The sequence below is a fragment of the Nicotiana tabacum genome, chromosome 8 (genome assembly GCF_000715075.1).
Source record: "Nicotiana tabacum cultivar K326 chromosome 8, ASM71507v2, whole genome shotgun sequence".
Lineage (NCBI taxonomy): Eukaryota > Viridiplantae > Streptophyta > Magnoliopsida > Solanales > Solanaceae > Nicotiana > Nicotiana tabacum.
The window spans coordinates 50,913,519-50,985,607 of NC_134087.1; the positions used below are offsets into that span (position 1 = coordinate 50,913,519).

Consider the following 72,089-nt stretch of genomic DNA (forward strand, 5'->3'; position numbering starts at 1 on the left):
AAGTCAATAAGATCTCTCGAGATGTCATAATAACAATATGCCTTCGGTTAATATCATGAAATAAAACTTTATCAACTTATGTATTTTCTGAGACCCATGAACAGACAATATAATAATAGAACACATGGAGAATCAAGAACATAGGTACACCTAGTACTTCTATGAATAGAGTTATTTGTGAAAGTTCCGCGTTTGCTCGTTCCGTTTGTATCATATGGATCATGCCAAAAGGAAGAAAGGATTTTCTTAACATACCTTAACCCCGTTGAATCCTTAATACCTTCCAAGCAATTCTTCAAACAACTCAACTCAATATACCATCGCATAAGGAGATTCAAAATCAGTGCTGAGTAAAGGCTAAGTCCGCAACTTAAGCTAGTAGCTCGTATATGTAAATTTAAGCAGCATCTCCCCTATAACAAGGGCCTCCTCCAATACCATATACCAACAACAACAACCACATAAATCCATCAACATACAAATATCAATAACAAGACACCATATAACAACAACAAGTCATAACTACTTCACGGCGAGCGGCAAGCTCCGATTGGAATCCGTATAATCTGTATCACCCCTTATAGACTTCTTACATTAACTTAACAGTATAATTAACATGATAATGAAGTCATTCATCAGTGATTCCGTCCTTATACTATATATTTATAACAAAGGAAACAATCCACAACCCCAACTATCCTCAATTAGCAACTAATTTATCCACTAGTTCATGTCTAGTCCATCCATTTAACTTAATCAACTTCAAGATAACCTTAAGAACATGCAAGAACACAGTACACATACATCATACAATAGCTTCAAGGCAAAATCCAAGTTATATTTAGCTTACAACAACCCTCAATGGCAACACAGTACCATAGAAGTGACTTAAGCTAATCCAAGTATTATCTTGTAGTTTATCATCCTAAAAACTTAACCAACATACAAGCAAGCTTAAGCATAATTAGTAGGCTATTATACTCACCTTAGACAGTAGCAACAACTTGAAATTTCAGCCAAACACAGCCCACAACTATCCTAAATGACAACACAACCTCAAGGAGGTATTGTTCTTCACTAGAACTAATTTTTGATGTTGAAATATGGTGTAATCACTTTGGAATCTGTTACAACCCAAAATCCACTAAAGGTCATGATGGAGACTAACACCATCATCAGGCAAGTCAATGGTGAATGATTAACTTATTTACTCATTTTAGTATTTGAAATCATAATTTTCATTAATTAAAGAGTATGAAATAGAATTTACAGGGTAAGTGTGATGACCCTAAAGGGTCATCTTTTGTTTTAGAAGTCAAATCTGCATCCTGAGGCCTTGAAAACCTCTTTTTGTCTCACCTCGATTTGCGGGCACAGTCCGGGCGCATTTCCGAAAAGCTTTTATGTGAAATTTAAGAAAAATAATGAATTTGGTCTTTAAAATTGGTTAAAGTTGACTTTGGTCAACATTCTTGGTAAATGGACTCGGACCCATGATTTGATGATCCCGTAGGGTTTGTAGAAAAATATGGGACTTGGTTGTATGCCCGAAATCGAATTCCGAGGTCCCAAGCCCGAGAAAAGAATTTTCAAAGAAAATTATTTGCTAGAAAATATAAAGGCTTTTAGAAGTGAAATGATTGTTTTCTTGATGGTATCGGGCCCGTATCTTGGTTTCAGATCTCGGTACAAGTTTAAAATAATAATTAAGTTGAATTTGTGAAATTTGGTAAGAATCGAAATTGGTTTGGTATAAATCGGACCTATAGTTGAGAAAATGGAAATTTTAATGTTCTTGGGTAATTTCATGAATTTTAGGTTAAATTCGTAGTTGTTGATGTTATTTGGATGATTTGATTGCACGAGCAAGTCCGTATGATATTTTTAGACTTGCGTGCATGTTTGGTTTGGAGCCCCGAGGGCTCGGATGAGTTTTGGATAGGCTACGGGGTGAATTGGACATAGGAAGTTTCAGATTTTTCATCTGGTATGTGTTGCAGGCTCTGATCTCACAATTGCGAGGTCAGATGTCGCAATTGCGAGCCTATCAGGCCTGGGAATTGCGAGGACTTCATCGCAATTGCGATGAAGTCTAGCCAGCCTTTGATCGCATTTGCGATCTTCCCCTTTGCAATTGCGAAGTCATCAGGGGAGGTCAGTCATTGCAATTGCGGCTAATTGTTCGCAATTGCAAAGAGAGCAGGGCAGGCCTACCTTCGCATTTGCGAACCTGTCATCGCAAATGCGATATCTTCACCTGTGTAAATTCCAACTTAGACGTAATTTTCTTCATTTTTCAAACTCTCTCAAACCCTAAGCTCTCTTGGGCGATTTTTCAAAGAAAGGTTCTTCCCCAAATCATAGGTAAACAACTTCTAACTTATTTTCTTCAATCTTTAACATCTTTTTACATGATTTCACTTCAAAATCTTGGGGGTTTTTTTTATAGGAAATTGGACGTTTTTGGGTAGAAGTTAGGATTTTCAAATTTTGGGGATTTGGACCTTGATTTGAGGTCCGATTTCAAAACTAATTACATATTTGAGAGTGAATGGGTGATCGGGTTTTGATTCGAACCTTGGGTTTTGACCAAGCGGGCCCGGGGTCGATTTTTGACTTTTTTTAGGGAACCTATTTTCATGCATTAGAATTGATTTATTTAGCATATATTAATGTTATTAAGTACATTGTGACTAGATATAAGCGAATTGGAAGTGGAACGGAGAGGTAAAGTGGTAGTTGAGGCTTAATCTTGTCCATGAAATCGAGGTAAGTGTTTGGCCTAACCTGGCGCAGGCGAGGTCGAGCTAGCGTGATGCTCGGTCATTCCAGTTCGACGCCGAGGAGAGTGAAGACGAAGCTGGTAGGCCGTGGCTCTTAGGAGTGAGGTGTAGACTCTTCCATCTTGTTTGTGATATTTTCAGAGCGCTTATGTAGACGGAGGATGCACCTTTTATGTATGTAAAATAGAAGAGAACCTGAAGCTTTATTTCTTATGTATCCCTTTCTGCTTCGCTTCTGACCAGGTGGACTGGTTTCGGAGTTGGCGAGAATCCTTAGATTTGCAATGTGACTCCGGGGCTCATCCAGCAGGCCCGGAGGATCTTACGCGCTCGGTTGATGCGGCTTTTAGTGCAAGCTGGCGTTAGAGCTCTTATGCTTTGCTCAACTTTTTTGGGTTTAGTCTCCGAGTCGGGTTTTGACTCGAGCTTATTCGACCCTCAAGCTTTTGTATCTGCATGGGCGGGTGACAACGGCTCTTACGCCTTGCCCTTGTTCATTTGTATTTTAACTCTTTTGGGTTCAGTCTCCTAGTCGGGTTGTGACTCGAGCTTACTTGACCCTCAAGTTGTTTTTGGGAGGCTGGTGACAATGGCTCTTATGCCTTGGGTTGAAGCGACCTTTTTTGTATGTGGTCGTGAGGCTCGTGAAGGTGGCGATGATGGCTCTTACGCTATGCCCTTAGGAATGTATAGTTAACTATTTTGGATCCGATCTCCGAATCAAGTTACGACTCGAGCTCACTTTGACCCTCAAGTTATCAAATTTTAAGCTGGCGATAGTGGCTCTTACGTTTTTAGTCATTACGACCTTTTAGTGTGTGGCCCTGAGGCTTGTTTGGCTGGCAACAATGGCTCTTACGCTTTTGCCCTTGGACATATGTAGGCTTTGTCTTCCTCTCGTTAAGGACTTTTTGAAATGATTTTGCCTGACTCGTCGTCGGTTCGGGAAGAACCTTAATTTCAAGTCGTTTGCAGCGATGTTCGAGCACCTCGGAAGGTTTAGCTCGTTGGCTGAGTAGCTCGAAGCCTTGTGATTTGGAGCTGACATGGTCGAAGTTCGTTTGCCTATTGATGGTAGCTTGTTTCAACCGGTTCTTTTCGAAGTAGATTCGAAGTAATGGCCTGTGATTTTGTAGCGATGGTCGGGCATCCCCGAGTCGCGTTAATTTGGCTGGTACAACCGTATTGACCATAGTCATTTGTGTTTGACCAGAGCTATTTGTGATCCTGAGTGTCGTAGTTTAGGCGTCTACATCGAGGGTATGCCCTTTCGGGAGTCTTACAAATGCAACATATAGCCTAAATTTCGGGATCGAGTTTTATGCCTTTAGTAAGGTCTTACAAAATTTTCATGCCTGTTAAGGTCTTACAGTTTTTTCATGCCTGTTGAGGTCTTATAGTATTTTCATGCCTGTTGAGGTGTTACAGTTTTTTCATACTTGTTGAGGTCTTACAGTATTGACATGCCTGTTGAGGTCTTACAGTTTTCTCATGCCTGTTGAGGTCTTACAGATTTTGTTTCCATGTTAAATAGATCTTGCTAGACCGAGTTTGCCCGCTTGGGGTCTTATGGCCTCGGGTTTTTAAGTGAGTGGCGACTGGTGATAGTCTCCGAGTTATTGAGTTTGCTTAGGCTCGAAGGTCGTTACTCATGAGTTCGGAGTTGTCTCATTAAGGGCTCACGAGCATGGAGTTCCAACCCTTGGGGCCGTGCGTTTCCCTTTTGAGCTTTTGTCATCAGTCCTCGAGTACTCGAGGTACTTTTGATGTTAGAGATGCTTAGCGATTTCCGCATTGCCTTACCTAAAGGCTTTATGATTTCGGAGTCTCAACCCGGAGGTCGTCTAAGTGTTGAATTGCCGATTCCAGTCTCCGAGTGTTCGGGATGTTTCCGGTGGAGGAATTGTTGCCTTATCTTGTGCAGGTGTCTTGACAAAAGATATTCTTTGATTATTCGGCATAATAGTACATGTATTCGCCGACGGGAGCCCGGCTATATGGACACGGTTCATTTGACCATTTGGCCTGGTACATTACTTTCCTACAGGGACCCTATTTGGCGTTTCAAGACTTTTCCGAGCGGGTGGCTTGCTGGGGGAATGCCCCTAGCTGACCGCAAAAGAAGTTTCGAGCATTTGTTGAGTTTCTCTTAGGTAGCACGCAGATGTCGCCTCGTTAAAAACCTTGCCGGTAAAACCCTTCTTTCGGGACAAAAACTCGGCCGAAGGAAAAGAGTGCAACGGGTGCTATTAAAACCTTAAGGTCTTCCAGAAGGGTTAGCGTTCTGACTGCTCTGATCGAGTGTCTGCATAAGGGTTAGTTCGAAATTCAAAATAGAAAAGGGGGATGGTCGTACCTTGAAGTGAGATATGCCGGCGACGCCTCGAGGATTGATACGCTACAATCGTGAGGGCTGATTTATTTCAATCGCTTGAGGTGAGGACGTGATATGGTCCTTTATTTCATTTCGTCAAGTTTTATCGAGGGTGAGGCCGGATCACCCTTTGGCTATTCGAGGGCGAAGGTACGAGCATTAGTGCCACATCGTATATCGTGAACATTTCTCTTGCCGCATGTTGTTCCCCATAGATTGTTTTAATTCCATCCTTTGTTGGGAACTTTATCATCTGGTGAAAGGTGAACGACACTGCTCTCATGTAGTGTATCCACGACCATCTGAATAAGGCGTTATACCTCATGTCCCCGTCGATGACATGGAATTTGGTGTCTTGTCACTTGCCATGTTGAATTCGTTGAGGACTCGAGTGGTGGGCACGACTTGGTCGAGCAATCCGAACTGCTCTATCACCCTCGACCTGACAATATTGGCTAAGCTACCTGGATCCACAAGTACACATTTTATTTGAAAAGAATTTACAAGGAAGGATATTACCAGCGCGTCATTGTGAGGTTGAGACAAGGTCTCAGTGTCTTCTTCGCTAAATGTGAGGGCATCTTTGAGAATATATCCTCGGGTCCGCTTTTCTCTAGTGATGTATATTTTCGTTCTTCTCATTACGGGTTCCTGCTGGGCATAGGCGCCCCCCATTATCATGTGGATGACATGTTGTGGCTCGTTTGCCTCATTCTTCGTAGTCGCCTCCATTTCCCGGAACTGATTTTTGGCTCGATTGCTAAGGAATTCTCGGAGATGCCCTTTGTTAAGTAGTCGATCTACCTCTTCTTGTAGCTGATGACAATCCTTGATCCTGTGGCCGTGCGTGTTGTGAAATTCCCATACTAAGTTGTAAATCCTTTGCGAAGGATCCGACTGTATAGTCTTGGTCCACTTGGCGTCTCTGATTTTAATAATGGCAAACACGATGTCAGACATATCAATGTTGAAGTTGTATTCTGATAAGTGTGATGCACCCATTGGCGCTATGTTCCAATCGAATCTGGCTCTGTAGATGAGCCCTCGAGGATCCTGTCCTCGATCCACTCTCCGATCATTGTGAAGTAGGTTGCGCCTCAGGGCGTTCCTCCTATCTTCGATATACGGCTAATATATTTCTTTGTTTGGTTTTGGTTCCTTTGTCGGGAGGCTGCTCGGGTATACTGAGCCCGAAGGGGCTCCCAACTAGTCATCTTCGGCCTTGATCTTCGACTGGTACCGATTGTGGATATCTGACCAGGTCATAGTCGGGTACTCGATCAGATTCTGTTTCAGCTATTTTGAAGCCACCGAACTTCGTTCGTTCAGACCTTGAGTGAAGGCCTGCACTGCCCAGTCATCGAAGACTGGCGGTAGCTCTATCCATTCCATCTAAAAGTGAGACACGAATTCCCGCAGCATCTCGTTCTCCCTTTGCTTGATTTTGAAAACGTCGGACTTCCTCGTCGTTACTTTGATGGCACCAGCATGTGCCTTTACGAAGGAGTCTGCTAGCATGGCAAATGAATCTATGGAATTAGGAGCCAAGTTATGATACCATATCATGGCCCCCTTCGAGATTGTTTCCCCGAATTTTTTCAACAACACAGACTCGATCTCGTCATTCTCTATATCGCTGCCCTTTACCGCGCAGGTGTAGGCGGAAACGTGTTCATTAGGGTCTGTGGTCCCGTTGTACTTAGGGATTTTCGACATTCTGAACTTCTTTGGAATGGGTTTCAGGGCAGCTTCTTCTGGGAACGGCCTTTGTATGAACTTCTTCGAATCCACACCCTTGAGGACCGGGGGTGCGCCCGGGATCTGGTCGACCCTGGAGTTGTAGGTCTTGACCTTCTTGTCGTTGGTTGCTATCATTTTCTCGCCCGATTTGATCCTTTTGGTGATATCCTCAAGCATTTTTACAATGGCAAGGTCGGCTATCGATCTGTTATTGCTCGATCTCTCAGGTACCTGTTTGGCTAGGTGAGGTGTTTCCGGTGCTGTTGTGCTCGGAGTCTTCGGGTGGCTTTGCAACTGAGCGATAGCCAACTATTGTGCCTACAACATTTCAAAAATTACATGAAGACTAACTTCCTGTTCTTCCTGAGCTGGGGTCTTTTGGGCTTCCTGTTGGTCCCCATGTCGTATGCTCTTGTCGGTGTGTGAGGTTTCGTCGACCTGTTGCGCGTCTTGCGAAGCCGCGTCCGCTGGAATTGGTCCAGATGTGTTATCAGGGTTCTGTGGTGGCGCGCCAACAACTGGAACAACCACACTGTTTTCTCCGTGGTTTTCGAGGTTGCCTTTCTCGACTTTATTCACTAAGCCAGACATTTTGACCTGAGATCGAAGATCTTGGACAAGAAAAAGTGTGAAAGATAACTTGCGTTTGTGTAATAAAACCAGCAAGAAAATAATCACTATTATTTTTAGCCCCACGGTGGGCACCAAACTGTTCACCGTGAAAATGGTAATAACAATTAAATTTGTTGATGGGATTCTAAAAATATGTGATCTATTTTTATGCTAGTTGTTAGGGCAGTTGATACTAGGCGTATGTAGATAATAGATGAAATGCGAGCTAAAGTAGAACTATGATTGAACCGAGAGGTCAGTTACTCTGGTCTCGAACTGGTCGATGGGGGCCTCGAGATCAATGCATGTGTTCGAGGTCGATACCGGGGCTCGGGCTCAAGCTATCGGGGGTAAACGGAAAGGGACTAACAATTAAGATATAATAAAAAGGAGGCTCTTTATGGCCAATACCAAGCAATAAGTGAAGAACAAATATGAAAGCAATAAATGAGAGAGGTAGCCTCGAGCGTGTAAGTTAGAGAGAAAAGAAAGAGAGAGAGTTGTTATTGATCTTATGTAGAATGGTTGGAGCAACTTGCTTACAGAGTTCCAATGATACCCCTTTTATAAGAGGGGGGAATCCAAACTTAGTACAAGATTCGTTAAATGATAAAGGAAGCAGGATGGGACAGCTAACTAGTTTAGTGATGTAGATGTAGACCAGCGTCAGACTGCCCTGGTAGACAAAACCGGCCCCGGATCCATTCATCGGAAGACTTCCATGCTCGTCGGGGTCTCGGCCAACATTAACCCCGGGCCGGGTGTCGACAGATCTTGAGGGAAGTACCCGGCTTGAGGTCTCGAGCCTCCGAGGCGATCCCCTGAAGTACATTACCAACGAGAAATTGGTCCCCCTGATTTCTCCATACACAATAAATATTACCCATAACTCATATGGTCTATATCTAGAAAATCATCCAATTTCATCCATGAATCGACCCTCAAATCAAGGATTTACTATTTCTCAATTTGGGGCTCAAAATCTTAATTTCTACAATTCAAATACGGATAAAAATAATAACCAATAGAAAAAATCTTGGAGAAACATCAAAATAAAGGACATATATTTACCCCCTTGTTGAGACGAGAACAACGCCACAAAAATCAGCTCTAATGGAGCTCTAGAACTCAAGATATGCCCAAAATACTAAAATTCAATTTAAAACACTGTCTAGATGGTTTTTCTTCATCGCCTTCGCGGGAGACCTTCGTATTCGCGAAGAGTAATTTTTTGCGTTGATCGGTCAACCCAGAAATCATTCTTCGTGTTCGCGGAACCTCTCCTTTTTCGTGAAGAACAATGTTTCACACCAGAAACAAGCAATGGTGTCTGACACGGAAATGGGCATAACTCTCTCATAGATGATTCTTGTTGCTATGCTTCCGTAATTACGATATGGATCTAATGGTTCAATCCAATCACAACTAAAAGGTTGTTTTCTCAATATAGTGCCCTTTATACCCAAAGAAACGACGCCAAAACATTAAATAAGAGCGCAACACAACCCAAACACCTCCGAAATACACCCGAGGCCCCTAGGACCCTGTCCAATTATACAAACCAGTCCTAAAACATAATACGAACTTATTCGAAGCCTCAAACCGCGTTAAAAAACATCAAAATCATTAATCGCGCCTAGAATCAAACTTACAAATTTCCAAATTTACAAATTCTATATCTTGTGTCGAAACATATCAAATCAATCCAGAACGACTTCAAATTTTGCACATAAGTCCCAAATGACATCACGGACCTATTCCAACTTCTGGAATCGAGATCCGACCCTTATATCAAAAAGTTCACTCATGGTCAAACTTTCCAAAAACCTTCAAATTTTTAACTTTCTCCAAATGACCTACGGACCTCCAAATCCACATCCGAATGCGCTCTTAAGACCAAAATCACCATACGGAGCTATTCCTAGGCTCGGAATCCCTAACGAACATCGATAACATTAAAATACACTTCAATCCAAATTATAAAATTCGTCCAAAATGCTAACTTTCCACAATAAGCACCGAACGCTCTCGGGTAATCTAAAACCCGATTCGGATATACGCCCAAGTCCAAAATTATCGTACGAACCTGTTGGAACTTTAAAATCCTGATTCCGAGTTCGTTTACTCAAAAGTCAAACTTTAGTCAATTCTTCCAACTTAAAGCTTCCGAAATGAGAATTTTCCATCCGAATCAACTCCGAACTTCTCGAAATTCAATTCCGACCACACGTGCAAGTCGTAATACCTAAAGTGAAGCTACTCAAGGCCTCAAACCACTGAATTATGCGCTAAAGCTCAAAACGACGTGTCAAGTCATTACATTCCCTCCCACTTAAACATACGTTCGTCCTTGAACATGCTAAGAACTGCTTCGGAGTTGTCCAAAATCACTGTTTAATACCTCGTGCATCTACCCGTGCCACCACAACCCAGTTGAGCACATTAGCTCAAGCCAGACTAAAGATTCTTCCTGCTACCTTAGCTAACAAGCTTTAGAACCAAATTCCAACATCCGGAATACTCCGCGATACCATATTCTGACACACAAACACCATATCAATCACCAGCACTGAGCCTAACGTGACCATGCTCCTCCACTGAAATCACATCATGCACCCCATAACTCATTTGCCCAGGGCAATCTTCCCCAAGCACAAAAGCTAACATTTCCACTGACTCGAAGCCCGTAGTATACCTCATAACATATATAAGCCTTTTTCCAACACTGGCAATACTACTACAACAGAAGAGATGTGTAGAAACTCATAACCACCTACCGAATCACAAATTATGGATTCTCTCCTCCTGACAAGAACCATTACCTAATTTGAACTGAATAACGTTATTTGCTCTTTAATAAGCCTTATATAAATGCGATCACACTGATCCATGGTCCAATAACCTCGTCTCACCCAGTACAAGCAGTCAATAAACCACCTCAAACACTCGCCAAGATTTCATATGACACCATCAATGCGCCAATAAGCTACAACTTGAATATGACACATAAGGAAGAACAAACTCTAGAAAAGAACTATCTAGCCCGCGTGATGAATAAAACGGCCATCAAATACTATGAGCCTTTCTCATAGGTAAGAAACATGACACACAAAAATAAATATGAGGAATCGTTCTTAATCATCTCACTGTTGTGGCGTGCAACCCGATTCAACCATGATACCATTGCGGTGTGCAACCCGATCCAAATAGCATACCCATGAGGGCGTGCCACCCGATCCACACATAACAATAATTAGGGAAATACCCTTCAAGACATAATGCTCATACCTACGAAATGCCCGAATATCGGCCACAAACACGCAGAGTGCACAATATAAATTTTGGAAGACGGATAGCGTCGTATGCTATGAAACCCAAACATAACTAAGGTGCAATAAATAACCCGCATCTTGGGAGCCATCCGACTCTCACAATACCACAAACTTCATGGGATCTCAATACATGTGCGAATAATCAAACTGCCTCACAACCCAAATGGCACAATAAAGATTACACGGAATGGCTAATGACAGAATTAACATCAGAGGCTCGAAGGCTCCTCCGTAAGCAACGCTATGCTGAAATGGAAACATCCGGCCGGATATAGAGGACATATTCACATTAAGATCCTTCCACGGATCTCAAGCCGATTTTGATTGTACCATATTGGGCTAATAACCTTTCAAGGATGCACAATAACCTTTTCCCATGACACACAAGAACAACAGTCAATTTCGGAACTAACTTCCACAGTCCACGACCAAATGAACAAAGCACCCTTCAGGCATAAATTCTCACATTAGTGACAGTGTTCGAATTTCCATACTTGTTCTCCATCCTTAACAATCAAGTGACTAACATGTCACACTTATACAAATTTCCCTGTGGGATACGCTCCCACAACCTTTCGCACCAGGTGGCAAAGTCTGCACCTCTACACCACCAACCATTCTAATTCGGTAAGGCCAACCAAGAGTCCACAAATCAATACACAAAGCCTCTTACAACTGTTCTCAGGTGACACTAAAGAAGATGGAAACTAACTTTGAATATCTGAATTCTTCCCTGCTCATCCGAGCTCGTGACACTCTTATCAATACCGAGTCGCAACCTTGATCCTCAACTTCCAATTCCCATGTTGCTCACTGCATCGATCATACTGCAACGCGAGAGTACAAGAATTTATCGAAATCCCTGAACGACTAGTAGAATAAACACTTCATTGGATAGAAACCTTTCACTTAACTCATTTTAGAAGAACCATTGCAACAGACAGCTGAACTCCAAACGTCTAAAATTACAAGCCTCAAGTCATGATCTAAACCACCATAACTCTTCTGGAATCCATTTACACCACAAGGCTATTAGAATCAAATACCTCCCAAATAAATCAAATTATGGTGGTTGTCAAACCTCGCACATACCTCCACAAAACACATATATAACTTAACACGCTGAAGGAACTGATCATTGCCACTATCATGCCGATTCAACCATTGCTAACTGAACCAACTTCTTCTAATTTACTCTGGACTTTCCTTAGAAATAATAATAGCTCCATTCAAAATATAACGAACTCAATCTGCACTCATCCCGAGTGACCCAATTCACGAGACCCCGTTATCTTAAAACCTACGAACCATCTCATGCCTTCCTTATGCGCACAATGGCATCTCCAACTGGTACACCAATTCTACAAGATATTTCGTGAATCCGAAGCTATTTCTTCCTTTCCTCCAATATTGCACCGCATACCCAACGATAATATAAAACACTCCAAGTTCTTAGGCACTAAACTTAAGTCATTGAACTCATTAGGGCCACTATTGAGAGCCACCCACTCTGACTTGGCCCCGAATATAAGACAAACTCTAGTGCATTGCTATCACATGAACACTCTATCAAAGAAGAATCTGACCAAATTCTTTTCCTTATACATAACCCCCACAAGAAGCATAACTCTAAGTCTTCCCAAAACCTGAACATGAATCGATAAGGCCAAATATAGCACACGTTCCTCAAATCCTTTGCTTGAATTGCCACTGATGTTTTCTTTCCTTAGTCGTAATAGCCCACCAATACTTTGATATCCAGAAACCTCACAAGTAGACAACCACGCCATTCAATCATAGACGGCGGGGCTCCCCTACTTAGCTTGAAGCTACAATTACATAATCCTGGAACCCACCATGATTCATTTTTCCCTATTGACATCAACTGAAAGTCCAATAATACATTCCAAACTCGAAGACATGTTGCATCCAAATAAAATCTGTGGTCCTAGTCACCGTCCATCACTACTCCCAAATTGCTCTAAACTTCCCTCAAGGCGTGTGGCTATCCTACCACAGAACCTATATGCTACTCTGCCACTTTCCCGCTTTGGTTAAACCCTCTCCTTTAAGCAACTTCTCGACTTCTGTTTTTCATACTTAACCTACCAGTAATTCAACCACCGCGAGACTCTTTCCACCATGTCCTTCCTCATCCTTCGCTGCCCAAATACTACCTCAAAGTAAAATCCATCTCTGTGGCACTTGATCTGACCAATTGCTACCATCTCTAAGCCTCCTCAAAGATCATTTTTCTCGAGCCATCAACATTAGAAACACTGATTCTATCCCGAAATTGCTACACACCGCTATCTCTAACAATCCCTTATCAGGCACCATTTTGCAACACCCTGCTCCGTAGGCAAATCAAAGAGGCCATAATACCGGCAAACCTTAATACATTCAAACAAGGCCAACGACACCATATCACAAATGAGAATTCCACCACGCTCAAAAATACCAAGTCTCGCTCATTTCATCAACCAAGGCCTGAAAATCCATAGTCTGATTGTCTTTCCTCCGCCAGAACTAAATGCTGAACCTCTAAGCCGTGAACTGAGAAATCCTCTTTTCAAGGCAATCCCTACAGCGATCCATAAATAAGCACTCTACCATTACACCAACAATGTGCGATAGCAATGCATGAATCATCATAACAATTAGTTCCCAACTTCAAAACCATAGGCAATACTGATACTGAGCTGAAGTGACAGAACATCCTTCCGCAAGGCGATGACAATAGCCCAATCAAATAGTAGGGAGAAACATCTTGTACCACATTTGCAGTACCATTGCAATTCCTCAATTCCGAATTGATAAAAAGCACTTCACGTCGCATAAGATTGAGTAGGAAGAAAATAAAGGCTTAAGCCTCAAAGGAATCAAATCGCACAATGAGGAATCAAGAAGGGAAGTGCTCCTAACAGCCATGTAGCCTCTCGAAGATAAGTAAAGACGTCTCCGTACCGATCCGCAAGACTCTACTAGACTTGCTCATGACTCGTGAGACCTAATTGAACCTAATGCTCTGATACCAAGCTGTCACGACCAAAAATCCACTAAAGGTCGTGATGACGCCTAACACCGCTGTCAGGCAAGTCAAAGGTGAATGATTAACTTATTTACTCATTTTAGCATTTGAAATCATAATTTTCATTAATTAAGGAGTATGAAATATAATTTACAGGGTAAGTGATAATATTTACACGAACTACAATAATGAACAATTCTGTAAGAACTCCCAAAACCCAATGTCACAAGTGCATGATCATCTATTAATGAGTACAACAATGATACAACATCCGTATGAAATACAAGTTAGACGGGGAACATAAATAACTCTGATGGAGACTTTGCATGTTGCAGATTGTATCAAAGAAGTGCAGCTCACCATAAAATCCCCGCAACAGCCGCGCCTTTGCATCTAGAGGACCACCAGAAACATATCTGTATACATATACAATAAGTGCAAAAAGTGCAGCATGAGTACGTAAATCAACGCGTACCTAGTAAGTATCTAGCCTAACCCAAAGAAGTAGTGACGAGGGGTCGACATCCATACTTATTAGTGGTCCAATAAGACAACAGTAAGAAGTAAACAGATATGGGGCAGAGTAAATAAATAAGATAAACAAGTATGAATACGTGGTACAATATTCCTCTCAAAAATAAGCTCAAACTCTCGATTGGCAGTTACCTCCTCCATCGATAAATAAATAATGGACCTCACCAGATAGGTTGTCATAATTCAAATCAGGAAAACTCCCAGATGCACTGGTTTTTTGGACAAACAATATGCACGATTCCGTAGGAGTGTTTTGTAGAAATGTCAAGGCGTACGACCCAGTCCCACCATATTCTGGTATATAACCATAGATAAATCTATTATATTGCCGAGGTGAACGGCCGACTCCCATGAGAGTGTGGTACATAATCATGCCGAGGCGAACGACCCGATCCCATAAGATGTGCGCACTGCCGATGATCGAAAAACACGACCATATATGTATCTATCCTGCTGAGGCAAACGGCCCAATCCCATTAGAATAAAAAGCTTTGACGGGTCCTTGACCCCACTCACGAAGGGGCCTGTGAGTTATAAGAAGCTTTGGGGAAACCTTTCGATGAGAATGCATAATGAGGGGAGAAATTCGTAAGAGGAGTACAATTATTTGCGGCTAATCACGAAGCCCGTTGAATCTCTACAATAGCGGGTCTATCGCTCTACACAAGTCTAGTCTCAAGTCGCAATGTAAAATAAAGGAATTTAATAGACAAGAGACAGCTCAAATAGTACAACTATATCATGCTGTGAACCTAAGTTTACCGGGCAATAACATGGATTTAGCTACGCACGGACTCTCTTCACCCCCTGCGTACGTAGCCCCCACAACAAGTAACATATATCAAATACATCACCTAGGGGTAGTTTCCTCCTTACAGAGTTAGACAGGAGACTTACCTCGCTCTAAAGTTCTATAACTGGCTCCAACGCTATTCTAACACCTCAAATCGATGTCCGTCACTCCAAAACAAGTCAAACAATACACAAACCAATAAAAATATACTCTAATGCTCATAATAAATCAATTTATAACAATCTCCAACTCTGCTCGAATAGTCAATAAAGTCGACCCTAGGCCCACGTGCCCGGATTCCAAAAAAATTTGAAAATAAATATTACCCATAAATCATATGGGTGATATCCAAAAAATCATCCAATTTTATCCATGAATCGGCCCTCAAATCAAGGATTTACCATTTCTCAACTTTGGGGCTCAAAATCCCAATTTTTACAATCCAAACACGGATGAAAATAATAACCAACGGAAATAATCATGTAGAAACATCAAAATAAGGTCAGATATTTATCCCCTTATTGAGACGAGAACAACGCCACGAAAATCACCTCAAACGGAGCTCTAGAACTCAAGATATGCCCAAAATACTAAAATTCTTGATTTAAAACACTGTCTAGATGATTTTTCTTCATCGCCTTCGCGTTCGCGAAGAGCAATTTTTTGCGTTGACGGTCAACCCAGAAATCGTTCTTTGCATTCGCAGAACTGCTCTCGCGTTCGCGAAGAACGAAGCTTCGCACTAGAAACCAACAATTTTGTCTGACACGAAAATGGGCATAACTCTCTCATACGACATTGAAATTCGACGATTCTTGTTGCTATGCTTCCGTAATTACGATACGGATCTAATGGTTCAATACAATCACAAATCAAAGGTTTTTTGCTCAATATAGTTCCCTTTATGCCCAAATAAACGATGTCGAAACATCAAATAAGAGCGCGACACAACCCAAACACCTCCGAAACACACCCCAGGGCACCGGGACCCCGTCCAATTATACAAACCAGTCCCAAAATACAATATGAACTTATTTGAAGCCTAAAACCACATCAAAAAATATCAAAATCATGAATCACGCCTCGAATCAAACTTACAAATTTTTAAATTTCCAAATTCTATATCTTGTGTTGAAACATATCAAATCGATCCGGAACGACTTTAAATTTTGCACACAAAGTCCCAAATGATATCACAGACCTATTCCAATTTCCAGAATCGAGATCCGGCCCCGATATCAAAATGTCTACTCATGGTCAAACTTTTCAAAAACCTTCAAATTTTCAACTTTCGCCAAATGACCCCGAAATGACCTATGGACCTCCAAATCCACATCTAGACGCACTCTTAAGACCAGAATCACCATACGAAGCTATTCTCAGGCTCGAAATCCTAAACGGACATCAATAACATTAAAAATACACTCCAACCCAAATTAATAAAATTCTTCCAAAATGCCAACTTTCCATAATAAGCGTCGTGCGCTCTCGGGTCATCCAAAACCCGATCCAGACATATGCCCAAGTTCAAAATTATCATACGATCCTGTTGGAACTTTCAAATTCCGATTCCAAGGTCGTTTACTCAAAACTGCTTAATAATGTGCTAGAGCTCAAAACTACTAGTCGGGTCGTTACAGAATCACTTCAAACCCTTATGGTATCTATTTAGGAGGGTTAAGAGGGGTGTAGGTACGAGGTTGGGTCTAAAAATGAGAAATAAAGGTTCTCCAAATCGTTTTTAAAGTGAAGTAGGTCGACCACCGCCTAAGTGGGTCCTATGGGAGCTGCTTGCGCAATCTCGCAAAAATGTAAATATCTCTCTACCCCGATATCGTATCAACGAACAGTTTAATGCGTTAGAAACTAGACTCGTATATATTCAATTTGATAGGTAGATCACCGTACCTTTGGATAAAAGCTCAGCTACATTTGACCTAATTTTCAGCACATTTATGAATGTAACTTGTGATGACCTTTGCCAACTTTTGTTCCACAACTTGCTTGACTTCAAAATATAACACACGACTATAATACGATTAAAATAACTCATAACATAACCTCATAATAATATTAAGAACCCTAGTCTCATCCCAAAGTGCATGTTATAAGATTCCAAACTTATTGACTTTCGACGAAACTTATTTTCTTCAATTCGTTTAGCTTCTAAGCCTTCGAACCCTATTGGTACTTGTTATGCATGATCTTTAATATTTATAACCTCCAAAGTAACATTATTAACTTACTTATACTTCCAAAGATGATCTCAATTCTGAGCTTACATCAATTGACTTATGATATACTTTTACGTACGAAAACATGAGGTGTAACATTTGTTCTTGAAGAAAGCACTAATTATTGAATCTGAATTCTGAAAATTGATATTCAACTGCCATGATTGTTGAAAACTCTCCCACCCTTTTTGATTTGTGAAGGAAATATAATTTTTGCATTTGTTTTTATTTGGGTCGACATGGTAGTTACGATTCTGAAGGGATATATCGTGCAAGCATGGAGGGTGCACAAAATCTTAAAAATCCTCCCTATATTTGAAGGGTTATAAAATCGTGTATGTTGGGGATTAGGCTATTTAATGCCAATTTTTTTGGGCTAGTAATGCCAAACTAAATTTAAGGCCAATAAAATGCCACTTGTAATTAAGCATTGTTATACGGTGTCAATTGCTCAAAATTTAAGCAATGGATAACAAACCTAATCTCAAACTTGTTGGGCTTTCGTTCTAAGAAACCACAATCTTGAGAAAATGTTTAATTTGGAAGAGGGGGTCTGAAATTAGACTGTCTTAATAATTCTTGGGAAATACTTAGCTAGCCTTTGGATATAGATTTAATTGAAATGTGAAAAAAGAGTTTTTGAAGTTGCGTTAAAAATAATTTTTGGAAGTTGATATTGTATTTGCACATGCATTTTATTTGAAAAAAGTTGAAATTTTATGAGTGGGTTAAACTAGTTTTTGGAACTTGAAAGTTATTTTCCGAAATTTGTAAAAACTGATCATATTCCGTGAACAAACAATATTTTTTGTTATAAATAGAATTGTACTTAAGGTGAATGTCTATATTTTAGAGAGATTTTAGGGTTTTATTACTTTGTGGCTAAGTCACTTTTCCCCTATAAATAAAGGGGTTCTATTCCATTGTAGTTCATTCCAAATAAATAAGAATTCTCTCTCTACACTTTTCTTTGCAATATTCTTCTTTTTTTATTAGTTTATAACAGTTTTCAATTTTTATTTGAAAGAACAAAAAACAACTCCATGTGTATTCCACAAGTAGGATTTTGGAAAGGTAGTGTGTACGCAAACCTTACACCTGCTTTTAAGAAGGCAAAGAGGTTGTTGTTCCGGTACACCTTGGCTCAGGAAACAATTTTTTTTTTGGAGAAAAAGAAAACAACTAGGAAATTGTTGGACTAGTGTGTTCATCAATTGTTTCGCCCAACCAAATGGAGTACTGCTTTTTAGAAAATAGTTTGATGAGCTAGGAAATCCAAATTCAAGAGTTCATATAATGTCTGTGGACTGAACTTTTGGTATTTCTGGAATTACAAAAGATCTATAAGAAGCACGAGAGAAATCATCACAAAGACAGCTACTTAATTAACTGAATCACTAAATAATGGTGTTGTTACATATTAGCATTGTAGCCACTATGAGACAAGTTTGGAAATACAAACTAAAAAGGCAAAAAAACACAAGTAAACTTCTCTAATACCAAGTGAATTACTACTAGCTAACTGAAAAACTGTTCTAATGGCAAGTCAATTACTCCCTAACCATAAGACTTACAAATATGTAGCTCTTATATCACCTCACTTTGAACAATATCATTTTACATGGTTTGTAGCAGATGTTCGAATGGACTCAATTCTCTGAAGCCTGATCTGTTTCCTAAATTTAGCTATGAACTGATCCGCCTTCTTGTCTACATCAGTAACACTCTCAGTTGCCTTATCACTAACATTCTTGTTTGCTACCTCTACATTTCCTGTGCTCTCTTCAAAGTAATCATCAGTTTCCACAACAACCTTTTCAACAGACAACACTTTCTTCTCTTCCCCTACAAACTCCATCACTGCTGGCTTTGGTACAAAATGGGACGTTTCATTCATCTGTTTATCGACAAAAGTTTGTTCAACTTCCTTATTCTTTATTCCCTCTGCCTTTCCATTTATGAAATCTTGAGCATGTAGTACTCTTGCTCTTGCAGCTCCAATGAATGGCCTAATTGTTCGAACTGACTTCCCCTCAAATGGCACACTCCTACTACTTCTCCTCAGTTCCTTATCAGAAACAGCCTTTTCATCTATAATAATAGAGCTTGATTTCAACAGAGTAGATTTTCTAATAACAGGTGTTGGTGGTGGCAGTGGAGGTGGCCGCGGCGGAGAGGACTTAAGAAAACTCTTTTTCCTCATAATATTGTCAGCAATATTGGCTTCAGATTCTGATGAAAATGGAAACTTTCTTGGAGATGAAATCGACTGTGACGGTGAAAGAGATTTTGGTGAAGTGGTTGAGATAGGCTCAGGAACAGGGGATTTCAAACTCCGAATTGGTAAAAGCAAAGGCTTTTCATCAATTCTTGAACTAATTATAGCTCTGTGTTTTTCTTGAACTACTACTGGCTTACCACTATGGTACTGATAATGACTCAAAGTCTCAACTCTGTTTTCATCACACACAGAATGGTTTTCGGCCTCATCATAAAAAAAAGATGAAACCTCAAGTAATCTAGATTTAACATTATCAAACTTTGAATTACTATGATATTCATTGTCTGACTCATCATCACTTTTTTTGCTAAATAAGCCATAAGAAACAGCTATACCAACTAATATAAGCTGAAGAATTTCCCAACTTCCAGTATGTAGAGTTTTGCTGATAATTTCAGGAGCTTCCAAAGGAAACAGTGGAAGTACAACTAGAAATATCAGAACTAGCATAGCTTTAAAGGAAAAATGATAATAAAACTTACTGCTAGAATCTGCATGTTTTGCTGGAACATTAAAGGTTAATTTCTGTTGCTTTGAGATGTAATTAGGAGTTGTAATTGTATCTTCCATTGAAAAATTGGGTTGGGTTTTGGATCTTGTTTTATTTTGTAAACTGTGAAAAAGAAGATGAGAAGATGAAGAAGAGAAATCTTAAGGACTAAGTATGGTAAAGGAGAGTGATGAGAAAAAGATTTTGGGAGGAGTGACATGATTTGAAGACCATGCTTTCCCTGTCTCCTTTAACCATTCCACTCTTTTCCCATTCTTGTCGTTTTTATGGTCTTAATTTCCATCTTTTTTTTATTTGCATGGGGTCCGATTAGATTTGTATTCACGACACAAAATCTCATGTCGGGAGTAAAACACTTTTCAATAAAGGCGACTTCATACTTAAGATTTAAATTCGAGACTTCCTATTAAAGATGAGGAGTATTTATCAGTCCATCACAATTTTTATTATGTCAATTTACAATTAACCGTTGGTACGAAGGGGTGAAAAAGAATTTGTTGATTTGGTTGAAAGTTGAAAATGAAGTTTATTTTACAAGTAGTTGTCGTTCTCACAAAAAGAACTTAGTACTCCATTAGCTACTACGACTCACTTTGTTAGAGTGCCTTTAGTTTCTAGTACCTTTATTAAGAACTAAATTAGACAAATAAATTGCATAGGTCAGAAATATGGCTTTTGAGAATTGAAGCACTTCGAACAATAAAAAATAAATCAATAAAGTTTAAGTTTGACGTCATTCCTACCATCCAACATGACATGGAAACTAAAATTCGGTAGATTTTTCTGTATTGGGAAAAATTATATTTAAATATAAAGGTGACGTGCCGAGACACGTAGACCGGTCAAATGGTCAAAGAATTACTACTAGCCAAGAGGCACGAGTTGCAACAGATACGAGCAAATGACAAAGGAAGAGGCACGGGCAGTTATACAAATAACTTAGCACCCGTACCTATCTAAGTCATTTATGTCCGAGAATCAAAAGGAATGAATCTGACAATAGAAAAGAGTGCAGATACGTCATTTAATAGGTATTAAATGTGGAATACGTTAGAGAATTTGTATTGAATGTAATGATATATAACGTAGCATTCAATGTCTTTAATTACTCATAATAGCCTCATTATGATTTGGGCAAAACGTATATCTCCAAGATATCTATAAAAGGGAGATATCTGATCAATTGTAAGGACACGAAGACACTATTGGAATAAACTTTGGTTTACTTGTTTTTCTCTTGATTACTCTCTTGCTACCTAAATTACTTCCTTTTATACATTCTTTTGATTATCAGTAACCCGTGTTCTTCTAAATTCTAGCTTTGGCTAAAATTTTATTTTTTGGTTAAACAAATTGGTTTCGTTACCGGGAAACTGATAATCTATTTTCTTTTCACTTAATTTTCCTTGTTTCATCAATTATATCGAACAACAATGACAACACTCAAGGAAACCAAAAGAACCAACAAAATCAGGGAGATCCACAGAATATTAACACTCAAGTTCCTACTCCACGAGACTCTCCAAAACCACTTTCTCCCAAAAGAACTGTCAACGTTATAAGTGGGGGTGAAGACGTCAATGGTATATTATATACTACAGCTAACAAAATTTCCAAAGTAACAATTACCCAAGGGAAACGGGTGCGGCATGTTTTAGAGGAAGACAACATTACATTCAATGACGCAGATGCAGATGGCGTATTAACCCCTCATAATTACGCACTGGTAATATCTTTAATTGTACATGATACTAATATGAAACGAGTTTTGATTGATCCAGGTAGTTCCGTGAACATTATTTTGCTAAGAGTATTACGTGAGATGCAAGCTAAAGATAAAGTGATACCAAAGGCACATACTCTATCTGGATTTGATAATTCTAGTGTCCTCACGAAAGGAGAGGTAACACTCATCACATTCGTTGAAGGAGTCGTCAAAGATACAAAGTTCCAGGTGGTAGATATAGAGATGTCTTACAATATGATTCTTGGGAGACCATGGATCCACGAAATGGATGTTGTTCCTTCAACCTTGCATCATGTTATTAAATTTCCATCGCCATGGGGAACCTGTCAAATTCGTGGAGATCAACATATATCCAGGGCTATCAACTCTGTTGCAGATACAAACACGAGAAATAAAGGTAAATAGCAATCACAAAAGGCAGTTGAGGACACCACAACACAAACCTCAACTGAACAAGGGCAAACAGATGTAGATTCAAGGCCTGATACCATTCAAGAATCAGAAGAGAATGAAAATATCAAAACAATAATAGAGGAATTAGAGCCTGTCGTGTTATTTGCTCAATGGCCTGATAAAAAAGTCTATGTTGGAGCCAATTTTAGCCAAGGTATGAGAGGTAAGTTAATTGAATTTTTGAAAACTAACGTGGACTGCTTTGCTTGGTCCCACTCTGACATGACAGGAATACCACCTGAGGTGATGACTCATAAACTAAATGAAGATCCATCATTCCCTCCTGTCAAGTAAAAGAAAAGAAATTAAGGAACTTTCAAGAATCGGGTAATTCAAGAAGAAGTCCAAAAATTGGTTCCATTCGTGAGGTAAAGTATCCTAACTAGTTAGCTAACACTGTTATAGTTCCAAAGAAGAACAAAGAAGAACGGTAAGTGGCGGGTTTGTGTAGATTACACAGATCTTAATAAAGCCTACCCTAAAAATTCTTTTCTACTACCACACATAGATCAATTGATTGATGCAACTGCAGGTCACGAACTATTAAGTTTTTTAGATGCATATTCAGGTTATAATCAGATTAAAATGGATCCAAGAGATAAAGAAAAAACTTCATTCATAACAGACAAGGGGACTTACTGTTATAAAGTAATGCCCTTTGGTCTAAAGAATACAGGTGCAAATTATCAAAGGTTAGTTATCAAAATGTTTCAAGAGCATTTAGGAAAGACTATGGAGGTATATATATATAGATGATATGCTTGTTAAAACTCAGTATTCAAAACATCACATATCATACTTATCTGACACATTTTCAATTTTGCGCAAATTTAATATGAAGTTAAATCCCGAAAAATGTGCATTTGGCGTTGCATCAAGTAAGTTTTTGGGTTTTCCTATTTCTAACCACGGTATTGAAGTGAATCCTCCACATATTAAGGCCATTAAAGAAATCCATGATATACTTTCAAACAAGAAAGAAGTTCAAAGATTAACAGAGAGAATTATAGCCTTGGGAAGATTCATTTCTAAATCATCAGAGAAGTGTTTTAAATTCTTCTCAGCCCTTAAGAAACAGGATCATTTTGAATGGAATGAGGAATGTTAACAGACACTCAGGAATTTAAAAACGTACTTATCAAATCCACCTTTGCTGGCAAAACCAAAGGCAGGGGAAAGACTACTCATTTACCTTGCTATTTCGAAAGTTGCAGTAAGCGCTGTTTTGGTCCGAGAAGAACAAGGTAAACAATCCTCTATCAATTATGTTAGTAAATCTTTGTTAGATGCGGAGACGCGGTATCCTCAATTAGAAAAACTTGCACTTGCATTAATCATGGCATCTAGAAAGTTAAGACCTTAATTTCAGTATCATCCTATCGCTGTAGTAACTGCCTACCCTTTACGTAATATATTAAATAAGCATGAGTTATCAGGTAGGTTAGCTAAGTGCGCAATAGAGTTAAGTGAATATAAAATCACATACCAACCTAGAACTGCTATAAAATCACAAGTGTTAGCAGATTTCATGGCTGATTTAGCCAGGGGATGCAATTAGAAGCAGAAAAACAATTACAGGTATTCAATGGAGCTAGCCCGGGAACTTGGACTTTATTCACTGATGGCTCATCTAATGTAAAAGATGCAGGTTTAGGGATTGTCCCGGTACCGCCTACGGGTGAAACCATTTGACAAGCTATTAAATGTCACTACATAACTAACAATGAAGTGGAGTATGAGACTGTGATTGCAGGTCTAGAATTGGCACGAGAGCTTGGCATAAATCAGATTATAATCAAGAGTGATTCGTAACTCGTGGTTAATCAAATGTTGGGGACTCATACAGCTAGGGAAGCAAGGATGCAACAATACTTAGAAAAGATACGGGAATTGATAAAGCAATTTCAAACCTAGAAAGTTATACAAATACCAAGGGATGAAAATGTTGAAGCGGACGCCCTAGCTAATCTCGCATCTGCAGCTGATGTGGCAAGCAATGCAAATGCCTCAGTTATACAATTATTTCATTTAGTTCTCGATCCTGATAAGAATGAGGTAAATTTTAATAATTTAACTTGGGATTGGAGGAACGAGATTGTTGCTTTTTTGCAGTATGGTACCATCCCTGATGATAAGAAAAAAGCTCATGCGCTTTGAAAGAAGGCTGCTCGGTACTGCTTAAAGCAAGGCAATTTATATCATAAAATGTTCGGTGGTCCCTTAGCAAGATGCCTCGGACCTTCACAAACGGAGTATGTAATGAAAGAAATACACGAGGGACATTACGAGAATCACGCAGGAGGAAGGTCATTGGTAAGAACCTTAATTAGGGCAGGTTATTACTGGCCTAAAATGGAAGAAGAAGCAGAAAGTTTCGTGGCCAAATGTGATAAATGTCAAAGGTACGGTAACAATATGCATAGACTTGCAGAGTTATTACACCCGGTCATTGCGCCATGGCCATTTATGAAATGGGGAATGGATATCGTGGGTCCATTACCACAAGAAAAAGGACAGGTAAAGTTTTTGCTCGTACTCACTGATTATTTTACTAAATGGGTAGAGGCAGGAGCATTTAAACAGGTGCGAGAAAAGGAAGTCAAAGATTTTATTTGGCGGAATATCATATGCCGATTCGGTGTACCAAAGGAGATCGTGTTTGATAATGGCCCTCAATTTATTGGAGCTCAAATCACGGAATTCTTTCAAAGTTGGCAATTAAAAGGATTACGTCAACACCTTATCATCCGGTGGGTAATGGGCAAGCAGAATCAACGAACAAGGTTATTATCAATAATTTAAAGAAACGATTAGAGGAATCAAAAGGTAACTGGCCTGAAGTGTTACCTGGAGTTTTATGGGAATATCGCACAACTACAAAAACAAGTACAGGAGAAACACCGTTTTCATTGGTTTATGGAGCTGAGGCTTTAATTCCAGTTGAGATAGGGGAACCAAGTACACAGTTCACACAGGCGACACAAGAATCTAATGACGAGGAGATGCGGGTCAATCTAGATTTACTCGAAGGGAGGAGAAAAGCTGCATTAATAAAAATGAAAACACAAAAGCAAGTCATATAACGATATTACGACCGAAAAACACGCCTCAGATTCTTCAAAGTAGGGGACTTCGTGCTTAAAAAGGTTTTCAATCTACAAAGGCAGCTAACGCGAGTAAATTAAGTCCAATACGGGAAGGACCTTAAAGAGTTCGTGATATTGCAGGAAAGGGAGCATATGAACTGGAGACAATGGATGGCAAGATACTACCTTCACATTGGAATACTATTCATTTGAAGAGATACTATTTCTAAGGAATACCCACGGTCAGGTATCACCATTTTAAATTTAATTTTTGAATTGTTAAAATTTTACTAACGATATTAGATGATAGGAAAAAAGCTAACCCGTACTAAATGATGAGTTACAACCTGTAAGGCACACGGAATAACCTAAAATTCCTGGCCTAGGGTTACAATTATTCTGATAGAAATTCAAACGGGTTAAGTAGTCTTCATCTATAATCGCACCTCCGAGTCCCGTATGTTTTTCCTTTTCAGGAAAAGGGTCAAATGAGAGAAACTATCAAGTGCTCGAGGCTTCATACTTCAACACTCAAACACTTGGGGGACTACATAATATACACAGACAAGTGTATAAAGAAGGCAAAGAAGATTGAGGAAAAATCAAGCCTAAAAGAGTCAAGTGCAGAGAAAAAGTCACAAAGTCACGAGATGGAGCCACGAGCGAAGGCCAAAGAAAAACCTCAATATAGTTAGGATAAAGGCTATGTACTAAAATGGGTTATAAAGAAAAACTCCGTGTCTATTATTCTTCTTTTGTAAAAATCTGTTACAAGAAAAATAGTTACGAGAAAGTTATAGATGTAATTCAAATACATGTAAAGTATTATTCAAAACTTGTCAAAGTTATTTCAAAGAAACATGTGTGTTCCTATTTCTTTTATCGTATGATAAAACCATTATGAAGTTGAGACGTCTTCTTCATTAAGTGTCGAAATATAAAAGGGTCCTCTTTTATAAAACTCATGTTTAAATTAGTTAGTCATGAGATTAACAGAAGCATTTTCGAAGAAAAAAAATGCAAATTATTCTATAAGTCCTTAAAAATAAAGGCAAGAATAAAGCAGACAGAATTTTAAGATAATAACATGAAAAACTTCTTAATACTTAAAAACTGAAGACTAAGTACGAACTTAGTCGTAAAACTATGAAATTGTTTATACAAATTGCCCCATAAAAGACTTGGGGACTTGTGTTTCCAAAACCAACCCTCAAATGAAGCTAAGGGTCTCATTATAATTTTCCAAAATAAAAACAAAAACAAAATCATTCAAATGTTAAACTGGTCACTGAGAAGTTTATGGAACTGAAGCAGGAGCATCAATAGCAGTGGGCTCAATTTGGGCAAGTGCATCAACAGATGCGATTTCAACTTGGCTTGCAGCAACAGGCTCGATTAGGCTTGAAAGAGTTGAGATACCCGTATCAGCTTCAACATTCACGGGAGCTTCAACCACGGGAGAAGGGAATTCCTGAGTTTGCTAAGCTTTTTCAATGGTTTCATTGATCTTAGCTAACTACGACTCCAGGTTGAAGTTTTCTTGGCCAACTTCAATTAGGGTATAAGTGATACAATTCAAAAATGCCCAACTTACCTCAACAACAGATTTTTCTTCAAGGATCTCATAATCCTTTTCCCAATCAGCAATCTCATTCTTTAGCTCTTTATTTTCAGCCAAGGCGGAGTTATAAGAAGCTTGAAGAGAGGCATGGGAGCTCTGTAAAGCACGCACCTTATCAGTAGAGACTCGAAGGTCTTCTTGTGCTTGAGTTAAGCTTTGCACGAGCTCCCCAGCGTAAACTTTTTTTTTACTCAAAAGAGCCTTCAACTCTCTGTTCTCTTAACTGGCCTTAGATAGTTACTCTGAGAAGGAGGATTCGAGACGTTCTTTTTCTTTCTCTGCTTGGCTTGAGGAAGTTTTTACAACCACTAACTCTGAAGTTAAAGCCCGCACCTGCTGCTCTAAGGTACTCTTGCTCTCTTGTAAATCTTCCATATCAATTTATGCACTCTCAAATTGTTCCTTCCAATTGATCACCTCCAACTGAGAATCACGTGCTATCTTCTCTAAATCACGTGCTACCTTCTCCAAGAGGGGAGAACACTTTCTAACTGTTACGGTTGGAAAGTAAAGACTCATGGTAAGAGTTTTTATTTCATCTTTCACGCATATATATATATATATTTTTCTTTATTGCTCTTGCTATTTGAGGAGTTACTGCTGAAGCAGTTGCAGCATCCTTCTTTTTATCAGGATTTGCTATTCGAGGAGTTACTGTTGAAGCAGTTGCAGCCTCTCGTGTCTCTTCGGGAACTCGTACTCCTTCGGGGACCCGTATCTCTTTAGAAAGAGCCCGAGAAATAGTCTTGGGTTCTTCTTCTGCGAAAAGGAAAGCTGTTGAAGAGAAAGACTCTGAAGAAGAGGAAGATGGGGGCTCCCTAGTGACGAGGCCACGAGCTAGGAGACGCATCGTCTCTGATGACGAAGCTGAAGTTTCCCCTCGTCTTTCTGTTTCTCTTACCGAACTTGTTGAAACCCCGGTAATAATTCCTTACGATGACGTCACTCCTCATGATACATGTGAGTCTATTGATCAACTTTTCATTAGTGGTTTTGGTAGTGGAAGTTTAGGGCCTGTTTTAAATGAAATAACCTTATCTTCTTTTTCAACTCCCGTGCCTGTGATTCCTTCCTTACCATCCCCAGCTGTTGTTGTCCCTTCTTCTACTATTTTCACTTCTTCTATTGCTCCTCCTTTGACAATTCCCCCTCCTATCATTCATCATACGGAAGTGGGATCTTCAAGTACAAGTGCTGCTATGAGGAGGGTAACTATTGAAGTTCATGTTGATAGCAAACCTTTGAGGAAGTTAGGTCAGGCAGATGTATGGCTAGAGCCTTTAATTGGCCCAATTGAAAAAGCAAAGTTGGAGAGCCATAGTTCCTTAACTCTAATGAATGATATCGTGCATGCCACTTTGAAGGTATTTTCCTTCTCTCCCTTCTTTACTTTGTAAATTTTTTTTTCTTTGGGATTCTTATTTCCCTTTCTTTTTTTTAGGCCAATCTTATCAACACAGAAATGATGAACAGATACTCCAAGACCTACAATCTATTGGTGCGGTCTTCAGCAATTTATCTACCCAACCACGAAAATTGGGAATATCCTCCACAACTCCCATGGTTGCTAAAAAAAGGGCAAAATTAGAAAAGTTGATAAACTTGAAGAAAAAAGGTACGAGAAGGATAAAAGACTTACGTGCAAAATTTCACTTCTTAGGGAAGGGAACGTTATCCTCACCCACTAAGCCAACAGTGGGGGCAGCAACAAACCAGGCATACCAGTCACGGTCCTTGTCATCTTTAGGGCTCACCAAAACCCTCTTGCTCCTGGCCACTAGGGTAAAAACGCCATTACGGAAAAGCCTAGGGGAGTAAAGATGAATCAGGTGAGAGAAAGTAAAGGAAACGTCAGCCATATTGGTTAAATGCCTCAAACAGGCAACAACCCTCCATATGATTGGGCCAATTTGACCCAAACAGACATTAAAGAAACGACAAAATTCAAGAATGACTGGGTCAATAGCTGGTTTGAATCTTAAAGTGAAAGGGTATGTATAAACAAAAGAGAACTCAGTCAAGTAAGAAGTAATTCTCTGATTTGGATTAGGGATAATAATGGGAAAATCATTACTCCAATGACAGTCTTTGCGAACTACAGGAGTCAAAACTTATGTAATTTGAGTGGGGTAAGCATCAGTACGATCTAAAGCGAAAACCTGGTTTCTAAGAGATTCCCTGTCATGGTAAAAAGATAGTTCTGTAGGGACTATCTCCTCTACTAAAGGCTCACGTAATGGTTCAGAAGGTTCTTTACCCCTAGAAGAAGGACCAGAACTAGGAGAAGGTATAGACGAACCACCACCACGAGTAGACCCTAAACTACGAAGCCTACCTCCCCTTCTATGCCTAATGGGGGCATTAGGGAAGGTATCAACAATGGGAACTCTCCTAGGGTTAGGGTTTGGTGAAGACATGGCGAGGAAGAATAATGTGAGGAAGAAGTGAACTGAGATTTGAGGAATTAAGTGTTCAATAAGCTTTATGCGGTAAAAGACAAGGAAAGAAGTTATATTTATATTAATAAGCAACCGCCAAAGGTAAAAGTGTTGTGATGGAAGGACCATAATAATGATAACTGGAACTTTGTGAATAGTGGAGCCGTAAAAAAAGCCTTGAAAAGGGCTGCAAAACTGCAAAACCAATTGAAAAATGACACGTGTACGGAGCATTAAATGGAAGCGACAATTGAAGCATCAATTTTGTCATAACATTAATGGTGACAAAAATTCTCTTTTAATTAAATCCACTTCCCAAATATTCAAATGATGAATAAATGGAAAGTGGGGGGACTATCTGTATTGGAAATAATTGTATTTAAATATAAAGGTGACGTGTCGAGACACGTAGACTGGTCAAATGGTCAAAGAATTACAACTAGCCAAGAGGCACTAGTTGCAACAGATACGAGCAAATGGCAGAGGAAGAGGCACGGGCAGTTATACAAATAATTTAGCGCCTGTACCTATATAAGTCATTTATGTCCGAGAATTAAAAGGAATGAATCTGACAATAGAAAAGAGTACAGATACAGCATTTAATAGGCATTAAATGTGGAATACGTTAGAGAATTTGTATTGAATGTAATGATATGTAACATAGCATTCAATGTCTTTAATTACTCATAATAGCCTCATTATGATTTGGGCAAAATGCAAGATATCTATAAAAGGGAGATATCTAATCAATTGTAAGGACACGAAGACACTATTGGAATAAACTTTGGTTTACTTGTTTTTCTCTTGATTACTCTCTTGCTATCTAAATTACTTCCTTTTATACATTCTTTTGATTATCAATAACCCATGTTCTTCTAAATTCTAGCTTTGACTAAAATTTCATTTTTTAGTTAAACATTTTTCTTTATATCTTTCACATGAGGTTTTAGTCTAACACTGATATGGATTTTGAGAGTTCAAATCATGTGTTAGAGATAAGTTGGATATCAATTTGTTGATATCTTGGTAAATGTTAGTAAAGTAAAAAAAATATTCCTTAATTATACTGAGGGGAGGAAATAAAGAAAGTAAGACATTAAAAAAGGATGTGTAACAGGATACAGCATGAAGAGAGAAGTCATATACTCGTAAGAGGGTATCTTTCTTTGGATGAAAGCTCGTGGTTTAAAGTTGAAATTCAAAAGATTACCAATGAAAACATGTAATGGAATAGATTCTCCACCTTTCTCACCTTTGAATTGTTGATTTGCGCGTTTTGGAAAGACTGAAACTCCTTCCTCCCAAAGTTACAAGACAATTATATCTCCCCTTATCACAAGTTCTTCTCATTTTTAACTTCCTCAACTCTGAGAGGAATCTTGCCGTAATTAGTAAAGTTGTTGCCAGGTGACTAAGAGGTTACGAATTAAAGCTGTGAAAATAGTCTTTTGTAAAAATGCATAGTAAAATTGCATACAATAAAGTTCTATGGGCGTTAACCGGACGGGCTAGTTCGGACTGGACACAAAAAAAAAAGGAGAATGACACAGTTACCCACAAAAATAAAACTATTTACCCTTGTCTACCCATTTATTTTCCTACCCATCATACTAATTACATTTCCTATCCATAGTAATTTTTGTGGAGAATTTTCTCTTTTTTCTCCAATTCTTTTTTATTTCTATGTTTCTTTTCTTTCTTTTTTTCCTTTTTTTCTTTCTTTTCTCCTTTTCTTTTTTCTCGTTTTCTTCTCTTTTTTTCCTTTTCTAATTTCATTTAACTTCTTTTTTTATATTCCTTTTCTCTTCATAATCTAATTTCATTTACTGTTTTCATTTTTTTTATTGTTCTTTTTTTATACAATAAAAAAAATAACTGATATAGTAAATATTTGTTCGTATTTTTTAATATAACTAGTATAATATACCTTTTGTTTTATTTTTTTTCTCATTTTTTAAATTCAATTATTAAACTGAAGTAATATCAGGTGTCACTTGATCTAATTCACTGAATATCACACTGACTGTTGCTGAGCACCATAAATTACATAATCAGATTCTAAGAATCAACACGTGATTGTCATGCAAACCTTGATCTCCTTCCTATAAATATCAGTACACATTTTACCATTAGCAGTAATACAACCAGTTATAGAGTAAGAAAATTAATATACGGTAACCAAATCTCCATACATACTACTTAGAATAAAAATGATATTAAAATATTGAAAAATACAATAAAAGTATAAGTAGCAAAAAAGACTTCTAGTACCATGTGATACCAATATGGTATATATGTATACCAACAGAGCATATGATTGCTCTAGAATATTGTCATAAATATCTGCGACTTTACTACTTTACCAAAACTAAAGGACGCAATAAAAGTATGAGAAAATTATATGCTCATATTGCAAGCTAAATATTCGCAAAACAACTTGCTCATTCTGTGTACTAACAGGGTATATAGTTGTATGTTGTCTTTCCAACAATTGCCTATATAACTATAAAAACTATTACATAATACACATAATTTATATCCATCCGCACACAAAAATTCCTGCATTGCAAATCATGTTCATATAAATAATTTCATAATAGAATTTACTTAAATGCAGCTAAAACAACCAAAATAATGTTCAAACTACCATATGATACTAATATGGCATACAACTATACCAACATGGTATACAGTTTTACTGGTTAATTCCCGACAACTATATGACTATACTACTATTACATAACACACATGCATAAAGAGAAAAATAAATAAAAAATAGAGTACCACATATTAATATAGTAAAGTATTTCAAGAAATTATACTATATTACTATTATTAAAAGAAAATAAAATATTGTACCAATTAAATGCAGCTAATTCAACCAAAAAATGATTCAACTAGCATATGTTATCAATATAGTATATAGCTATACTAATAGGGTATATAGTTAGAATGAATTGTATACCAAAATGGTATATTTATATACTATTTGGGTATACAATACAAATTCGTCTTCTTCCTTGGTTCAACTATATTTCAACCCAAATTTCTAAAATCTACTACAAAATCTCCACCAAATTGACTAAAATTTTAGCTACAACCTCCCATCAAAATTTCCAAACAAATCCAGGCGGGATCAGATCAAAACAATTAAAAACTCAAACAAACCAAGTTATGAGTTTCAAGCTTCAAGGTCCTTCAATGGTGGATTTATATTTTTGTACAATAAATCTCCAAAAATCGGCATCAAATGTACAATCTACATATCAAAGAACAATAACTAACGAATTTCAACAGTAAAATACTATAAAAAATCAGATCTAGCATTTTGAACTTATGGGTTAACCACAAAAATTGATCTGTTCTTCCTATGATCTAGTTTTTGAATTATGCCATGTACTTTAGTGTTGGAAACTTGTTTGTAGTGCTAAAACCACGAAGGCTTGAAGTTATTTCAATTTTCAGTGCGAGCGGATGGGAGAATAGGGCAAATCAATGCCTCAGTTCTTGGTCATATAAAGCATACGCAAACTTTAGCAAAATAGTACAATAGTATTTTCATACATTGAAGAATTAATGGTGCAATGAATGTCCACAAGAATTGATCTGTTGTTGGTAGTGACTAGCAGCGGCTGGAATTAGCGGGTAAATAGTTTGGGCCGCATGGATAGGAGTAGTAAATAGTTTGGGATTGGGTATTAAAGGGTAAATAGTTTGGAATTAATGGGTATAAAGTGAAATTTTCTTTAAAAAAATAGCCTATCCGGTTAGTGATCCGGGCGAGATAGTGGGCTGAATAACTGGGCTGGTAACGAGTTGGGAAATTCCAAATTAATTAGGGGTCATCCCGGTTCGGGCTTAGCGAGTCTGGACAGAGCCGGGTTACTTTTATATTTTTATTTTTAAGTATATTATGTTTTTCTTATTCAATGTTATTGATACTTAAGTATTTGCAAACTTTTAATTAAGGAAATAAGTATTTTAAGGCTTAGAATTTGAATTTTAAAATTGAAAGTAAATGGTTACAAAAATTTATTTAATAAGACAATATGTAAGGATCAAACTCCGAAGGCTTTCGTTTTATATTTTCATTGAATAATAAATAATATTTCAAATTAATTTGCAAGTACTATTTTGATTTTTATTTTTTTATTTTTGAACTTGCAACCCAGCGGTAGAAATTCTTTTACACGGGTCTCTGGTAGCTTTTAGAGTTCATCAATATTCATGCTACTGATTTGTTGATGCTCTCCTAGTGTAGACCAAATCAAATAATCTTCAACACTATCATTATCCTCCAAAGCACCGGATGCAGATGTGAAACTGAACTTGAAGGAATATTTGCATCTACAACCTAATAATTATATAAAGTTTGTAAATGTTTGTGTAGATCAGAAATACGAGTTTCAACATCAGGGGTTTCAATTGGTCCAATATCCATATAAGTATATAAAACAGCGATTAATTGGTGACAAGTCGCCATTTTAATAAGGGTTTAAAACAATACCAATTAGGTAAATAGAGGGAATTTGATAGAAATATTTCTTAAATTTATCTAGCATAGATTCAACAATAGAACTATATCCTTCTTTCTTCTTCAAATTATGGAGTAAAAGAGAAATTTCAGCAATATGAACTAAACCATTTGTACTAGTAGGATAATAAGCTCCAGAAAACTCAAGTGCAGGTACATAAAAATTTTGTAAATTTTTTACAACATCTTCAATGACATCCCAAGTTCTAGATGTTAACAAACGGTTAGGATCGGTACAATGAGAATTAACAACTTCAGTTATATGCATTTTGTGAGCACGTGATTTTTGCCTTATATGAATTACTCCCATAAATTCAAAACAAAATAACTCCTTTTCATTATTTGCAATTTATGTGAATTTCGTGGCATTTTTTGATAATTGTTTGCATTCATCTGTGCATTTTTATTTTTATTTAATTAATAAAAAATACAAAAATATGTTGCATTTGCATTTAGGGTTTGACTTTGCACTTTTAAGATTAATTGGAAAATGAATTGTTTATAAAAATGGAAAAATTAAAAAAGGAAATAGTTTAATTTGCACTGTTAGTTTAAATTTTTGAATTTCGAGTAGTTTTATTTTAATTTATTTTCTTAATTAGTTACGATAATTATTATGTGGGTTTAATTAGCGTTTTGATAGGGTAATTAAGTTTTAGGATTTAATTTGAATTTTAATTTAATTTTGAAAAAAAAAGGAGAAAAGAGTTGTTGGAAAATTGATTTGAAATTGGAAAAAAACAAAGAGTGTAAAGTCAAATTTGGGCCACGTCCTTAAATTTTTTACCCAAGCTCAAACGTCCCCCCATACCCGTTCTAATACACGCTGACCCAGCCCAAACCCGTTCCAAAAAACCGGTCCAGTCCCATTCAAGAGCCAAACGCCGTCGTTTTGGCCTCGCATCATCTGAGCCATTGATTTCACTTAATCGAACGGACAAGAACTGAGGACCTTTTGATATATAATGGTCTGAATCCTTAAACCCCCCCCTCTCTCTCATCATCTCTCTCGAATCCACCATCTTTAGAAACAGAAACCCTAAGCGCCGCCTCCATTTCCCCACCTCGAGCCTGGCGGCGCCACCTTCGTTCACCACCAAAATTACACCCCATGACCACCAAGTCTCCCTCATTCCGAATCCCTAACCACTTGCCTTCGAATCATCCTGGGGCCTCTCGAATTTTAGATCGAAGCTTAACCTTAAATTCCGAAAAGAGCTGATTATCAAGGTTTTGAGATTTTGAGGTTGAAATGGACTTTAATCGTGTGTTTTCAGTTGAGAACATACGATTGAAGTCTATCTCGGCCAAAAGTAGGGGATTCTTTGGAAAAGTTATTTCAAACTCGGGTTCGCCGGGTTTAGCGGGTAAGTCCAGTTCTCCCGGTCATTTCCTCTCGTAGCTTCTTCTATTTTTCCCTCCCTTTCTTCTGTTTTCAAGATTAGCTTTGCATGTGGTTCCTTTTAGTTAGAGTTAATATTAGTTATTAGCTTCTTCCGTTTTGTTTGAATTTGTTAGGGTAGTTTGTTTAATTTTGGGAGGTATTGAGAACATTTGGTTCATGGTTGGTTTGAAATCCGAATTGCCTTTTCTGCCTCCTCATTTCTTCTGAATTCTGGAGTTAGACTTGGGCCCAAAGAAAAGGATTAGCCCAGGTCCTGTAAGAGTTAGGTTGGTTTTGAGTAGTTGGGTCCAATGGACCTATGAATTTTCTGAGGGTAATTAACATGGCTCAGAGGGGTATTTTGGGTAATTAGCTAGGGGAATATTGTGTAACTGAATGGGAAGCTTCTAGGAAGCTAGGGAGAAGGACTGTTCTGAAATTCTGACATTTGACTAAAGGGTACTTAAGCTAAAATGAAAATTGCAAAAGGGTCGAGGGAAAAATCTGATCTTCATCTAGCTGCCCTAAATGTCTTGCCTATAAAGGCTCTCTAACTTAGCATTCAAGGGAGATTCAGAGATAGAAAGATAGGAATTAAAAACGGCAAAAAGTTCCAATACAATCACTGTTCCATTACATTTCATCTGTGAATTTTAAAGTCTTCAATTTCTGAAACAAATTCTGATTCACCTGGGGTTGGAAATGGTTTGAGTTTGGTTTAAAAGTTTGGTTCAAAGTCTGCTAGACTCTTGTTCAATTGAAATTATTTTCTTTTGGAGTACTGCACAACATTTCTGGGTTGGAAACTGGTTTCACTAATTATTTCTGCTGCTGCCTTATACTAAATTACTGCTGATCCTTTACCTTCTATTTTTTTCCATCTCCAGGTACATGTTTCTACACTTTACTTAATGTAAAAGTTGGACTTGGGAATTGAAAAATAGAGATCAGGAGTTGTGAGAACTAGCCACAATAGTTATGTTCATAGTTTAGTTCTTTTGTTTGCCTGTCTTCTTTTCCTTTAGAGAAGTTTGCTTCTTGTCTTTTACGTCTGAATATGTAATTAAAACCCAAGATTCTGAATATTGTGTGTTGTTTGGTAACTTGGATTGGTATCCACTTAGTCTGGCTTCTTAAATATAGTCATTGGTGTTACTCATTTTGTTTTAAGGTCTATTTTAAGGTCTGGATTTGAAATTGTGTAAGTGCAGCTGATTCAAGATGCTTTTATGGGTTCTAAAAGGTGTATTTGAGTTGTGAACATGTTTGCTTCCCTATAACACAGATCTATACCTACTTTTCTTTGTTTTCCCTTGGCTTCAAGTTTAGCTTAGTTGATTTTTTAAGAATCTGAGTTTCATATTACAATCTTTTATCATATAGTCTTTTAGAATTCAAGGGAGGCATTGGTGTTCTTGAAAACTAGGACTCAAACAATGAGTTTTTGGTTTGACAAGTTACAAAACTAGCCAAGCTATGCCAGGTTTCTTTCACTGTTTGTTGACAAGTTCGTGATTGGGATTCAGATTTCACCTCGTGCGTTCATGATCTAGCTTGTTCGAAATTGAGGTTGAATCCCCATTATTATTCCATGTTCAGTGTGTTATTTTAGACAGCAATGATCACTTGGGGTTTGTCCCTTAAGCCAATAGCTATCCTAATAAGATTGCTTCATTTTCATGGCAGGATTAGTTCGAAAATGCATGAAAAATGATCCTGGAATCTAAATTTTGAAGTCATGCGTTCCGCCTTTTTAACTTAAAATAAGCGTTTGTTTAATTTGATTCCCTGTTCCATGTTGGTATCAGTCAATTAGCACTCTTTGGGGTATGAGATTGGGCCCGACGCATGTCCAGATGAGGATGTTATCATATTCGTACCTTTTCCTCATCATGAATTGGATTCTTTTGAACCCAAAGCTCGACGATTTCTCAGGAAGATCTGTCCGTTTGTTCATTTTGAAGTAACTTTCTTTGGGCTTGTAGATTTTTTTTAACACGTCATTTTTTAAAGTTATTTCGTAGGGTAAAATCTTTAGCTCAAAATAATTAGAACCCTTTGGTTTTTCCTTAATTAATTATGGGGATGAGCTACACTAGATAGCATAAATAGTTTATGGCCCTCCTAATTTAGTTTGAGCTACCTTAAATTAGAATCGAGGTGTATCATCCTTGATTAAATCACATATGGCCCTTTATTAATTTCTTATGATTTAGATATAACTAATAACCAATGATCGTAGTTTGCTTTAGGAACGTTTAATATACTATCGTGGTTGTGGACACGTTCGCGTGACATGATTATGATTCTAAAAACAAAATTGGAGTATGTGTTCGCGCAACTTCGGCTAAATTTTCTTAATAATAATAAAGTGTTATTAATTGTGGACACGTTCTCATGACACGATTTTTGACACACCGAACAAACAGGTACACGTACGCGAGACCAGTTTTCAGATAATTTTTAATTAAAAGCACATAGGTTCTAAAATGAGTAATTAGACGATTCTAATAAGCCAAGTATGATCAAAGAGACCGTGCTAACCACGGAACTCGGGAGTGCCTAACACCTTCTCCCAGATTAACAGAATTCCTTACTCGGATTTCTGGTTAGCGGATTGTAATACAAAGTCAATCTCTTCCTCGATTCGGAATTTTAAACCGGTGACTTGGGACACCATAACTTATCCCAAGTGGCGACTCTGATTTAATATAAATAATCCCGTTTCGATGGTCACTTTAAATTGGAAAAACTCCCTTTTCACCCTTCAGGGGGTGTAGGCAAAAAAGAGGTGTGACAGCTCTGGCGACTCTGCTGGGGATCGAACTCATAATCTCCGGTTCAGGGTTCAAGAATTCGAGCTTGTTAAATGCAATTCTTATTTGGCTTTATTGTTGATATTACTGTATTTTGTGGAATTAATATGCTAATTGTCATTTACTGCTTTGATATTACTTGAATTGTATTTAAATATCTTCTTACGCCACCCTTTGAGTCATCTGAAAATGGTGCATACGTTCGCGTAACCCACTTTTTCTGTAGAAATTATACCAAATAGAGAGATGTCGGGCAAGTGATAAGGCCGGGCAGACTTTAATGCTCCCGGTACGTCGCCCCCTCCTCGGCCCTAGTTGTCCGCTCGGGTAACCTAAGTCTAGAACAAAACCCCAGGATACAAACTTAGAAAAACACAGCCTCATACCGGATCCCTAGCAGGAACGCTTGCTTGCATCATGTGCATTTGACTTTGGGGACTCAACACAGGGGTTGGGTCCGTCTAGGACAGGTGTACCCGAAATAACAGACCATCCTGATGCATTCTATGTGCTATGTGAACATTATCTATTTTGGCTTGCATACTGACCGGCTAGGGAAAATAAAGCAAAGAGAAAAACCAAGAGTGATATAGGGAAGAAATAAAACCCGGTTCTAAAGAAAACCCCGATCTTTGAAAACATCCCAAAACTCTGCCCAATTTTCAAAAAGAGTTATTCCAAAAGAGTCAAACACTGTGTTCTTCCAAATGTATCAAAACTAACCGAACTACGCAGGTCTGATTCTCACCGGACGTGGGATACGTAGGCAACCTACATAAGGTTCGGCCTTATTTTGAAAAAAACAAGAAAAAGAGAGCTAGTGGTCAAGTGAATACAATCTAGATTTTGGTCAAAATAAGCCGACCCAGCTTCGGCAATGTCTTAAACCGTTCTTGCCGATATAGCCTTAGAGTATTTTTCAGTTGTCGAAAGGCTATTCTCGTAAAAGAACGGACAAGTTTGTGAAGTGTCATAAAATAATCCTCCCCGGCCTCAAAATTCACGTGAAATTGGGAAGGAGCCACATTTGCAAAAACATTCATTTGGCTAAAATTGGTATATAGAGGAAGAAATCATGGTCCTTTGATTTGTTTTTTTTTTCTTCGGAAACCTGTTTACAAAAAGGTCCACTAGGGTCAACCCTAACCTTAACCTTCCACAGGAACAAATGAATATCATCCAGGATCCGCCAGAAGTGGTCAGGGAACAGGCTCAGTTGCACTTGCATATGTGGTGGAATGATCTAGGCGAATATGGTCAAAAATGGGTGAAAAAGCAATTGGGTGCTTTTATAAACATTTTTTAGATCAAACCACGGGAAGATCTGGTCAAGGATTTGGTAACTTTCTGGGATCCTATCCACAATGTCTTTCGTTTCTCGGATTTTGAGATCACCCCTACTTTGGAGGAAATGGCTGGGTACATTGAATTTGGACGGGATTTGAGGAAGCAACAACTTATATTTCCAAGGGCTCCGTCGGTGCACAAGTTCTTTGACCTCCTGAATATTAGTAAACAGACGAATAAAGTGCGTGTGAGCAACGGGTGTTGTGCTTTCCATTTCTTATACTTCAGGTTCGGGAACTCTGCTGGTTTTGAAATGCATGAAAAGGGTCTAAGCAACAAACAAGATAAGGGCCTTTGGCAAATTCATCGCCGGTTCACATTTATTGTGGTATTCTTGGGGATCATGGTTTTTCCAAATGAGAAAGGGACGGTGGACATTCGTATGGCTAGAATTGCACAAATCCTCACTACCAAGGAAGATCATACACTTGCCTCGTTGGTGCTGGCGGATATTTATCGAGCATTGACTTTATGCAAAGCAGGAGCTCAGTTCTTTGAAGGTTACAGCATCCTTCTGCAAATGTGGTTGATCGAACACCTTCGCCATCATCCCAGATTCATGAGTTATGGTTCGAGCCTGGGTAACTTCATCACCAGCTACGAGGAGAGGGTAAAGGATTACAACACACCAGAAGGGTTTGAAGCATGGGTCTCCCACTTGAAAGTTCTTAACGCAGGTCAAGTCGAGTGGACTATAGGATGGCTCCCGAGGACAGAAGCCATATATATGACTGCTACCAAGGGCTACCTGAGGTTAATGGGTGTAAGGAGTATTTAGCCATATGCACCGCAGAGGGTCTTGAGGCAATTGGGAAGGTATCAGATTGTGCCCGAAGATGAAGATCTAAGCACCCAGGTCATAGAGTTACATCTAAAAGCTGTATTGCCCGAGGCTGTAGTTCAACAGGATTGGAATAGCTGCCGGTACCTAAAAATGGCACCCAGGTACCAGACATCGCCAAGGGGGAAGTAGATCCAAACTATGCTGCTTGGTTTGAGAAAATATCTTGTGTAAATAATGAGCCAGAGCCTGATAGGCCCGCCAAAAGGCCTCATGTTCAAGCCTTTGATGATAAAATTCAGGAAAGGTTAGCCTGGGGGGAAAAGGAAAAGGAATATAAGGTCACCATCCATGACCTACGAGAAGAGTTGAGAAAGGTCACCTTCAATAATGATTTACAGACATAAGAGGCCGAGGGTGAGAGGAGAAGATTGGTGTGAGAAAATGAAGCTCTTAGTGCCCAGGTTCGACAGTTGAAAATTGAAGCCGAGAACCCAGGCCGAAGCAGGAAAGATGAAAGGCTCATTTATAACCTTACTCAAAAGGTACATGACTATAAATATGACCTGCAGAAAACTGAGTCTGAACTGGAAAAAGCACAGGCAAAGTTGGCTAAAAGTGCCGAAAGGCGTGCAACTTTCGTTTAACAGATGAAAGAAAGATATGAAAGAGGGGTCACAGGTTGGGAAAAGGCAATTGGCAACCTCGAAGGTGAAATGGCTAAATAAGCCAAAAACTTTAAGACTGAAAGAGAACATTGTTACGCCTTAATGGCACGGTTGAAAGAGGACCTGCGACACTTGCAAGAACAAAACTACGCTGCCACTCAGGTCTTAGAGGCTAGATCCCGTCAGATTGGCTGTCTGTTGCAAGAAAAGGGCATTATGAGAGAGAGTTCGAAGGATTGCTGACTACATTACCATGAAGTGCAGTGCGTGTGAGGACATGACTAGGTCCATGTTTTTCGCCACTGTAATGATCTTTGTCCGTCAGATAATGGAAGAACTCTATCGGTTCCAAGATGACATGGCAAGCAGGCCCGCTGCAAGACCGGTTGGTGTTCCTGGGGCAGGGTTGGAGGCACTGATGTATTCATGATTTTCACTTGAGTCTGTATTTCCTTTCTTCGGGAGTCTGTCATCTTTTTTCGAGTCTGTATTTTATTGGAGTATGATAGCTTATTTTAGAGTCTGTATCTCGTTCTTTCATCATAGTTTTCTAGTTTCTTTCGAGTTTGTTAGTTTTGAGTCTTTGTGATAGCGTTTGTTTTTTATGAAAATTGAAAATCCCAAAATATTTTGTTATTTATTTTTATCTCTCCCAGAACTACGCTCGGTCTGAGTAATGCGGGGTCATGATACGTAGGCAATCTCCATAGGATTCGATCGTAACCCTAAAAGAAAAGAGAGGAAAGGAAAAACAAGAGAGAAAAAAAGAAAAGAAAAAGAGAGAAAAATAAGAAAACCAAGAGAAATAAACAATGGAAAAACAAGAGGGAAATGAGAGCATAAAAACAAAGAGAAAGCAAAGGCAAGAGTGAAAAGACGAAAAAAAAAAGAAAAAGGAAAAAGGAAAAGTCGAGATGACGCAAGCAGCTGATCAAATGCATAATAGAAACGGTTAACTGCTTAGGTGCATTCATTCCCCAAAATGTGCGGTTACCAATCTGTTAAAGCCCTAGTTGCTAAAAAGGTTGTTGTTGATATATTGAGTCCAGGCAGGTGGTTAGTTGATTGGCATTCTGGCAACTCACTCCTACAACACCCAATCAAAAGACAAGCTGAACATGGCCAACCAAGAACCGGAGGCAAGTATCGTTGATCTGTCAAAAGAGGTGGAAGAATTGGATGTTAATGCGATGAAGGAAGAGATGTATAAGTTAAAGCAGCAAATGGCTGAAATGTACCAGGCCTGGGCAAAGGGGCATCCACTACCGATTTATCCCGCCTACCCTGCTTATATCCCACCATCAGCTCAAATCCAGGAACCTCCCACTGTGAACTCATCTCCGGCCTTTCCCCTCTACCAATAGTGCTATGGCACCACTTCCCATACATCACAAGCTCCACCACCCAAACAAGTCCCGCACCCTCCTCCACCAGTCACTCCTGTTTTTGTGGCACCTCCACCTACTGCATTACATCGATCTTCCAGTGAGCCTCTATTCTAGACTCATGACAACCAGTATTATCCCCCTGAGCCCACCTTCAAAGTTTCAGAACCATATTCTTACACCCCTCATCTTGATCTCTCGACAGAGACTGAGAAGCCACCCAAAAATCCCGAACATGAGGAGATGATCAGAAAGGTCAAAAGCTTGGAACAATCGTTCAGAGATATAAGGGGGTTGAGAGGTCAAGTAAGTGTGGCCTATAAGGATTTATATCCGTTCCTAGATGTTCAGTTACCAGCAAGGTTCAAGATGCCTAAGTTTGATCTGTACGACGGGCATGGTGACCCAATAGCACACTTAAGAGGATTTTGTAGCAAGATGAGAGGAGCAGGCGGAAGAGATGAATTACTAATGGCATATTTCATCCAAAGTCTGAGTGGATCGGCATTGGAATGGTATACCAAACAAGATCATAGCAGGTGGTACCCATAGGACGACTTGGCCCAAGCCTTTGCTTGCCATTTTCAGTACAATCTTGAAATTATCCCAGACCATCTGTCATTGACGAAGATTGAGAAAAAGCCCGGCGAGAGTTTTAGGGAATATGGATTCCGTTGGAGGGAGAAAGCCGTGAGGGTTGACCCTCCAATTAAAGAAAGTGAGATGGTTGATTATTTCTTGCAGGCCTTGGAGTCCACTTATTTTGGTCATTTGGTGTCAGCAGTGGGCAAGTCCTTTAATGAGGTTGTAAAAATAGGAGGCATGGTTGAGGAGGGACTCAAGTCCAACAAGATCATGAGTTATTTAGCAATCAAGCCAACCACCTAGGTCATTCAAAGCGGTACTGGAGGTGTACTTGGGAAAAAGAAGAAAGAGGATGTTGCGACACTTGAGTCAGGAGCTTGGGTCGGATCCAGTGGCCCTTCACGTTACTACAACTAGCCCCGACCCTATCACCAAACTTACCCCCATACTCCATATAGCCCATCACAACACTATTACCCACCACCAAACCCCCATTTTTTTGTCCATCATGCACAAACATACCCTCAACCTCTTGCCCATGCGCAATGGCGTGCGCCAACTCCACATAACCCCTACCCAGCTCCACAAAATACCTATCTACACCCAAGAGCCTACCGAAATCCCCCCGGAACAAGTTTCAAACCCAATCAGGCCACCAAGAATGAGAGGTTGCAGAAGAAAAAGACTTACACTCCATTAGGAGAATCCTATACCAGTTTGTTCCACAGGTGAGACAATTAGGTATGCTGAGTCCGATCGAGCCAAAATTACCAAATCCTCCCCCGAGGAATCTTGATCACTCTGTGAGTTGTGAATAATGTTCTGGTGCACCGGAGCACGACACAGAGAAGTGCTGGCAATTGAAAACAGCTATTCAAGAGCTCATTGATACTAATCGAATTGAGGTTCAAGCTCCGGAGGCACCTAATATCAACCATAACCCATTGCCAGCTCATAAAGAGACGAATATGATAGAGATAGTGCATAAGGGATGGGAGCCTAAGAAGCCTTCGCAAACTGTCATGATGATTCGGTCCAGTGATGTCAGGCCGTTTGAAAAGTCAACAAGTGTGAAGTCTGTGATCAAGTTGAACGGGATAAAAAGCGAACCATCTGTGGTGGTCAAGAAAGGGTCCTCAAGTGACGTTGCAGGGAAACATGAAAAAGTGAAAGTGGTTGTGCCAAGAGTGGCAAACAAGCCTGTGGTAGTTGTGGAGGATGCCCGCACAGATCTTGCCATTATCAAGCCGGTAACTCAATTACCGATAGTCAACAGCAAGGCAATCCCGTGGAATTATGAACGAGTGACAGTGACTTACAAGGGGAAAGAGGTTAAAGAAGAAGTTTGTGAGACCCATGGTTTGACTCGATCGGGGAGATGCTTTGCCCCCGAAGAGTTGGGAAAAGCAAAGACTCCAAAGATAACCCAGTATTGGCAAAGAAAGTTGTGACCGAGGAAGAAGTAGAAGAGTTCTTGAGAAAGATGAAAGTGCAGGACTATTCCATTGTGGAGCAGTTGAGGAAAACACCGGCTCAGATTTCATTATTGTCATTATTGATCCATTCAGACGAGCACCGTCGGGCTTTGATGAAGATCTTGAATGAGGCCCACGTTCCTGACAAAATCTTAGTAAATCACTTGGAAAAGATAGCTAACAAGATATTCGAGGTAAATAGAGTCACTTTTTCTGATGATGAGTTGCCCGTGGAGGGTACTGAGCACAATAGAGCCATCTATCTGACGGTGAAATACGAAGATTCTGTGGTTACTCGGGTACTGGTTGACAATGGTTCTAGCATGAATATTTGCCCCCTCTCCACTCTGAACAAGTTGAAGGTGGATGATGAAAGAATTCACAAGAACAGTATCTGCGTTCAAGGATTCGACGGTGGAGGGAAAGATTCAGTCGGGGACATAGTGCTTGAGCTTACAATAGGGCCAGTTGAATTTACCATGAAATTCCAGGTGCTCGATGTGGCTGTTTCTTACAATCTGTTGTTAGGTTGACCCTGGATTCATGTTGCCAAAGCAGTCCCATCTACTCTGCATCAAATGGTCAAGTTTGAATGGGATCGACAGGAAATTGTTGTGCACGACGAAGATAATTGTGTGTTCCCAATGACGCCATTGTTCCACTCATAGAGGTTGAAAACGACAAGGGGCCATGAGTTTATCAGGTTTTTGACACGGTATTGGTAGAAAGAATCCCAGAAGGGAAGTGCGTGCCAACTCCAAGGGTAGCTGCTGCATCAGTCATGGTAGCCATTGAAATGTTGAAAAATGGTTTTGTACCAGGCAAGGATTTGGGTACATCTATACAAGGTATAATACAACCGGTTTCTCTTCCTAAAAACTTGGATACATTTGGTTTGGGATTCAAGCCCACAGTCGCAGATGTAAGAAGAGCCAGAAAAATGAAACAGAGGTCATGGGCCCTTCCAAAACTGGTCCCGCATCTTTCCAGATCATTTGTCAGGCCTGGTACCAGAAAGCACCCAGTAACGATGGTTCCCAGTTCAGTGGTTGATATGGATGGAGATTTGATTGAAAAGTTCGAGAGGTTATTCACCGATGTGAACGTGTTGGAAGCTGGAGAGGGTTCGAGTAAAGTGGATGTGCAATTTGTTGGGCCCAGTGCAAAGATTAACAATTGGGAAGCTACTCATCTCCCCAACAGGAAGGAGTTTTGGTAGTTTGCTTTGATTTTCTTTCAGTTTATTTGGATTATTCAAGGGTTGTAATTCAGATTCTATGTTCCGTCCGTTTGAATGTATAAACCTTGCTATCTTTAATTTCAATGAAATGCAATTTCCCTTTTCCTCCCTTCCTGATAGTTTTATTTTTGTTTTCTTTTCTTTCTTGTACAGTTCTTTATATGCTGGCTTCAATGATATGACATGCATGAGAAACCTCCGGCCCAGTCTCAAAAGCCAATCTAATTATGAAATAGTAATTCAAGAAATAGAGTGTGATGGTGAATCGGAATATGACGAGGATGAAGCCTTTGATGAGATTAGTAAAGAATTAAGCCATTTTGAAGAAAAACCCAGGCCTAACCTGAGTGATACAGAAGCAATCAATTTAGGGGACCAATATAATGTCCGAAAAACTAAAATAAGTGTCCATCTTGAACCACAACTTAGAGAGGAGATAATTAAAGCACTGTTGGAGTATAAAGATATTTTTGCATGGTCCTATGACGACATGTCGGGTCTAAGCACTTACTTGGTGGTTCACAAATTGCCCACTGACCCGACATTCCCCCTATCAAGTAGAAGCTGAGGAAATTTAAAACTGATATGAGTGTGAAAATTAAGGAAGAGGTCACTAACAGTTTGAGGCCAAAGTCATTCGGGTCACCCGGTATCCCACCTGGTTAGCCAATGTTATGCTTGTGCCGAAGAAGGATGGCAAGACTAGGGTGTGTGTTGATTATCGAGATTTCAACAAGGCAAGTCCTAAGGATAACTTCCTATTGCCGAACATCCATATATTGATCGATAATTATGCCAAACATGAGATTGGTTCTTTTGTGGATTGTTATGTGGGCTATCATCAGATCTTAATGGATGAGGAAGACGCAGAAAAGACGGCATTCATCACGCCATGGGGAATGTACTGCTATCGGGTCATGCCATTTGGTTTGAAAAATGTTGGGGCAACCTACATGAGGGCGATGACGACCATATTTCACGACATGATACACAGGGAGATCGAGGTTTATGTAGATGATGTGATTGTAAAGACTAGAAAGCAGTCTAACCATGTAAGAGATCTGAGAAAGTTCTTCCAAAAGCTTCGCAGGTACAATCTCAAGCTCAATCCTGCAAAATGCGCATTTGGTGTTCCGTCTGGAAAGTTGTTGGGATTCATAGTCAGCCGCCAAGGTATTGAAATTGACCCATCAAAGATCAAAGCTATCCAGGAATTGCCACCCCCAAAGAACAAGACTGAGGTGATGAGTCTGTTGGGGAGATTGAATTACATCAGCAGGTTTATTGCTCAGCTCACGACAACTTGTGAGCCTATCTTCAAATTGTTAAAGAAAGATGTTGCAGTCAAGTGGACAGATGAATGTCAGGAAGCATTTGATAAGATAAAGGGGTACTTGTCAAACACCATCTGTGTTGATCCTGCTAGAACCAGGGAGACCTTTGATTCTGTATTTTACGGTCTTGGATAATTCATTTGGATGTGTGTTGGGACAGCATGAGATCACTAGCAGGAAGGAGCAGGCCATATATTATCTCATCAAGAAGTTCACATCTTACGAGGTTAAGTACACTCATCTTGAGAGGACGTGTTGCATCCTAACTTGGGTAGCCCAGAAGTTGAAACATTATTTGTCATCTTATACTACTTACATCATCTCTTGCTTGGATCCGTTGAAGTATATCTTCCAGAATCCTATGCCCATGTGAAGGCTCGCAAAGTGGCAGATCTTGCTCACAGAATTTGACATTGTCTACGGACTCGGATTGCGATGAAAGCACAAGCATTGGCCGACCATTTGGCTAAGAATCATGTGGATGAAGAATACGAACCTTTAAAGACCTATTTCCCTGATGAAGAGGTAATGCACATTGATGAATTGGAACAGATTGAAAAGCTAGGATGGAAACTTTTCTTTGATAGGGCTGCTAACATGAAAGGCATTGGGATAGGAGCGGTACTTGTTTCTGGAATAGGGCATCACTACCCTATTACGGCTCAACTTCGGTTCTACTATACTAACAACATGGCTGAGTATGAGGCATGCATTTTGGGTTTGAGGATGGCTGTGGATATGGGTGTCCAGGAAGTCTTGGTCTTGGGTGACTCGGACCTTCTGGTGCACCAGATTCAAGGAGAATGAGAAACACGAGATTTAAAACTCATACCGTACCAACAGTGCTTACAGGATCTTTGTCCACGGTTCCAATCAATAGAGTTCAGGCATATTCCAAGGATTCACAATGAGGTTGCCGATGCTTTGGCTACTCTAGCGTCAATGTTACACCATCCTGATAAGGCTTATATGGATCCTTTGCAGATTCAAATCCACGATCAGCACGCTTATTGCAATGTGGTGGAAGAAGAGCTCGATGGGCAGCCTTGGTTTCACGATATCAAGGAATACATCAGGATGGGGGTGTATCCAGTACAAGCCATGGGTGATCAAAAGAGAACAATTAGGCGATTGGCAAGCGGTTTTTTCTTCAGCAGAGTAGTTTTGTACAAAAGGACTCTAGATCTTGGGCTGCTGAGATGCATAGATGCTACGCAGGCTACAGCTACTATGACCGAAGTACATTCTGGAGTCTATGGACCACACATGAGTGGGTATGTGCTGGCAAAGAAGATTCTTCGAGCAGGTTATTATTGGCTCACTATGGAGCGAGATTGTATCAGTTTCGTGCGTAAATGTCATCAGTGCTAAGTGCATGGAGATTTGATTCATTCTCCACCATCTGAATTGCACACGATGTCTGCACCGTGGCCCTTTGTTGCATGGGGCATGTATGTCATTAGGCCAATTGAGCCATCAGCATCAAACGGGCACAAGTTCATTCTGGTGGCCATAGATTATTTCACCAAGTGGGTAGAGGCTAAAACATTCAAGTATGTAACCAAGAAGGCAGTGGTTGATTTTGTGCACTCAAATATCATTTGCCGGTTTGGGATACCAAAGGTGATCATTACAGACAATGGGGCTAATCTCAATAGTCATCTGATGAAAGAGGTGTGTCAACAGTTTAAGATTACACATCGCAATTCTGCCCCATATCTCCCCAAGGCGAATGGAGCAGTCGAGGCAACCAACAAGAACATAAAGAAGATACTTCGGAAAATGGTGGAAGGGTCCAGGCAATGGCATGAGAAGCTGCCTTTTGCATTGTTGGGTTATCGCACTACTGTTCGTACTTCAATAGGGGCAACTCCTTATTTGTTGGTATATGGCACGGAAGCAGTAATACCCCTAGAAATTGAAATTCCATCCCTTCGGATCGTTGCAGAAGCCAAAATTGACGATGATGAGTGGGTTAAAACCCGCCTAGAACAATTAAGTTTGATTGATGAGAAAAGATTAGCAGCAGTGTATCATGGCCAGTTGTATCAATAGAGAATGGCAAGAGCATATAATAAGAAGGTGCATCCACGGAAGTTTGAAGTGGGTCAGTTAGTATAAAACGCATTCTTCCTCATCAGGCTGAAGCAAAAGGCAAGTTCGCCTCAAACTGGCAGGGGCCGTTCGTCGTAACGAGAGTGTTGTCCAATGGTGCTTTGTATTTAACAAATATAGAAGGAAAATGTGTAGAAATGGCCATCAATTCCGATGCGGTCAAAAGATATTATGTATGATTTCCTTGTTTAACTTGTATTTGTTCGTACTTGGTATGTTTTGAAGATTGGAATGACGAAGACATTTTGTTCTACTATCTAAACATTTTATCCTTTGTTGCCCCCTTGACCCTTATTTATTTCCTTCATACCCCCCCCCCCTCCTTTTGGAATCAGTACCAAAGTTCAGAAACGCAAGCGCAAAAGATAAGTAAAGGAAGAAAAAAAAGAGAAAGAAAAGAATGAAAAGAGAAAAAAAGAGAGAAGAAAAACAACAAAAAGAGAAAAACAAAGCAAAAAAGAGAAAGAAAAGAAAGAGAAAAGAGAAAATCACAACAACAAAGTAATTTCTATGACATGAACTACGTTTGACCTGATTCCTTTTAAGGATACGTAGGCAGCCTCACGGTTCGGTCCCATCGAAACAAAAATCCAAAAGTCCCCAAGCAAAGAAACTGGGGCAAAAGTTGTGGTTGTTGTAAGAAATCTGATTCCAAAAGTTGTAATTTTGAATCCACTTGAATTGTTTTAAGCCTTTGATACCATTTCTTTCTAACCCTATCCAAAAGCCCACGTTATGGTCCAAAGAAAGACCTTCAGATCAGTATTCAAGAGATGCCAAGTCGAGCAAGTAGAAGCAATTCATATCAGAGGCAACACTCTGGTCCAAGCAAGAAAATCAAAATGAGAGAGTCTTATTGGTGAAAACTCTCACGGGCACCTTGAGGCGAAAGTGAGTTGAGAGATAAAAGAATGAGAGAGGCTTGTTGGTGAAAACCCTTCAAGGCACCGCATGCCGAATAAGGTCAAGGTTTTGGTGAAGAAATCAGGTTATGGAAATTCCGGGGCAACAAGTATAGCAACTGAAAGTCTATTGGTTGGATAGATTGGGCCGATTAATCCGAAATGCATATTATGATAATTGGTGCCAGCTGCTCCACTCAGATAAGTCCCTTTTCTTTTTTTCCCCTCAGAAGGTCTTCCCGCTTTGGATTTTGCTTATCCTTAACTCTGAAAGTCATTGCATTTCATTTATTTTGGGTTTATTTCTCTAAGATGTTACCAATGTCAGTTCTGTTTAAGCAAATAAGAAGGAATTTCAAAGCTTACTACCAACTTCCAAAGTTGCATAAGGCGTAGGGCAGACAAGGCATTGCTAGGGGTAGTATGATGTGAAATAGGGTATAAAAGGTCAAGTGGAAGTTCCATCGGTGAAACGGTTTAGTAATTTCGTGGGAAATGCAGAAGGCCAAATAGATGGGTCAGAGATGTAACACAACGGTTTGGGTATAGAACACTCGGGTCATCCAAGGTCATGGGGGTTTGAAAGTCAGGAGGGAAGTCAAGCGGTTCTTAGCCAGTTCAGAGAGAGCGAATCAAAACAAAGCACAGCACCGGAGAGACCTTCAGCAAAGAATTCCATCAACTAACCGCCACATTTAAACTAACAAGATTTCTCTTTGATTGAAACAGGGGCAGAAAATTTCGATTGTTTCGAAGAAACCCTCCGCAGGGGAAAGCCAAGCACCAGACAGGTTTGACTTTTGATTTTCAGGGCCCGCCTGGATAATGCGGTTTAATTTAAAAGTCTTCAGGACCCTCCTAGAAAATGGGACCTAGTGTAAAATTCAGACATAGCTTAATCTAGCATAAATGTATACCAAAGGAATATAGGTTGCCTTAGAAGTGTGCATGTTCAAGATAGGACTCAATTAGGAGTTTTCAGGACCCTCCTGAATAATGGGAATTAGTTTTAAGATGTCAATTAGATAACAACATTTAGCGTAAGTTCTGCCGTAGGGTAGTATAATTCAACCGTAAAAGTTGTCACTTTTAAGATAAGATTTGATGTTTGATTTTCAGGACCCTCCTAGATAATGGGGTGTAGTTTTAAGACCTTCTCAGATAACAAGATACAGTGGAAGTCACACCTTTAGAAAATATAATTTAGATTTTAAAACCATCGCTTAATTTTAAGTTTTCAGGACTCTTCTGGATAATGGGATTTAGCTTTCAAATTCATAGAGATATTTGGTAACATGATTCAATTAACACACACAGATGCGCCCAGCACCAAACTGGGCCAGAAGTTTTCTTTGTCTTTGTCTATTTTGTGGAAATCAAGCGCCCACCTGGAGAACAAGGCAATACATTTCAAGTTTAGCAATCAGGTGCCCACCTGGAGAACAACGGAATACATTTCAAGTTCAGCAATCAGGCTCCCACCTGGAGAACAAGGGAATACATTTCAAGTTCAGCAATCAGGCGCCCAGCAATCAAACGCCCACCTGGAGAACAAGGGAATACATTTCAAGTTCAGCAATCAGGCGCCCACCTGGAGAACAAGGGAATACATTTCAAGTTCAGCAATCAGGCGCCCACCTGGAGAACAAGGGAATACATTTCAATTTCAGCAATCAGGCACCCACCTGGAGAACAAGGGAATACATTTCAAGTTCAGCAATCAGGCGTCCACCTGGAGAACAAGGGAATACATTTCAAGTTCAGCAATCAGGCGCCCACTGGAGAACAAGGGAATACATTTCAAGTTCAGCAATCAGACGCCCACCTGGAGAACAAGGGAATATATTTCAAGTTCAGCAATCAGGCGCCCACTTGGAGAACAAGGGAATACATTCAAGTTTCAGCAAGTAGGTGTCCACTTGGAGAAAGGGAAAACATCTCAGATTACAATTCAAGGCGACAACAAGGGGATTTCACCGGGAGAATACAAGTCAACAAGGCAACAAGAACTACAAAAGCAAGTTTGAAGATATATATAGGATTTCATAATGCATAGATCATAGTCTAGTCTAGCTTCTTTTATTTTTGACATGGTGTAATAAGAGGGGTTCAGTAAGCAGTAGCAGCAGCAACAACAACAGTGAAATCACAGCTTCATGGTAGTCCCAACTACCAAACATTCCTGAACTACACTGACCTAATTCCTTTTTAGTCAAGGATATGTAGGCAACCTCAGAAGCAGGGTGCGGTCAACTCTTTCAAAAATGCTTTCCACGGAGTATTCGAATGGGCAAAAATCACTCGTATTCGCTCACTTTATCTTTGCACGAAAACTCTTCATGTTTCCGGGCAAAGAGGGGCAGCTGTGAGCACGTGATTTTTGCCCTGTATGAATTACTCCCATAAATTCAAAACAAAATAACTCATTTTCATTATTTGCAATTTTTGTGAATTTCGTGGCATTTTTGATAATTGTTTGCATTCGTCTGTGCATTTTTTTTTGTTTAATTAATAAAAAATACAAAAATATGTTGCATTTGCATTTAGGATTTGACTTTGCACTTTTAAGATTAATTGGCAAATGAATTGTTTATAAAAATGGAAAAATTAAAAAAGGAAATAGTTTAATTTGCACTGTTAGTTTTAATTTTTGAATTTCGAGTAGTTTTCTTTTAATTTATTTTCTTAATTAGTTGCGATAATTATTATGTGGGTTTAATTAGCATTTTTGATAGGGTAATTAAGTTTTAGGATTTAATTTTAATTTTAATTTAATTTTGAAAAAAAAAGGAGAAAGGAATTGTTGGAAAATTGATATGAAATTGGAAAAAACAAAGAGTGTAAAGTCAAATTTGGGTTGTCGACGCCCCCTTTTTGCTAACCGTGGGGTCAGAAATCGGGTATACGACATTGGGAGGACAACTCTATTCCCTTTCGAGAATTGGGTTTAGAAGTTGAAGAGTCTCCACCTAATGATTATAGTGCATTAGGACACTTTAAGAAGGGTTTGAGATGAAGAGACAAGAGATTAGGATAAGGGCTAGAAATTATCTCGAGGGGAAGGTGTTAGGCACCCCTCAGGATCCACAAGTGTGGTTCCCGGCCATGTTACAATTGTGACTTTACAAGTAAACAATCAAGGCTCAAATGAGGACTTGCATACAACATTGCAATTAGGTTGAAACTTATGAAAGTAAGTAGAAAGAGAGCCAGGATTTGAAAAGTTTAAACAACTCTAAAGGAAGCAAATATAGAAAAGGGGTCCTAGGTTTGTGATTAACATGGATCAGTTCAATGCAATATCCAGCAATCACTCCTCAGAAGAGGGGTCGCACGTGATATTAGTGCACCGGTCATCATATCCATATCTACCCTTCCCAAGTCGTTAAGGTATTAAAGTGCGGAATGGTATCGTTGCTTATTTCATGCTATTACTCGTCCCAATCCGGTCAGTCTCGGAGGCATTGAGATTACTAATCCTAAAGGGGAGGGAGTTGGGGCTTTTTCAGAGTTTTCAAAAGGATAAAAATCTAGGCGACAAGCAATAACAAATAGTAGTTAAAAGGGGAACAAATAGCAGTTAAGGCTCAAGTAGGCCTCCTCGTTCAAATCAGCAGATTATTTAGCATGACTTACAAGTACTGGTTTGGTCTGAATTAAATTAAGGCGTTGGATAGGCTGATTCATCATATATTTCTCAGATGAGGAATCTGAATTAGCCTTGTCTAGATATAGTTATCGAAGACTGACACGGTTAATTAATCACCTAATAATTTGCCTAGGTGAGGCCTAAAGGCATGACATCTAATAGAGCTGTATTGATTTTAAGGAAAATGTTGCTGACTTTATAAACAAAGATCTCCAGACTTTAAGACTGGTTTTAGATTCAAAAAACGAAACTGATTCAGTTAATTTGATCCTATAGGCATGATCTCTAAGTGTCATTGGTTTTAAAGAGTTGCAAGAATCCTATAGACATGATATCTAGAATGAATTGGTTATTATTAAGCCTAAGATCGTTTGCCTAATGGCGTGTATATGCAGGAAAACCTAAGACATGATTTTATATGCGGAACCTATAGGCATAATCTCTAAAATGCATAAATGCAGAAGTGCAGAAAAACTTATAAGCATGTTTTCTAAATGCAGAAATGCAGAAGTTGCAGATAGACTATAGGCATGTTTTCTAAAAAAAATATGCAGAAGTGCAGAAAGGCTATAGGCATGTTTTCTAAATGCAGAAATGCAGAAGTGCAGAAATTGTAAATAACCTATAGGCAGGTTGTCTACCCTTTGCATGCATTCATTCCCCTCCCTTTCCACTAACCATCCCCAATAGTTTTGACATATTATTACAGGCCTGAATGAATTAGAAAAGAAAGTAAAATTACATCAAAAGTTCCAGCTACAACTAAACAGCCTAATTCAGATTCAAAGTCCAACAATATGAGATAAACTAACTTCCAGGATCAGATTTCCAAAATACTTTATCATATTTGGGGTGTGTAAAAGTTCCCAAGAGTCTCAAAGGGACTCCAGGCAGTGCTTACACCCCAAAACATTGCAGAATTAAGAACATGGTGCAGTGTGGAAATGTCATCCCTCAGATGTCCAAGTTTAGAGGGAACTCAAGGTCCCAAAGCAAGGCTCATAAGAGAAGGGCAGAACTTAAAATTCTAAGAATAAGTGTAAGTGCACAAGGAAAGGGAATCAGGGAGAGCCATGGCAAGCTGGTGGTCATGCCCGGCAATTTGGAATGCTGGCACACCCCTGACCAGCCTGCTAGCCAAACATTGAGAGTTAGGATCCATTGTGGATCAGGTTATGGCCTGGGCAGTAATTAGGATACTGTCAGGCTAAGACCTTAACTCAGGCGCATAGAAGGGAATAGGGGTAGGGATTCATAATAGAAACAGAAGTAGGGAGCGAAAATATTTAGCACCAATTACTGAATATGAGTAGTAAAGTAGACAAACAGTCTGAAACTGCAAAGTAAACACATAGGAGTGAAGCAGAAAATTATAAAAGACATACCAGTTTCAAAGGAAAATAAGTAAGAAAAAGTAGCCTTGAGAGAGCCAAGTTGTAAACAGCAGTTCTAAAAGATCTCAAGCAAAGCGGAATTTATAACAGTATTGCAAGAAAGTATTTTTGTTCGTATGTATTTCAGTGTGTGTCTGTGTTTTTTTTTTTTGAGAATTGATTCATGATAGAAAGAGGGAGGACTAGGTCCTTATATAGTTTTGAAAACAAGAAATACATAGGCAAAGAGTGTACAAACATAGAAATAGCAATCAATTAGTGTCAATTAAGACAACTGGACTCCTCTAATTAAGGAGTCTAGTCCAAACGGCTAGTCAAGACAGAATAAAGAAGGAAATCAGTTTAATAAGGCTGATTAGGGCAAGGAAACCACATAGTGCATAAACAAGGTCAAATACATAGTGGATAATTAAGGAAAGTTGAAATAATAGTGTTTTTATAAAGCAAAATAGGGCATCAGTTCGAAAAATCAATCAAAAGAATCCTGGATCCAATTGTGATCACGAGGAATTTCAAGTAATTAAGGAAAGAGTCATATAAGTATAAAAATAATTCAAACTGGTACGGAGTTGCAGAAGAAATACACAAGATCGTGTATTTAAGGAAAACATCACAAGCATGGGGTTTTTACACAAAAAGACCAAGAAAACAGCCAGTAGGGTAAAGGAGATCCAATCGAAAGGAATCAGTGACGAATCACTAGCCTTATTAAAGGGATTTCAAAATCAATCACTTGGTTGGTGAAACCTTTTAAAAGAGGAGTTTTTCTCATATAAAAAGTATACAGCTTAAACAAAGAAAGAGTCTAACAATGGAAGTTTCAGAGTCACAAGCAAACAGGATTTCGAGTTCGATTACAGGCTCACAGTGAGTCTGGAAACTTAGGGTCCCAAAGTGAAACCCTAGTGCCACTTATCAAAGAAAATCCCCAAATCTTTAGGGTTTCAAATAGAATCAGGGGTGAGAAATCAAGGTCATTGAGAGAGGCAAACATACACAAACAAGTTCAGAAGAAATAGAGGCTACGAGTTTTAAACAAAGTAGGTAAAAGCATGCAAGCAGGAACATAAACAAAACTCAGTAACAAAATCAAAGAGCTCAAACTTAAACACGTATAGCAAAGAATAAGGAAAACAACACAAATTAATGTGTGAACAAAGAACAGAAAAAGTCTTGCATAATCAGGAAAGAAATAAGAGAGAGCAAACTCGAGCATAATAAGAAATAAACATACAAGTATAAAACACACATAAAGAGAGAACAAAAGAGTCAGAAAACATTTAAAGAAACTTTTCCAGAAACCCTAAAAATCGAATTTGAACAATTTTGAAAGGGAAATTTGAGAAAAAATCTTAAAAAGTCAATTAAAGACCAGACATGTCACAGATCTGAAAGAAATAAGCAAGTATAGAACCTTGGAAGGCTTAAAATGGCAGAGAAGACCCTAGAATGAGAAGGTTTTGAGGAAAGTCGGATCCTGAGTCGAAGAAACTCATATTGCTCGAACACGCCGGAAAATGGCCTGAGAGGCCATAGATCTGAGACAGATCTAAAGAAAACCTTTGAAGTCAGGCCTCCAAACTTCGAGTAACTTAAGTTTAATGGTGAGAGACAGTGAGCACATGCCAGTTTAATGGCGGGTCTGAAAACAGGTCAAGGGGTCGGGTAAAAATTGAAATTGGGTTGTTTCAATTTGGGCGGAATTGGGGATCAATTTAAGGAAAACATTGAAATAATAATGGGCTATGTGTTAAATAGCCAATTTCCCCCTTTTATTTTATAAAAAATAGCTAAAATTATTTTAAAAAAATAAATAAAAGTACTGAACTAATTAATAATATATAAAAATTAATCTAAAAATATTGGGAATGATTTTATAATTGTAAAATGCTGTTAATCGTAAGATAGGCTATAATTGCAATTATATGCAATTCAGCTTTAAAAATACCAAATAAATTTGTAAAAATATGAAAAAATCACCTTAATCATATTTTGGTGTAAATATGAGAATGTAAATAAATTATTCACCAAAATGATAATTTTAGGAATAATTATTGGATTTTGCACTGCTAAAATAGGTAATAAATTGATTTTAAAAATCTTAAAAATTAGGAAAAAAATACCAAAACTCTTGGGCATGCTTATATATGCATACACATGCTATTTTGAAGCATTTTGAGTGTAAAAAATACACAGGAGAAAAATTGGGTATCAACATGGGCCACGTCCTTAAATTTTTTACCCAAGCCCAAACGTACCCCCATACCCGTTCTAATACACGTTGACCCAGCCCAAACCCATTCCAAAAAGCCGGTCCAGTCCCACTCAAGAGCCAAACGACGCCATTTTGGCCTCGCATCATCTGAGCCATTGATTTCACTTAATTGAACGGACAAGAATTGAGGACCTTTTGACATATAATGGTCTGAATCCTTAACCTCCCTCCCCTCTCTCATCATCTCTCTCGAAGCCACCCCTCTTTAAAGACAGAAACCCTAAGCACCGCCTCCATTTCCCCCACCTCGAGCCTAGCGGCGCCACCTCCGTTCACCACCAAAATTACACTCCATGATCACCAAGTCCCCCTCATTCCAAATCCCTAACCACTTGCCTTCGAATCATCCTGGGGCCTCTCGAATTTTAGATCGAAGCTTAACCTTAAATCCCGAAAAGAGCTGATTATCAAGGTTTTGAGATTTTGAGGTTGAAATGGACTTTAATCGTGTGTTTTTAGTTGAGAACATACGATTGAAGTCTATCTCGTTCAAAAGTAGGGGATTCTTTGGAAAAGTTATTTCAATCTCGAGTTCGCCGGGTTTAGCGGGTAAGTCTAGTTCTCCCGGTCATTTCCTCTCTTAGCTTCTTCTATTTTTCCCTCTCTTTCTTCTGTTTTCAAGATTAGCTCTGCATGTGGTTCCTTTTAGTTAGAGTTAATATTAGTTATTAGCTTCTTCCATTTTGTTTGAATTTGTTAGGGTAGTTTGTTTAATTTTGGGAGGTATTGAGAACATTTGGTTCATGGTTTTTTTGAAATCCGAATTGCCTTTTCTGCCTCCTCATTTCTTCTGAATTCTGGAGTTAGACTTGGGCCGAAAGAAAAGGATTAGCCCAGGTCCTGTAAGAGTTAGGTTGGTTTTGAGTAGTTGGGTCCAATGGACCTATGAATTTTCTGAGGGTAATTAACAGGGCTCAGAGGGGTATTGTGGGTAATTGGCTAGGGGAATATTGTGTAACTGAATGGGAAGCTTCTAGGAAGCTAGGGAGAAGGACTATTCTGAAATTCTGACATTTGACTAAGGGGTACTTAAGCTAAAATGAAAATTGCAAAAGGGTCGAGGGGAAAATCGGATCTTCATCTAGCTGCCCTAAATGTCTTGCCTATAAAGGCTCTCTAACTTGGCATTCAAGGGAGATTCAGAGATAGAAAGATAGGAATTAAAAACGGCAAAAAGTTCCAATACAATCACTGTTGCATTACATTTCATCTGTGAATTTTAAAGTCTTCAATTTCTAAAACAAATTCTGATTCACCTTGGGTTGGAAATGGTTTGAGTTTGATTTAAAAATTTGGTTCAAAGTCTTCTAGACTCTTGTTCAATTGAAATTATTTTCTTTTGGAGTACTGCACAACATTTCTGGGTTGGAAACTGGTTTCACTAATTATTTCTGATGCTGCCTTATACTAAATTACTGATGATCCTTCACCTTCTGTTTTTTTCCATCTCCAGGTACATGTTTCTACACTTTACTTAATGTAAAAGTTGGACTTGGAAATTGAAAAATAGAGATCAGGAGTTGTGAGCACTAGCCACAATAGTTGTGTTCATAGTTTAGTTCTCTTGTTTGCCTGTCTTCTTTTCATTTAGAGAAGTTTGCTTCTTGTCTTTTACCTTTGAATATGTAATTAAAAGCCGATATTCTGAACATTGTGTTGTTTGGTAACTTGGATTGGTATCCACTTAGTCTGGCTTCTTAAATATAGTCATTGGTGTTACTCATTTTGTTTTAAGGTCTGTTTTAAGGTCTGGATTTGAAATTGTGTAAGTGCAGCTGATTCAGGATGCTTTTCTGGGTTCTTAAAGGTGTATTTGAGTTATGAACATGTTTGCTTCCCTATAACACAGATCTAGACCTGCTTTTCTTTGTTTTCTTTTGGCTTCAGGTTTAGCTTAGTTGATTTTTTTAGAATCTGAGTTTTATATTACAATCTTTTATCATATAGTCTTTTAGAATTCAAGGGAGGCATTGGTGTTCTTGAAAATTAGGACTCAAACAATGAGTTTGTGGTTTGACAAGTTATAAAACTAGCGAAGCTATTTCATTGTTTGTTGACAAGTTCGTGATTGGAATTCAGATTTCACCTCGTGTGTTCATGATCTAGCTTGTTCGAAATTGGGGTTGAATCCTTATTATTTTTCCATGTTTAGTGTGTTATTTTAGACAGCAACGATCACTTGGGGTTTGTCCCTTAAGCCAATAGCTAGCCTAATAAGATTGCTTCATTTTCATGGAAGGATTAGTTCGAAAATGCATGAAAAATGATCCTGGAATCTGATTTTTTAAGTCACGTGTTCTGCCTATTTAACTCAAAATGAGCGTTTGTTTAATTTGATTCCTTGTTCCATGTTGGTATCAGTCAATTAGCACTCTTTGGGGTATGATATTAGGCCCGACGCAGGCCCAGATGAGGATGTTATCATATTCATACCTTTTCCTCATTATGAATTGGATTCTTTTGAACCCAAAGCTCGACGATTTCTCAGGAAGATCTGTCCGTTTGTTCATTTTGAAGTAACTTTCTTTGGGCTTGTGGATTTTTTTTAACACGTCATTTTTTAAAGTTATTTCGTAGGGTAAAATCTTTAGCTCAAAATAATCAGAACCCTTTGGTTTTTCCTTAATTAATTATGGGGATGAGCTACACTAGATAGCATAAATAGTTTATGGCCCTCCAAATTTAGTTTGAGCTACCTTAAATTAGAATCGAGGTGTGTCATCCTTGATTAAATCACATATGGCCCTTTATTAATTTCTTATGATTTAGATATAACTAATAACCAACGATCGTAATTTGCTTTAGGAACGTTTAATATACTATCGTGGTTGTGGACACGTTCGCGTGACATGATTATAATTATAAAAACAAAATTGGAGTATGCGTTCGCGCAACTTCGGCTAAATTTTTCTTAATAATAATAAAGTTTTATTAATTGTGGACACGTTTGCGTGACACGATTTTTGACACGCCAAACATACGCGTAACTCGCTTTAGGTTAATTTCTTAATTAAAAGCGGTTAAGGGGTGAATGCACATAGGTTCTAAAATGAGTAATTAGACAATTTGATAAAGCCAAGTATGATCAAAGCGACCGTGCTAGAACCACGGAACTCGGGAGTGCCTAACACCTTCTCCCGGGTTAACAGAATTCCTTACTCGGATTTCTGGTTCGCGGACTGTAATACAGAGTCAATCTCTTCCTCGATTCGGGATTTTAAACCGGTGACTTGGGACACCATAACTTATCCCAAGTGGCGACTCTGATTTAATATAAATAATCCCGTTTTATAAGAAAGCTTGGCCACTGATCAAAGATGAAGTGTGTGCTTCGGTGAAAGAATTTTTCCATACAGGGGTGATGTTTCCAGCAATCAATTGCACTACTATTACTTTGCTACCAAAGATCCCCAACCCAGTGACTATTAGGGATTTTAGACCTATAGCCTGCTGCACTGTACTATACAAACTCATTTCCAAAGTCATAGCTGGTAGACTACAAAAGATCATGCCATATATCATTTCGGAAGCTCAAGCAGGTTTTATCCCAGGGAGGAAGATAGCAGATAACATCATACTTGCCCATGAACTTGTTAAGGCTTATAGCAGGAAGCATATATCTCCTAGATGTATGTTGAAGGTTGATATGATGAAAGCTTATGACTCAGTTGAGTGGGTGTATCTGAAACAATTGCTAGAGTATCTATGTTTTCCTACAAAATTCATCAATTGGGTGATAGCATGTGTAACCTCTGTGAGTTATTCAATTATGATAAATGGGGAACTAACAAAGCCTTTTGAAGCTGGCAAAGGACTCAGACAGGGTGATCCTATATCACCATTCTTGTTTGCAATTGCAATGGAATATCTAAGTAGGCTGCTCAGAGGACTGAAACATAATAAGGAGTATAGGTATCATTCTAGATGTGGTAAGCTTGATATAACACACCTCGCTTTGCAGATGATTTATTGATGTTTGCTAGAGGGGATTGCAAATCTGTCACTACTCTACATGCCTGCTTCATGCAGTTCTCTGCTGCATCTGGACTGCTTGCTAATCCTAATAAGAGTGCAATCTATTTTGGAGGGGTTGAACAGGTTACTAAAAAGGAAATATTACAGAAGACTGGATACTCACTTGGGGAGTTACCTTTCAAATACTTAGGCATTCCCCTGGATACAAAGAAGATAACAGCTATGCAATGGCAACCACTGATTGACAGAATAGTTGCAAGAATTTCATCTTGGACTGCTAGAAAGTTATCTTATGCTGGTAGGGTACAGTTAGTCCAAACAGTCATTTTTGGGATTCAATCCTATTGGTCTCAAATATTCATTATTTCAGCTAAGGTGATGAGTCCGATTGAATCATATTGCAGAAGCTATATTTGGGCTGGTGCTAATACAATCACCAAGAGAACTTTGATAGCATGGGATAGAATGTGTTTACCTATATCTGCTGGAGGATATAATCTTCTGAACATTAGAATCTGGAATAGAGCTGCTATCAGTAAAGTTTATTGGGATTTGGCAAAGAAAAAAGATAAGATGTGGATGAAATGGATACATACTTACTACATAAAAAGTCAAAGCATAATGGAGATGGACATACCCCAACAGGCCAGTTGGATGGTGAAAAAGATCATAGAGGCTAGAGGGATAATTCAACAACTGCCTACAGCGCAACTCAATCAGAGTAGCATCAAGCAGATATATCTAGGCATGCTGGGAAATCATAGTAGGGTGACTTGGAGAGCTTTAATGTTTCACAATGATGCTAGGCCTAAAGCAAGATTTACCATGTGGATGCAATGCCATGGCAGATTAATGACAACAGATAGACTTGCAAAATGGGGAATACAAGTGAATACAATGTGTTGTTTGTGCAATGGAACAAATGAAACACACACACATTTGTTTGGTGAGTGCAGTTTTGCCAAAGCAGTATGGGGAAGACTTATACAATGGCTACAAATCCAGGTGAATACCAACCATGATTATGCACAGAAAATGGCATGGATAACAGCAAAAGCTAAGGGGAAGTCATGTGCAGCCAGACTTCTGAAAATGGTATATGCAGAATATGTCTATGGGCTTTGGAGGGAGAGAAATAGTAGAATATTTGAGGGGACAAGCAGGACAACAGAGCATGTAGCAAGAGAAATGGCATGTGTTTGTAACATCCGAGCTCAAGGAGGAATGAGAGCAAGATTACAACAGCTTAGATTTTGAAAGCAATGTAGCAACTAATCAGCCTTTTGTATAATTTCCTTATGTACTGCTCATAGAATAGGTAGACTTAGATATCATGTAAAGATTAAGTGAGTCCAGGATGACTCTACTGATTTGTAAAGGCCTCTTTTGGTGATTAATGAAAATATAATTACCAAAAATAATTCCGTTTCGATTGTCACTTTAAATTGGAAAAACTCCTTTTTTACCCTTCCGGGGGTGTAGGCAAAAAGGAGGTGTGACACATTTTATATGTATAACAACATCTTAAGAATAAATAAGTATAACAACATTTTATATGCCTACGAAGTTGACCTGTTCCCCCTTACTTACCTCCGATCTCATGTTTATAAACTTCCTTACAAATTTGACATCTTACATAATTTTTATCTTCTTCTAGTCTTTCAAAAAAATTCCAACAATTACTTCTTAATCTTCGATTCCTCTTAATAGGGTGGGGAGGCCTACCCGTATTACCACGACCTCGACCCCTAGTATATTGACTAGCATTACCAGGTGGAGGTGGCGGTATTTCAAGATTATCAGGTGATTGAATATCATCTAAATTATCATCTATACCATAATCTTTTTAAAGTTGCTCATAATCTATATTTAAATTTTCAGGTGAACTTTCAGAAATATGCGTAAAGCTACTAGAAAAATCAGTACCACCTCTTGATCTTTTAGAATTTTTACTCTTATTATTACCACCCCTACTAGTACACGCTTTTTTGACTGCTCTAAATATATCCATTATGTAAATTAAATTTTAAAAAAAAAACTAAATGAATAATTCTAAATAATAAAATAAAAATATACACTAAAGAAGAGAAAGAGATGTAAAGAGTGTGCCGAGATTTCGGATGCCGCACTAAATTTGATATCACGCTTCAATTTATATTTAATGATATTGAATATTGATACCACACTTCACTTGAATACTTGATAATCGATAATTATAATTTTGTAGTAACTAAAGTAAATATTTGATGAAATTTGAAATAATAAGTAATTTAGAACTTGAGAGCAATAAGCAATATTATCAAGAGAGAATTAGAGTAGTAAGCGAGCAAATTGTCAGAAAAAATAACGAAGAAGAGGGGCTATTTATAGTTTTTAAAAGGTTAAAATTATAATTTATTAATGGAAAAATGCATAAGTATCCCCCCCTCCTCCCTGATCTATACCTGAATTCCCAACTACACACTTTATCTTTGCGGGAATCCGATTACCCCCTAAATATTTTTTAAATGGAATAAATACCACCCTAAAACTAGACAACCAAACTCTTGGCAAGTGGTGAACTACACGCGTCCGCACATGTATTTTTAGTACTTTTTTTATTCTTTCTTCTTTTTCTTATCATTTTTTCTTATTTCTTATTATTCTCATTTTTTTGGTTATTTCATTCTCTTTCTTTTTGTTTTGGTCACCGATGGCATAAAATGGTGGTCGTCGGAATTTCACGAACACTTTTTTTTCCGGCGAACTTTTTTTTCCGGTGACAGGTTTTTATCCCGTTTTGTTTTATATATATGCTTGAAAGTATAATTCATGTGTGGGAAGAAGAGCAAAAGAAATAAAAACGAATATAAGCTGAGAAGATTTTTTCCAGTTAAAATTTTAATACATCAATATTTCTGGCGTGTGAAGGTTTTGATGAACCTTCCCCTCCCCCTCCCTCCAAATCTGAGTATATTTTGCTTTGCTTATGAATAGATCTGTTTGAGAGTTTAATTTGTGTGTGAAAAGGATAAAAAGAGGAAAAAGAAAAATAGAATAAATGAAAAAAAAACAGTTAAACAAAGTCGTCGGTAAATGAATATCCGCCGGAATTAGAGAAGAAATGAAAAAAGAAGTAAAAGAAAACAGACAAAAAAAGGAAAAGGAAAAGGAAAAAAAAAAGAAAGAAAAATGGTAAAAAAAAATAAAAAATAATCTAAAAATTGTTTTTTCTTGCTTCTCACTTTCCCAACACACACTTGCCACGTCAGTTTTAAGAGTGCAAATAATTCTACTTTAAAATAGTTTAAGGGGGTAATAGGATTCCCGCAAAGATAATGTGTAGTTGAGAATCCGGGTATAGGTCAGGGGGTATTTATGCATTTTCCCTTTATTAATTATTAAGGGTGGGGGCTATTTTCTTTGGGGGTAGGCCGAAATGGTTAAAATTGCAAAAAATGACTGTTGCCCAACGGTCATTTTTGAATTTGACAGCAGGCAACGGTCAAATTTAAATTTTTTTGGGCTAATGGTAACCGGCTGGACCGATTTGTAACTCGGTAAAAACTCAGTAGTGGGTAACCGGGCTAACCGGGTTCCTCAGCTCTGGTTTCTCTGCCTGTCTGTCTTACCAGCCATTACCCTTTTCTTTTCCTTTTCAGTTAAGTCTGTCTAATTAAAGCCTTTAAGATGATTATGATAACAAAAAAGTTATTAATATTCAGATGTTATTGATTTTTAGGAGTATAAGTACTACTACTACTTTTACAAACGTAATTCTTAATTAGACAACTGTAATTGTTTTCCCTTTCTTCTTTAACACCTTAATGTTTCCGTGGAATGAGCATGACACTATGACAATAGTAATACTATAACTTGTGAATTAAAAGAAAAACGTAACCTCTAGTATGATCAAAGAATGGCCACTTTCAATGGTTATTATTGGGTGCGTCAGTGCGTGTGCAATTGAGTTTTCCTTTTTATAGAAGAAAATTATAAATCTAAGTCTTTTTTTTGGAGGAAAAAATTTAGACTTTTATAAATTGAGAATCTTTATTTCTTATTCAATAGCATTTATAATGCAGCCATATAGGGTCTGAGAGTTGTTTTCGATCCTAACATAACTAATTCTAGCATAACTTGTCTTCAAACTATACGACCCCTTGAAAGAGTGTCAATTTAGTCTCTGTTCACTAGTAGACTTGACAACTATTGAAGGTCTTTTCAATAGCCTTATAAATCGTCTCCAGTATTTGGCAATTTTATCATAAACCCCATAAAAATCATTGTTCTAACCTCTATAATTGGTAGAGTAAAATGTCGAGGAAGCTTCGTGCAAGATTATTAGTACAAGTTATGGGAGAATATATGAGAGTTGCTTCAAAGACAGTAGCCAAAGGAAGGTGCTTTTTTTTATTTCAACAAACAAGAAAGGTGATTGTCGAAGGGTGGTGAAATTAATTTTGTTTCTCACAATAGATTAAAATATTGTAACTTGCTTCTGGAATAAAACCAACTGATATTAAGAAAAAAAGAAGTGAAATATACTGGAGAAAGGAATTCTTCACCTTTCCATGTGAATGAGAAGTTGAGATCGCCTCAAATGAATGGTTAATTCGACGTTATTGAACTTTACACAATACTCCTATAACGTAAAGCAAATTTATTAATAAAAACTCCTACAAGTGTCAAATTTATTGATAAAAACAAAAATTACAGCAAATAAAAAGTCACCCCTAAACCTTTTAACTAGCCATATTTTATATAAAAAAAAAGATAATTAAAAAGTATACAAATGAAAGGAAAATTAAAAAAAAAAAAAAGAGAAACAATTATCTACGCATGACACTTTTATTAATTTCAGTACTGTAAATGACCATAAAAGCTCATTCCCTCCCCATTTACAGAGAATGAAGAACTAATAATATTGTGGATATAACACCTGATAGTCCCCTGTAGGTATATAAATTTTATTCGAATTAAATTCGTAAAATAATTTGGACTATATTTTAATTTTAAGGTATATTAGTTCAAATAAATTTATTGGGCTAATATAATTGAATTAATTATATAAGTCCAACACATATGGATTAAATAAATAAGTCTTAATCCATTGGGCTAGCCCATTTAATTGGGCTAAAGTGATGAGCCCACTTCATTAAGCCCAAGATGTCATCTTCCTAGAAGCCCAGTTTGGTGTCATGTGTCAAATGACATGGCATGCCAAGTCAAACAGAAGAGCCAATGAAATCATGCCACGTGTCAAAATGTCAAGTCATGCCAAGTCACATTAAAAGGCAAATGAAATAGCGCCACGTGTGTAAGTGACATGTTCTGGCCAATCAAATGTGGTAATGTCACACTTTAATTTGATTGGTCGAAAAGAGTTTGTTCTTATCATAACTCCTCACTTCCACAACTATAAATAGAGGTTTTCATAACTCAGAAAAGACACCAGAAGTTACAACGAGAAGCAAGAGAGAGCTCGTGGATCAAACGCTGCAAATTCCTCCTCAAGTTTCAAGCTTCAAGCAACCAAGTTCAAGTTCAAGCTCAAGAACGAAGAACAAATCAAGTTCAACCTCAAGAACGAAGAATAAATCAAGGTCAAGTTCAAGCAATTAAGCTCAAGTTCAAGAACAAGATCATCGTTCGTGGCAAGAACAACATATTCAAGATCAAGCTCAAAGGCCCTTGAATTTATTTACTATTGAAAAGAAGAATCAGAGGATTCATAGAGATTATAACACTCAAATATTCGAAATCAAATATTACGATTGTTGCGATATTTTCGGTCTTGATTTTATTTTCTTGATGCAAATTTATTTTCTACAAATTCTGGCATGCCCAGTGGGACAATCTCTACCTCTCATCTCAACTTTTCAATCACCAAAGTCCAAGAACATTGAAATGGCTTCAAAGAAAATAAACTCCGGTTCAACTTCTACCAAGGCTGCTAACACCAGGTTCTATGCTGATGTGGAAAGCATCCTCGATATCACTTTTGGAGCTCCGGACCAGTTACGAGGAGCAAAGAAAGCTCTTTATGACAACAAGCACCCCAAGTGTCGTCCGCATCAACCCCTATTTTCGGATCTTCATCCTTAAAAGGAGAAATATCTTCCACAAATGCATCTGAAGGAGGAAGCGATGTTGCTAAAAAGATCAAGAAAACTCTTGCTCTGCTTGACCTCTCCGGATCCAAGCACTCTGCTGTGAAGGAAGATGATGATGCTTCAAGTGATGAATCCTCCCCACTTACACCACATAGCGTGAGTCAATCAAGGATCAATCTATGTGAAAATCCATGTTACTCTCTGTCATTCACAACAATCATGCAAGCCATGGTAACAAATACTTCATTTGTGGAGGAGCAGTTGGCAAACTTGATGGAAGCAATCACTGGATTGACCAAATGCATGCAAAATCAAGAGGCTAGAATTGACAAGCTAACAAACAGGGTGGGAATCTTGATGGAAAAAGCAACCACCCATGCACCCGGCAAGCTCCCAGAAGTTCTAAAGAGTGGCTCTCCCCCAAGACTAGTAGCATCTACTAAGGCTATCCCTGTCTCGTCTGATGGGATGATTCCAATTGATCAACTGAAGGAGTTCATTGAAGGAACCATTAAGAACAAATATGAAGTTGCTGCCAAATCCTCCCTTACATATGCAAAGTTGTACACTGCAAGGGTCGACGATATGTTGAAGATGCCTGCTGGCTATCAACCTCCAAAGTTTCAACAGTTTGATGGTAAAGGTAACCCAAAGCAACACGTGGCACACTTCGTGGAGATGTGCAACAATGCTGGGACTTATTTAAATTACCTCATTAAGCAGTTTGTCCGCTCGCTAAAAGGAAATGCTTTTGACTGGTACACAGACCTCGAGGCTGGATCTATCGATAGCTAGGATCAACTAGAGCAAAAGTTCCTCAATCAATTTTATAGTACAAGACGTACTGTCAGTATGATAGAACTTAAAAATACTCGTCAATGAAAGGAGGAACCAGTTATCGAATTTATCAATTGTTGGAGGAATTCAAGCCTCAACTGCAAAGACAGGCTTAGTAAAACTTCAGGCATAGAGATGTGCATCCAAGGCATGTATTGGGTATTGCGCTACATCTTGCAAGGTATCAAGCCTGGCATATTTGAAGAACTTGAAACTCGTGCCCATGACATGAAATTGAGCATGGCCTCCGCTGGAAATGAAAGGTTGCCCATCTATGAACCTCGCAAAGGGAATGACAAGCAAGAGGTCAGGAAGTGGGGCAAGTTCGTACCCAAGTCTGAAAGCAAAGAAGCTATGAATGTCAACACATCACCTGTGAAGTTCACAACGAAGGTGAGCAAGAAGCAGAGTATGAAATCCACTTCTTTTCAAGATAATCCAAGTGAAAAGTTGACTTTAAAAGAAATGCAAGAGAAAGAGTACCCATTTCTGGATTCTGATGTGCCAGCTATTTTTGAAGAACTCATCGAGTTAAATCTCATTGAGCTTCCGGAGATGAAGCGACCAAATGAAGCTGGGAAAACAAAACCCAAATTACTGCAAATACCATAGACTTGTGAGCCACCCTCTGGAGAAATGTTTTGTCTTCAAGGACAAAGTCATGGACTTGGCTCGCGAAAAGAAGATTGTGCTTGAAGATGAGAAAGCAAGAGCAAACCAAGTCTCTATCACCTTTGGCTCATTTAGTCCGGATGAATTATGCAGTATCAAAGAAAGTAAAGATGAAGAATTACTGGAGAATGACAAAGCTGAAGTCAATCAACCTGAGGAGGATGAAGGTTGGACATTGGTGACTCGTCGTAGGTGCCACCAAAGGAGCCCACGAAAAGGATCAATAGAATAACCAGCAAGGAGAATAATGGTGAAAAGACCGAGGAGATGGAATCCAGTTAAGCATGTAAAGAAAGGAAAAGTGGAGGTGCACTACCCTCAAAAGCCATGACATCTAGTGACCTTGGAGGATTTCTTGCCGTGTTGGTTCCGCATGAAGATTTCTCGTGATGGTATTTAAGCCTCTTGTTGCAATGCTGATAAAGGGGAAGAAAAGTGTGACGACCTACCATTAGCACCATCTTCAGAAAATCTCATCAAGTCTATTCCTCAAGAAGCTAATGCGTGCGAGGAAAAGGTTACGTTCACAAATGACGATCTTCTACTATGTGACGCTCTTCATAATCGTCGATTATACCTGGTTGGCTATATGCGCAATGAAAGAATAAATCGAATTTCGGCTGATGGGGGATCCTCAGTGAACATTTTGCCAATTCGCACTGTGAAAGAACTTGGTATTCCCATGAGTGAACTCTCAGAAAGTCTTGTGATGATCCAAGGATTCAACCAAGGGGGGCAAAGAGCCATAGGCACGATCAGGCTAGAAATCACCATTGAAGATATGCAATCAAGCGTATGGATACATGTGATCGATGCAAAGACTTCAAACGTCTTGCTTGGAAGGCCTTGGATGCATGAGAAAAAATTGGTTCCATCTACCTACCATCAATGTTTGAAATACTAAGAGGGTGAAGTCGAGAAGAAGATAGTTGTTGATGATGAGCCATTCACCGAGGCTGAGTTACACTTCTCCGATGCAAAGTTCTACTTAAAGAACAACATTGTGAAGGAGCTGAAAGTCGATGATGTCATAAAATGCAAAAATGACGAGCCCACAACTAAAAGAGCCGAAGTGACTACTGGTAGAGTCAAAGATGTTACCGAGGAGGTACAACACGACGCGAATAAATCTTATAGAGGGGGTATTGCGTATTATGGCAAGAAAGTGAGTTTTGCGCTCCAATATATCCCTAAAAGGAATAAAGACGAGGGCAAATCATCTAATCTCCAAACTAACACGCTAAAGGAGTTAACTCTTCCGGTAAAACGAATTGAGGCAGTAAAGTTGTCCTCGAAGCCGCTTGCAGGGTTTGTAGCCTAAATCGTTTGCAGAATGTGGTACTCCCTTGAAAGCGAATAGATGAAGGTTTTGACCCTAATGCTTACAAATTATTTGCAAAAGCTGGATACAATCCCAATGAGCCATCAAAGTTAGGGAAACTCCCATCAGAAGCTGCAATGAGGCAACCACGTGAAGGTTTGGGATACAAGCAACTGCCATCAGTGCGCATCTCAATAAGAAGAGCGAGCAACAATTATAATACTGTAGAAGATGAATCAGCCGCTTCTAACAAGCCTTCTATCTTTGATCGACTTGGAAAATCACCTGTGAGGACCTCCGTGTTTGAAAGATTGGGTCTATTAAAGAAGGGGAACAAGTTCCGGAGAAATTTTCAAAGCATAAGAACAACTGCTTCACCCAAAATCCAGGAGATATCTAAAGATTTCCAATATTTGGTTGCTTCTAGAATGAGGCGACAAACAAAACTTGTGGTTTCATGTAAAGAAGTACTGAAGGTAAAGCCATATACTGTGGTCTACACTAAGGAACGTGACAAAGATGAAGAAAGTGTGGGTTCTTCATATCATATTACTGTACAAGTCGAGAATGTCGTTCCATCTTCAATGGAGGATAATGCGGAATTGGGGGATGTTTCACCATGTTATCACATATCCTTCAATGATGGGAACTCTCAAGAAGATGAATATGCGAAGGATGCTCCACCTGAACTAGAAGAAGGAGTGAAGACGACAGTTGATGCCTTAAAAGAAGTTAACCTTGGCACCGATGAAGAACCAAAACCCACCTACCTAAGAGTGAGCACATGATTTTTCCCTAATAGAAAATACTCCCATAAAATACAAGAAAATTTTTTGCAATTTTATAGGATTTTGTGGAAATTTGTGCTAATTGTTTGCATTTCTGTGCATGTTTATTTTTGTTAAAATCATAAAAATGTCAAAAATACCATGCATTGCATTTAGGTTTCATTTTTACATTTTTAAGGTTGATTTTTGAATTAGTTGTTTTGTTAAAATTGAAAATTACAAAAATTGGCTTACTTTTGCATATTTAGCTTTTAATTTTAGGCTAGTAATTTCTTTTTTTAGGAATAATTAATTTGTGTAAATATCATAGTAGATAATTAGCTTAATCATCCAAGTTAATTATTTTAGTAATTTAATTTGGGCTTAAATTAAGGGGAAAAAAAGAAAGGAAAAAGAAAAACAAAAGAGAAAAGGAAATAAGAAGGGGGTTAATTGAAAAGGGTTGTTTTAATTGGGCTAAAAATGCTGAAGCCCAAACCCCTTTAAACCCCAGACCCGCCCCAAAATCTCCTCCGATCCAGGTCCAAATCGGAACACTCGGTCCAGCCTTACCCCGTACCAAACGACGTCGTTTTAGGGTCCTTATCATCACAGCCATTGATCTTATGTGATCCAACGGCTGTGAATAAGGTACCGGTGTTATATTTAATTGTCCAAACTCAATCCCCCCAAACCCTAAACTCACAACCCACTTCGCCCCCCTCTCTGATCTCGTCAAACCCTAGCCGCCCCTAAAACCTCCATCAACCAACCGTTGTTCCAACCCCACCAAACGACTTCCAAATCCACTTAGATCCACACCCCATATTGCTCACTCCCACCTCACTGAAGAGCCACCATTAGAATCCTGAAGAATCAAACCAATTGCTCTTAATTTCAGATCTAGGGATTCCAGAATTAGCCCTATTTCTTCCCTTTTTGATTTTCTTCATAAATTCGAGTCGATT

The 72,089-nt window shown here is 38.7% G+C and overlaps 1 protein-coding gene across 1 annotated transcript; it reads right to left on the reverse strand.

Moving 5' to 3' along the window:
* Positions 1-18,798: 18,798 nt before the first annotated feature.
* On the reverse strand, positions 18,799-20,464 carry LOC107775760 (uncharacterized). Its single transcript, XM_016595533.2, has one exon. It carries the CDS (start codon positions 20,282-20,284, stop codon positions 19,046-19,048), a length of 1,239 nt encoding a protein of 412 aa, XP_016451019.1. The 5' UTR covers positions 20,285-20,464; the 3' UTR covers positions 18,799-19,045.
* Between the last annotated feature and the right edge of the window lie 51,625 nt (positions 20,465-72,089).

Coding starts and splice junctions, on each gene's coding strand:
- LOC107775760 (XM_016595533.2), bottom strand. CDS start 20,284: ATGGAAGATACAATTACAACTCCTAATTACATCTCAAAGCAACAGAAA.